Source organism: Caenorhabditis remanei, chromosome IV (genome assembly GCF_010183535.1).
Source record: "Caenorhabditis remanei strain PX506 chromosome IV, whole genome shotgun sequence".
NCBI lineage: Eukaryota > Metazoa > Nematoda > Chromadorea > Rhabditida > Rhabditidae > Caenorhabditis > Caenorhabditis remanei.
The window spans coordinates 9,787,248-9,848,195 of NC_071331.1; the positions used below are offsets into that span (position 1 = coordinate 9,787,248).

The following is a 60,948-nucleotide window of genomic DNA, read 5'->3' on the forward strand; positions in this document are numbered from 1 at the left end:
GTTGTTCTTTCTTACCATATGTATGTCACCTCTGCAGACCTCGAAAAAAAAATTTTTTTTTTGGAGGGTGTCACATTTTTACCTTTTTCAGGATCAAAAAATTATTTTTTTATGAGTGTCATATTTTTGTCAAAAACTACATAAAATTTGCTACAATTATGTGCAAAGCACATTTTCTGAACAATCCGGTAAAATAATGAAAAAAATTAATGAAAAAAAATTTTCGAAAAAATTTCATTTTCGAAAAATCTCAATTTTTCAAAAGCGAGGTCACGTCACAGGAAAAGCCTTTATGGGCCACTTTGTCTCAAGAAAACTCATCGAATGAGCAAAAAAAATCAGCACTTTAGGGGTAGCAGTCAAAATACATTCCATGTGAGAACAGGCAAAGTTGATAACCTTTTGAGCAGTACTGTAGGTTCTTACGAACTCTTGAATAACTTTTCTCACAGACTCCCATTGCGAAAACTACTTACATATTTGGAATCCGGGTAAAATTTGCTATACGACTACATTTGTCTCCATCTGGACCAAATCCTACAGGAAGAATCAGTATAACTGATGAATTTCTTGCAGAAATTGGCCCTAATGAGTCCAGAAGAAGAAGTGAACTCAGAGGCGCCGTTTAAACGGCATGAGATTGATTGGATTGTTTTTTATGGCTGCACCCCACGGCCAAATCGGGAAATTATAGAGGAATTTATAGAAAAAATGAGAGAAAAATTGGGCAGACTAAATGACTGCCCAACTTCTTATGTAGAACGTTGAGGGTTAATTTTTTTTTTGGGAAATAATTTTTGGTATTTTGGAATAATAAAATGTTTATGGGAAAACTCTCATCTTTTCTTTCATTTCAGGTCATTTAGGTGCTTGGATTAAAAAAAAATCATTTATTCACAACATGTAAAAAATGTATTTTAATACAAGAAAATGTTAATTAATTTACACTTTTCTTGTGTTGATGTGCAATTTTTACAAAAAAATATTTTTTCTAGTAGTAAAAAATCGTTTTTTTTTGCTAACTTGTGAATAGTTTACGAGCATGTTTACGAGCAATAACTTGTTCTATTTAATACATTTTTATGGTAATTTAATACCATAACGACAGGAACTTTGAATGCTGAGAAACAACTTGTCTCGTTACCGTGTCTTTTCCAAGGGAAGTCCTCAAAGTGTCATCTTTCAAACAACTCAAAAATTTGGCACCTGATACTTTGAGTCCATATATTTCGAATCTGAAATAAAAATCTGCTAAATCCTTCTGTGAGCCGAGTTATGAGCCGTTAAACTTTTCTAATTTTTGTTTAAAAAAAGCTTAATCGTAAGAAAAGTTTGACGGTTCATAACTCGGCTCACAGTAAGATTTAACAGAGTTTTATTTCGAATTCGGAATCTTTGGACTGGAAAGTATCAGGTGTCAAATTATTGAGTCGTTGGAAAAAGGACTTCCTATGTCAGATTGAGGGAGAACAGTGCTGGCCATTGCCGAAATGGACGTATTCACAAACAATAACTTGTGCTCTTTAAAGTTTTTTTTATGGCAATTCAATTCCATAAAAATGTATTAGCAAAAGCCATTGTTCGTGAATACATTACGCCAATGACAAATTTCAGCTAAAAATTACCAACTTTGAGAGTGTTTCTTGGTGTCGCTGTTTGTCTCCCAAAGTAGATTTCGCATTGACTACACAGAGTAAAAGTGGTTCTTCATTTTTATGATTTTTTTGTACGGAATCTTTCTAAAAAGTTACAGTCAGTGAATGTTCGCCGAACTGTACCCTTTTAGAGAGTGCTCATACAAAAAATGGTCAATTTCAAAAACTGTTTTGGGAGACAATCAGCGACACCGAGAAACACTCTCAAAGTTGGTGTTATCAACTACATCTTCCTCTGGTTACGCCCGTAAAGATTACGAATTCTGTGGAAATGGTGGAAGAGTCAGTGACAGTCAAATCCGAGGAATCGAGGGAAACTCTAATCCAGGACAGTTTGTCGGCAAATTATCAAATTCTCCCATAAGACCCATGGCCCTTTTCTATCTCTCCCCTAGCGGATGATTTGTCTCGTTTACTGTTCCGTACTAGAATCCTATTACCAGCAATGCAAACTATTTTCTTCCTTCCTCACAAACTTTACTTGACTCCTCTATCGCCCGGTTCTAATTTTTCTTTTCTCTGCTTTTTTAGCTGTTCATATGTCATAGTTTTTACTATTTTTCTCAATTTTTTTTACCCCCTTAACATTGCTCATCGCCGTTTCAGACCTTTTATTTCTCTATCTCACCTCGATTTTCTCTTTGTTTCACTTGAAATTGTCTTGTGAGAGTCTCGTTCTAGAATTTTTTGAATTTTTTTAGTTCCTGATATAAATAAGTTTTCAAAGACCAGTCTTGATAGAATATGTTCAAGTTTCAATAAAAGATCCGATGTGACGTAAAAAATTTTTCGACAATTTTTCAGAATTTTCAGATTGGAGAATTGAAAACCCATGTGAATTGGAAAGACAAACTAACTACAGATTTTTTATAGAACCCCTATTACAGACGTGTTCAGAAAACAGGCAGTTCAATAATTTTAGCCAATACAATTTGTCGTTCATTAGCCATTTCCTGTGGCAATTGGGGGCGTTGAAGATAAGAAAGACTCATGACATTTCTTCGTTTTTAGTTATATTGGATCCCCGAATTTTCCCTGCCCGGAAGGAAGCCACTTTTCTTTTTTCGGGTTTCTCGGTTACCAATGGACAGGATCCATTTTCAACATCCACTTCTACGAGACACTGAATAAATTGAAGTAAAACAGACAACTCCCGTTTACTTTCACTCTCTCTTCTCTTTCAACGAGTTGCCTGGTTACTAATGGACACAACCCGCACATGAATACGAATCCAGTATAAAAAGGGAAGAGAGCCCAAAGGAAAGCACATTTACTCCCCTCAAGACTGAATGAACCGGTCGATATATTTAATCCCCTGATTTTTATTGAGTCAATTTTTTAAATTATTGTTGAACGTTGAGAAGGTGAGTGGTTCGGAAATTAAAATACGGTGCTGGCCATAATTCAAAAAATTCAAGCCGTATTCAGTTAAAATTGTCTAACTTTGAGAATGTGTCACGAGATCACTAGTTGTCCGACCAAGTCAATTTCTGATGTACTATAAGGTTCAAAATTAGAACTTTATTTTTGTAATTGACGACGTTTTTGTTTAGAGTCTCCTTCAAAAGTTACAGTTGTTTTAAAACTACATCTCAAAAATGGCGTTAATTTGAACTGAAATCAGTCGACGGGAATGAGAAAATACTGTAACTCCCCAAGAAGTGCCGGTACAAAAATATTGTCAATCACAAAAAAGAAGCTATGCTTTTGATCTTCATGATCCATTAAAAATTTATTTGGTGGGAAATAACATTGAATATAGGAAAACTGACAGCTAAAACTGTTTGGGAGAATACATTTTTAGTTCAGATCTTACCAAGATATACGTAGTTTTAAGATAATGCCAGACTGTGTAGGAGTAATTCCCAATAATTCTCAAAGTTGCCAAAAATAGATCTTCATCCCATTCAAGAGTGGAATGTCTATAGCATCTAGATTTCAGATTAAAGAACCTATTCTTTTACAATAGAGCTGGTCTCAAACAAACAAAATTTTTCAATTCGAATAACGAGAAAGTATTTAAATGTCATAGTAAAACTTACCAGCTTTTGAACATCAGTTTAGCCATTATCAGTTTCATCTTCCAGAATATTTATAACTTTATTATAGATTATGGGTATCAGGATCAAGAAGGACTTCCCGTCGTACGATGTCTTCATCGTCATCTTCGACGATGAGAAGGTGAGGGAAACTGGGCTAAAAAAGGGACAATCTGAAATTGTTCCGTCTGGATAGAGACCTTACTTGGAAATGGTTGAGACTGGGGCTGTGGAGACGAGTGCTTTCCTATAGCAAATTTTACGCCGATTCCGAATCTGTAACTAGTTTTTGCAACAGGAGTCCTCGAGTAAAGTTACTCCCATTTATGTGATAGCCTACTGTCGAAAAAATAAAGTTTCGAGAAGGATTTCAAAAAAATTTTCGCGGGCTGTAACACGCAAGCGTATGAAGTTATGGGTGGAGCTTAAACTGCAAGCGGCGCGGTTCTTAATTTGGAAAAAACAACTGGAAAGAACCGCGCCGCTTAATTAAGCTTGCAGTAAAAGCTCCGCCCACAACTTCATGCGCTTGCGTGTTCCAGCCCGCGAAATTTTTTTTTGAAAATCCTTGTCGAAACTTTATTTTTTGGACAGTAGTGCAGAAGTGAAAAGTTTCCGGAGTCTCAAAATCGACTTTACCTACATAACTTTTCGAAAGTTTTGTTTGGTTCTTGATTGTCCCATATATCACAGAAATATTCTGCTGCCGGAGAGTGTTAAATGCGCATCTAATTTGCTCAAAATGGTTTCGAAATGGAAAACATGATTTGCAGTTCTTTTCAGACCTGTAAAGCTCGAAAAAAACATTTGATATTTTTCAACAACGAGATCATTCTGCGAAGTTTCCGATAAATTAGATTTGCATTTAACACCCTCGGCAGCAGACCATAAATTTATGATGTATAAATTTAGTTTTGAGACTTTGGAAACTGCTCACTTTTGCACTAGGTTCTTACGATCTCGTGAATAACTTTTCTCACAGACTTCAACTGCAAACTCTGATGAAATATTCGGAATAAGGGTGTAATTTGCTATATGACTGTATCTGTCTCAACTTGGAATTCCGATCCCATTCGGATCAATTCCTACAGAAAGAACCCGTGTAACTTATGAATATCTTGCAGAAGATGGCACTGATGGATCCAAATCAAGAAATCGATGCGCCGGTGCCCTTCAAAAAACACCAAATAGATTGGAGAGGTGGTTGAAAAGATGAGGAAGAAGTTGGGCAGTCTTAATGACTGCCCAATTTCTTATAATGAAACTGAGATTTAAATTTTTTGAAAACAAAATGTTTATATTAAATAAAAAGTTTTCGGTAAAACTCTCTTTTTTTAAAATTATTTCAGGTTTTAGATGCTTCTGATGAAAATGACTATTTATTCACGACATGTAAAAAATGAATATTAATAGAAAATGTGCATTAAAGGCGTATTGTGGTCTGTTGTGATGCTTTCATATAAGAGATTGTAAATTTCAAAAAAAAAAGTTTTCAAGTGAAAACGTTAAGTTTTAAAGAAAAACTGTAGTGATTATACTTTGTTTCTAGAATGTTATATTCCTCCTACTTTTACATGTATAAATATACAATTTCCAACATTGAGTCATAAAAATAGTTGAAAAGCGTATAAGTTGAAGAAGTCTGGTTTTTTTTCATACATTTGTTTTCATTATTTCAGCTTTGTTATTATCAGTTTATTATGTCAAGTCAACCAATACAAATAATGTGACATAAAAAATGGAACAGTGAGGAAAAAAAATATACAGAAATTTGAATTCAGAATTTCTGTATAATTTACAACAAAAAAAATATTACGTGAGAAATATACAGAAATTTAAATCCAAAATTTCTGTATAATTTAAAAAAAAGATAACGTGGAAAATATACAGAAATTTCGGATTCAAATTTCTGTATAATTAAAAAAAGTTTAACGTGGAAAATATACAGAAATTTCGGATTCAAATTTCTGTATATTTTCCAACAAAAAAAAGAAACAGATAATTCTACTCAGGTTCTCCATCTTTTCAGATCCCCAATCCTCATTTGACGTCTAGGATTTAAATCTAGTTGACACTGTTTAGAAGTTCAGCAATCATGTCTGAAAAATTCATAGTTCTTGTCGAGACCAGACTCTTTTCTTACCTGTCTGAGTGTACTTGATCATCAGAATATACATCACAAATAGATAATTGATTTGAAGTGTCTCCGAGATAATTAGGCTATTTTGAATATATTCATTTCCAAGAAAAACAAAAAGATGACGTGTAATTTCATGATGGCTATCCAATTTTTTCAAAGAGAATATAGATACAATGCATTCTACAAGCCAGGTAAGTATCATTATTCATTGAAAAACTGCTTTTTACAGATTATTAAAAGTACCTGTTGATAAATAGAAGAACAATTTTAAAAATATGTGTGTGGATTATATTCAAAATAGCCTAATTATCTCGGAGACACTTCAAATCAATTATCTATTTGTGATGTATATTCTGATGATCAAGTACACTCAGACAGGTAAGAAAAGAGTCTGGTCTCGACAAGAACTATGAATTTTTCAGACATGATTGCTGAACTTCTAAACAGTGTCAACTAGATTTAAATCCTAGACGTCAAATGAGGATTGGGGATCTGAAAAGATGGAGAACCTGAGTAGAATTATCTGTTTCCTTTTTTTGTTGGAAAATATACAGAAATTTGAATCCGAAATTTCTGTATATTTTCCACGTTAAACTTTTTTTTAATTATACAGAAATTTGAATCCGAAATTTCTGTATATTTTCCACGTTATCTTTTTTTTTAATTATACAGAAATTTTGGATTTAAATTTCTGTATATTTCTCACGTAATATTTTTTTGTTGTAAATTATACAGAAATTCTGAATTCAAATTTCTGTATATTTTTTTTCCTCACTGTTCCATTTTTTATGTCACATTATTTGTATTGGTTGACTTGACATAATAAACTGATAATAACAAAACTGAAATAATGAAAACAAATGTATGAAAACGAGAGCAGAGCCAAAAATCACAGAGCTTGCGACAATATTCTAGCATCTTCAGATTATCGGTATATTTATACAGCAATCACACATATTTATTTTTCCATGAAAAAGCTGTAAGGGCTACATAAATTGATAGAAACTATGAGAAATGATGCGAAAACTTTTTTTTTTTTGAAATTTACACTCTCTTATATTATAATGTATGAGTTTCGGCGAGTTCATTTTCATACTTCAAGAACTTTTTAATTCGGTCCACAACCCACTGGAAGCGGGCGCCGGAAAGTTTGGTCATTGAGAAGGTCGAAGAAAATTGGTGGCCGTGGCCTAGAAATTCGACTTCGGAAACGTTGATTTTTTGAATTTTGACGGTATTTTGGATTATTTTCGTTATATTTCTTCAATAAATTCGATAGAAGACGGAAAATATTAAGAGAAAAACACTAAGAACTATCGAAATTTTTTCACAAGACTTTAAGAATCAGTCCCGAAGTGTGTTATCACATTTACTCTTAAAGAACTGTATGATTTAATGAAGCTCATGAAAATTTCTCATGACAATCAGTATTTGAAACAGAAAAAAAAACAAAAGTTATTATTCATTTCAAATTTTTCTGTTTCAAGCTAGTCCAAAAACTTGAGAATTGTTTTAATTTATAATTACCTGAATTTAACATCAATCAGATCTAATCATGAGGAACGGTTACTATGTAACTAAAACTGATCTTGCTAGTTTTTGGGAAAAGCAGATCTGTAGTTGGAAATTTAGAACATTCATGTCAGATGGAAAGATTATTCGGATTTCTCAAAACATATTTTTCCAGTTTCGGTTTCATTTGAACTTGTTTCATGATAATGAATTGTCAATGACGTTTTTCTCATCATCTTACTCTATTTTCTTTTCTAGTCACCAGCTGAGCACGAAAAAAAATCAAATAAGTTTTATTAGAAGGAAGTAAAAATGGCATGAACTTTTTCTAGCCGGTGAGATAATTTCAGAAAAACGTCCCCGTTTCAGATATTGTTCAATCTGTTCTCCACATAAACACCGTTTGATAAATAGCATTTACCAGAATAGCATAGAAGTGAAAATTTTTTATCCGGAAGTCGGAAGTAGACCTTTTTGCAAATATACAAAAAGTCCAAGAGATCATAATTTTCGCAAAAATCAGTGGAAAAATTTCTTCTAAATTTCACAGGTATGAAATGACGGAAGTCGGAAGTAGACTTTCCTAATCCGGAGGTCAGAAATTGGAAGTGAGAATTCCATGCAACTTTAGTCGGTACCAATAAAAATAGAAATTAGAAAAATTCATGTTAGGAGGGATACTTGCTTGGATCCCACAAAACACTTTCTCAGTTTCAGTACCCTTTTAACTTGTAGCATGTTTAGAAAAATCAGTGTGTCGTGTGTTGCCCTTTCTTTTGACTCTCCCTTAACCTGGTTTCCCATCCCTATCATCTCTTTTCCGTTCCGTATTGTTATTAGAAAAATAAAGAGATTTCTTAGAGCACGTTTATCAAATTATAGCTGTTTCAGATTTGTTTCGAAAGTTTTTCCACATAAACACCCATCAATAAATTACAACAATTCAAAATAAATTCCCTCCCTTTATTTCGATTGACAATAAATTAATTTATCGAAACAGTTTCTTTTTGACATCTCTTGCTTGGGAGCTGAACATTTCTTTTCTGAAAATAAACCACGCCCCCTCCAGCTGTCTCGGCAACAGCTAAAAGGTGTGGGGTATTGGTTAACTATCATTGATGGGACAGCTAAAAGAGGGCGTGGCCTATTATCAGAGTCGGAAGGTTCAGTCCACAATCATCGAACGTCATTTTACTGCTATAATAATAACTCGGGAAAATGTCAACTTTTGATGAATATCTGAAACTGAAAACTTAGCAGAAAATTCATTGAGATGTACCAATGAAATTTCTGAAACTGAGCTAGTTAACTTTTTAGAGTCCAATAAAACAATTGCTAGCAGACAAATCATGCGTTTTGTTTGCATAAAAAATTTTACTGTAACAGCTCCATTGTAAAATAGACGTGTCAAAAATTCCGAGATACGGGTAAATTCCTTTTCCCCCGCTTTTCTTACTATGAAGTCGTTTCTACTGTCGCCACTTTCCCATCAAAAACTAGACTTACAAAATCTCCAGTCGGGGAAGTGTTTCATTCCGTAGCATACCTTTTACAATTACAATATTTAAACAAAATTTTTGACCCACACGAAATGTCAGTTCCTAATTGCCTGTATTATCACTTTGATTTTTATCCCAAAACTTTCTTTTTCTCCCAATTACCCGTCCCTAACATCTTCCTTCTCCTCCAGACACCGACAGGGACGTATACTTGTTACATAAGACATGAAAAGAGATAAAATCTTCTAAAGAAAAAAGAGAGAGAGAGAGAGAGAGAGGACAGAAAGGGTCAGTTCTTATCTTGTCGTCCTAATCTTTTTGATACAATGACCGAACAGAAGAGAAGGCGAAACATGAAAACTATGTCCAGTAAGAAATAGTTACAACAAGAAACAGAAAATTATTCGCTGTTTGGTTTCATTTCTCGTTTTTGAATTTTTCAGTTTCTTGTGTCGCATAACAATCATAGTGGTTATGTAACCGAGATACATTTGACGATCTCTTTTTAGAAATGTAAGCAAGACACGCCCGAAAATTCCAGCACTTTGTAAAAAGATACAATTTACAGTTTCAATAACGTATTTTTGCATGAATTTTTGGAGAACCATTGCTGATCTTTTTGAAACCGTTTGAAAATCTTTTAGTCAACTGAAAAAAAGCAAAACATTCGTACTCTCTTGAACATTTTCAAATGCTCAACAATTACTGTTATGCCCAGTACCTTGAACATGAATGTATTCGGGCAACAGTTTTCTGATTGCGTGACGATAATGAATGAAAAATATTTATACAAATTCACTGATATAAATTTTCAGAAAATTTTTATGTGAAAGATATGTATCATACAAAATTATACAAATTTCACCACAAAAAATCAAAAAAGGGACCTTTCCTCAAGTAAAACTTAAATAATAACGACACGAAGTGAAGCTGAAAGCTACACATCGAAACAGGAAAAAAAAGCTTACTAACTTTCCGATCAGTGATATGAAAACTATAAACTAATATCCATGTTTCAATCAATGATAGAGGTGGAGGCTTACTCGAAAATTCAATGAACTGAAAATTCAATGAATTGCAATTGACGACATCACAATTCTAGAGAAAATTTTTGCAATAATTGAAATCGACGCCCGAAATTGGGTTCATATGTTTTAAGTAAAATTTCATTTCTGCATATTATCAGTAGACCTAACTTTATTACAGTTGATGATGTTCAGCCCAATTATTTAAGCGCAGTAATGCTTGTTGTTTAGATTATTGATGAAAATTCACAAAGTCCTATTATTTTTCTTTTTGAAATGAACGAAACTTAACAATTTTCAGAAACCGCTCATTTCAAAAAATATTTGAGAATCGATATTTAATATCTGAAATATCTGGCTGAAAAAGTTTGACAAAACCTTTTCAATCTGAATTGCTTTAATGAAAGAGGAACGATTGTGAAATCCATATCATAATACTTTAGTGGTTTTAATGAAACTGTAAAAGTTGTGGTTGTTGTGCAGCTACTTCAGAAGACAAGTGGAGTCAAGATGTTTATTATTTCCTTCAATCGAAAATTATAAAACTGCGAAGACATATTTTTTTCGATATTACTAGCACGGAATATGCACATCTAGTCACTGTATCAGACTTGTCGAACTTCGGAAAGTGCCGGGCCTTGCAGGTGGAAATATCTGCCGGGCGAGCCAAGAGAAATTTCGGCCGGCCCGGCCCGGCCCGGCCCGGTCAAGAAAAATCTCGGCCCGGCCCGATTTTTGACAAGTCTGATTTTTATTGTTTCAATGAACATATATAGTTATTTCTTATTCAAGTATAACATTTCCAATTTATGACATAAATTAATTGGTAACTAATTGCTAAAAAGTTTACATTTCCCACTCCGAAATTCAACAATCCCCGTTTTTATTTTTTCAATGAGAATGAAATAATTTTCAGTTTCTGTTCATTATAATAATCTTGATATTACAGGCTCGTCGATGGATCAAGCCGCAAATTTCTATCTGGAAGTACGAGCAAAACTTATTAGAAAATCATACCAAGTGGCGTAATATGTATAACGGCAGCTTCATAGTCTAATTGTCAGATATGATTTTTTTTTGAAACATTTTAAAGAAAACATTATGAAATAGAAAATAAAGATATGAAAGCGAACATTTTGGATCTTGCATTTACCGATCTCCCTGATTTGTTCCCAACATAGACTGTTCTCGGTTTTCAATTTATAATCAGAATAATTTGAAATATTATTTCAGGAATGCTCGCATTTAGATGATTTAGATCGACTGCAATTTAAAAACTTTATGAAGATACAAGAAGTGAGTGAAACACTGATCGTTTCCTCGACGACAAAACTTTTTACATCTGCGCCCAAACGTCTATTGGCTATACAATAATACTCTATCTTTATAGGTTTCGTGATACCTTAAAAATTTCAGTTTCTAATTGTCAAAATCAGTAGTTTTTCAAAGTTTTTCAAATCATCTCGGCTTTCAAAAACTTCATCTAGCATTTTCCCAAATTTTCAAGTGCAGGGGAAGCCATTTTGGAAACTGAACGTCGTTCAACACAAAAACAGTTTTATTTGAAAAATGAATCGCCAAAGACTTGGAAAGCAGCCTCCACGCGTAGAAAATCTGTGAAAATTTACAACCATTTTAATTTCTACCGGGTACAGGTTCCATTTTTAAGTTCACCGTCCAATTATTCTCCTACGAAGATTCAATGAAATATGCAGAGTTGCAACGGGCCGGGCCGAAATCAGAATTTCTCCGGCCCGGTCCGGTTCGGCCCGGATTTTCAGTACTAAAAAAATTCAAATTTTTTTTTCGAACATTTTCCGATTTTTTTGGTAAAAAATTCTAAAAAGGGACACAACTACTTCTAAACTGAGGGTTTTTGATATGAATCGATTCAGAAAGCCAGGAAAAAGATAAATTTCTTCTGGTATCATGTCTGAAAATGTGTCTAAAGCGAGTTATGAGACCTCAAAATGTCAAAAATCTATGCTAGTCGTGCATTTTTTCAGTACATTTCAGTGGAATTTCTCTTCGTCCTACACGTGAAAGCAATATTTTCAAAAATTCTCAAGAAAAAATTCGAAAAATGAACATTTACGAATGCATTTCACGGTCAGACGAGGAGAATTTCTATTGAAATGTACTGAAAAAATGACGACGGGGAGCGATTTTTGGAATTTTGAGGTCTCATAACTCGTTTAAAACTGATTTTTTGATATTCTTGAGAAAAAATTTGGAAAATTTTCAGACAAAAAAATTATTGAAAAAAAAATTCTAGTGAAAAAAAATTCAAAAATTCAAATCCGGGCCGGCCCGGTCGGCCCGGAATTTTGCAAGTATGGAAATATGTATTGAGTGCGAATTTTCAAGAGATTCACTATCTAATGCTACAATACCAATATCTTGAAACTCAGGATGTATGTATCTGCTTCTTGAAACCGAGTTAGTAACAAAAGCGATCAGAATGTTTTAATAGGGAACTCCTGTTTGATGTCATGAAAAAATGAAAAGCTCAGCATTGTGGCTGCTGCTTCCAATAATTCTCGACTGTATTAAATCAATCATTTCATATAACATCGAAAAACCTATTTTTCAGGAATTCAGTTCTGATTTCTTTAGTCAATAAGGTTATCGTTATCTCTACAAGCACCGAGCGCTGGAGAAGCACTGTTATCTTTGCTGTTATAATTTCTCAGTTCCATGAAAAAGAAAAAATTTTCATTTTAAAAAATTTCTGCATTCTAAAGTTGCTGAAACAGCTTCAGAAATTTCTAAAAATATACTGTTTTGAGATCACAATAATTCCAGATCCGATAAGTTTTCATCAATGATACTCCGATTATAGTAATGTGTGTCTCACGCCAAACATTCAACAATTTCTAGTTTCAGAAATTTTCAAAACGATTTGTGATTTTGTTTTTAAAAACTCAAAAAATTGCAGTGTTCGTGCGGAAAAATCATGAAGAAATGCATAAGCTTTATCGGTCTCAGATTGTCAGATCTAATCAAAAGTTAGCTATTGTTGAAGTATTTTTCGAGTTTAGAAGACTATCATTACTCTATCGGATATATAACGATAATGTTTTCTGAAAATTTCAAAATGAACATATCATTTCCATGAAACTGTCCAAAAATGTTTCGTTCCACCGGTTTCCCATTCCATCTGTAACACCTCATTTCCTTCCAAAACGTTTCATAATTCTGCCTCAATTGACTATCTTTTTCTCCAACTTTCCACTACATACTTCTTTTTTTCCAATCATTCCCGAATCTCCAAGAAGAGACATTGATGCGAATGCCCTTTTCATGTATCTCCCCTTCTTTCTATTCACTTTCCATCTGTAGTTTCGAAAACAATTGTTTTGCTAATTTACAAACACCGTCAAACAGAAAACTTTTGGAAAAAATGCACAATTATTTCATGGGGTATCAAAAATAGAACTATTTTTGTTTTTTTTTCTTCTGAAATTCACTTATTATGATTTCAGAGGGAAAGTAATCGCTGTATCCATGCGTAGAGTACTATCACTACTTAATTTCTGTATTACGTTTTCTCAGTTTCATGAAACAGACTAATGTTGGGAACTGATAAACCAACTGTTTACTATGAACTTTTACATTCAAATCGAAAAGTATTGCTGAAATATGACTCTTTTCCAAAGTTTCTCAAGCTGAGCTGAAATTTCTATTTAAAAAAATACTGTTTCAAGTTGACAATAATGAACAATCTTTACTAATAATATTCAACAGATTCCGCCTGTCTGTTTGTATGTTGCCAGCCATAACTCCCTCCATAATGGGCCGATTTTTATGAGACCTGGATAGATAGATTGGAAATTTGACTTAGTTGATGCCCGAACTTTTCTTTTTTCAAAAATATCAAATTTGAAGTCTTCTGGAGACGGTGACGTTTTTAGTGCTGAATTGTGTTCAGAAAAGGTGTGTCCCGACAGGGTGGTAGAAAGCTCAAAATATCTACTGACTCGGTTGTTTCTTGACTGCATTCTCGAAAGCGCCTCGGCCGCGCGTGTTTGGTGTAGCGGTCTACGCAGATGACTCTCACGCATGGGGTGATGAGTTCGCTCCCGCCATGTCGGATTTTTTTTTGGTTTTTTGTTTTGATAAGAACATAGACAGCCAGTTAATGAAAGCTGTAAATAACGTTGTTACAGTCGAGATTTCGTAGATCAAAAAGATCCAACTTTGACGGTGTTCAAAAATTAGAATCCCACAAAAACCGTGTCAGAAGCTGATGACAGTTTACAATAAGACTTTTGTCCGCAGCTTATCAAAAACTCAAAAAATACTGTAAGTGCATTTTTTGAAGAAGAAAATAGGAAATCCGAATTTCTTACAAGGGAATTGACTTTCCGTGTGCCGTGAGAATTCTCTATAAATTTGCACCCCAATAGTTTCGAATTTGCTCTATTGAATGATCAAAAAGTCCATAACTCCCGAAAAAAGAATACTACTAAAGAAGTGATGGTGATTTGTAAATAAGGAACTTTGTTGTAGCTCGGTTACCTTCAAAACGTAATGAATTCTAGGAGGAGGATTCGTTAAAAATGATCTTAGTGTGCCATATTTAGAGGAAGGAGACGGCATCGCCACCGGCCAGTCAAAAATTAAAATTGATATTTCAATTATCCCTTCCAGTTCGAAAAAGAAAAAAGCAAAGTTATCAAATTTCTGTTCTTTCTGAAAGAGTATGTTAAAACAGTTTCTGTGAATTTAGGATAAATAATCACTGAGAAGATTTGTGAGTTCCTATTAGAAAAGTAGGGATTATGTTACGGAATGGACTGCTCAGAGTCAACAAAAAATACCTAAAAGAGAAGAAAATTATCATACAGTGTAGAAGTAAAAGAGAAAGGGGCCGGGAAACCCTTTTTTCTCCTTTACGTATCATAACATTCGGGGTTGGAATTAGATCGCGCCTGATCAATGACGTTTTCAGCGACCCAATGAGTTTGTTAACACTTATAGTTTTATTCCGCCATACTTAGAGGAGGGAGGCAACATCGCTGCCGACAGTAACAAGTAAAAAATTAAAAATATCACTCTTCTTTTGAGGAGAGCACAAAAGAGAGTTCCCAAAAAGTCAATGAGAACATTTGTCAAAATCTTTTCCTAAAAGCAGAGGTGTTTTGATTGTTCTCTACCAGAACGGACTGCTTAGCTAACCAAAACAACCAATTAGGACAGCTATACGATCCAGAAGTAGGGAATCATTCTGAGACCGTCATACTCTGAACCATTTTCGAAGCGCCGCAGGCGCTGTATAACTGAAAAGAGCTGCTTGGAGAAGGGAGGCGGCATCGCCGCCGATCAGTCAAAAGGTGGGAAAGATACTTTCAGTGCATCTTTATAAGATGTTACTAGGAAATTCCTCAAATTCCTAGGCTTCAGTAAAAACGTGTTCAAGGTTTTTCAGTCCCAAGCCAAAAAAGTCATTCCCTACATTTTGTACAATCAATTCTGAGACCTCGGATGTCTCCGCGAAGCCACTAAAGAAACGCCGTAGGCTATTACAACCAGAAGCTTATTAAGAGTATAATGAATGAAAGAACACTACTCAAGGAGTGATGGTGATTTGTGAGTTAGGAACTTTGTCGTAGATCGGTTACCTTCAAAAACATAATCACTTTTAGGATGAGGAAAAAAGAGTTATCAACTTGAGTTTTAAAAAAATCACTTAAAAAGCGCCGCAGGCGCTGTAAATTTGAGCAGGGTGGTGTAGAAAAGGAGGTTGAGCAGCCGTAGGCTGCGTCAACCGACTGGTAATTTAATGTTTTAGCATTGGCAATAATCCCGACCTGCAATTTTCGAAGTCTAAAACAATGATGATCCATCTTCAGAGAGAAATTCCAAGATTTTGGGCATACTTGCAACGGGCCGGGCCGGGCCGATTTGAGAATTTTCACCGGCCCGGTCGGCCGGGGTCACAGTACAAAAATTTGAAAATTTGAATTTTTTGAAATTTTTTTTGATTTTTTTGCAAAAAAGTCGAATTTTCGACTATGTTTTTACATATCGATAAAACGCAAGAGTACATAGGATTTTTGACTATTTTTGATGAAAATTTCAAAAAATTTCGAAAAATTTTCTGAAAAAAGTGTGCTCTTTTTCTGACTCCGGGCCGACCGGGCCGGGCCGGGCCGGCAACTTTCTCTACCGGCTGAGCTGAAATTTCTATTAAAAAAATACTGTTTCAAGTTGACAATAATGAAAAATAATTCAATGCTTCAGCATTACTGAAAAATCCTGTTGAAAAATTTCGAAGTGTAAAACAGTGGTGATCAATCTTCAGAGGGAAATTCCAAGAATTTGTGTATTTCAAAATGATTTGTGATTTTGTCTCAAAAACTCAAAATGCTTGTTATTTTTAGAGTATCTCTCAAGTTTCGAAAATTCCCATTCCCAAATTTGGAACACTTGGGAAAAAATCGCAAGTGAGATTAAATCAACTATTCTCAGATAGTTTGGACATAAAATTTTCATGAAACTGTGAAAATCCTTCGATTTAAAAAACATTCTAGAATGTAGCAATTATTGTTTTCTAATCTGAAAACCGCAATAGTGTTCTTCATGAAACCGTATAAAAAACTACAACATCCTACTCTCACATCTGTTTCCCACTCCATCCGTAAACCTCATTTCCTTCCAAAACTTTTCATTATTCCACCTCAATTGACTAGCATCTTTCTCCAACTTTCCACTACATACTCCTTCTTACTTTTTCCAATCATTCCCGAATCTCCAAGAAGAGACATTGATGCGAATGCCCTTTTCATGTATCTCCCCTTCTATTCACTTTCCATCAGATTTTCCTAATCCGGTGATCAGAAATTGGAAGTCGGAATTCCATGCAACTCTAGTCGGTACCAATAAAAATAGAAATTAGAAAAGTTCATGCTAGGAGTGATATTTGCTTGGATCCCACAAAACACTTTCTCAGTTTTACCCTTTTAACTTGTAACATATTTGGAAAAATCAGTGTGTATCGTGTTTCCCGTTCCTATGACTCTCCCTTAACCTAGTTTCCCATCCCTATCATCTCTTTTCCGTTCCGTATTGTTATTAGAAAAAATAAAGAGATTTCATAGAGCATGTTTTTCGCTATGTTTCAAATATGTTTCAAAAGTTTTTCCACATAAACACCCATCAATAAACTATAAAAATTCAAAATAGATTCCCTCCCTTTCTTCATATTGTTCACAACATTATCCATCAGTTTTCATGACTGATAGTCTCCCCTTTCATATCTGATAAGTTATTTTTCGTCTAATAACGGTAAATTTCGATTCGTTTATTCAATATGATACAAGTATAGTTTACATAGTCAAATAACTTTTTGGAGAAATAAAGAAATAAAATTACGAATTCCTTAATTTTATGAAAACTCAGGAATTCGTTGTTAAACATAGAGTACCATTCCCACTATTAAAGAAGATTTTTCCCCTAAATTTGAATGAAAACACAGATTCCAATAACTTTAATTTTTCAATCCTCCGAATTCCAAATAATTCAATTTTCAAAAAACAATGTATACAGCAGTTCATTTAGTACTTTTTTCTTAATATCTCTTATAAAATATAAATCGAAAGTCAATGACCACGTGAATGAAGAGAGACCAGCCGGCTCAACCGCCGAAGGCGGGGGAGACAGGCTGGTAAAATATAAAAGACAATTGGGCGTTGTCTGAGGCGATGTCCGCAACGATTTTGGAAAGAGAAGAGAAACTGAGCCAGTGGACAAAACCGAACTGGCGTGCTTTGGACAACGACCGCCGCTCTGAAACTAAACTTTATTTGTTTGAAATGTCAATATAGCACTAATTGTTATTATCGGAATAAAAAAGTTCCGACATTTTTTACCGACGCGCAAAAGTCCCGCCACTGATCTCCGGAAACGCCCACTTATCATCTTGCAATTTCAGGGCACGGTTTCAGTTCTATTTACACTGATTTCGCGGCTAAAATTTTTAAAAAATACCACTTTTTAATTAAATTTGATCTATTTTCCTTGAAATTTGTTTTTTTCTGTCAAATTTTATTGAAAAAGTGGTATTTTTTAAAAATTTTAGCCGCGAAATCAGTGTAAATAGAATTGAAACCGTGCCCTGAAATTGCAAGATGATAAGTGGGCGTTTCCGGAGATCAGTGGCGGGACTTTTGCGCGTCGGTAAAAAATGTCGGAACTTTTTTATTTCGATAATATTTCTTCAACGCAATATGAAGTCAATACTGAAGCAAGGTGTTGAGATAAATAGTTATTGTCAGAATAAAACAGTAACACTCGGTATTTGTGAACTTGAAATTTTGAATGAATAAATACTTCAATTCTCAAGCATCGAGTATCATCACTGTTTAGATCGTCAATAAATATATTTATCGAAACAGTTTCTTTTTGAGATTTCTTGCTTGGGAGCTGAACATTTCTTTTCTGAAAATAAACCACGCCCCCTCCAGCTGTCTCGGCAACCGCAAAAAAGTGTGGGGTATTGGTCAACTATCATTGATGGGACAGCTAAAAGGGGGCGTGGCTTATTATCAGAAACGTAAAGTTCAGTCCACAAACATCGAAGGTCAAGATTTTGATGGGAACACGATACGAATCATGATAATGTTAACACTTGATTCAGAAAAATGTGAAGATTTTATGAATATCTGAAACTGAAAATTTAGCAAAAAGTGAATAGAGATGTACTAATAATATTTTTGAAGCTCAATGTGAGCTCGTTAAATTTTTGAGCCTACTGAAACGAATGCTAGATAAACTATTATGCGTTCTGTTTGCAGAAATGTTTTTTTTTCAGTTGCACATGCATTGTAAAATTGTATTTTTCAGTTTGTCTTACTTTGAAGTAGTTTCGCATCGTTTTCCCACTTTCCCATCAAAAAGTAAACTTACAAAATCTTCTCCACAGTTGGTGAAGTGTTTCATTCCGTAGCATACCTTTTACAATTACAATATTTAAACAAAATTTTTGACCCACACGAAATGTCAGTTCCTAATTGCCTGTATTATCACTTTGATTTTTATCCCAAAACTTTTTCTTTCTCCCAATTACCCACTCCTATCATCTTCCTTCTCCTCCAGACACCGACTGGGACGTACTTGTTACATAGGACACGACAAGAGATAAGATCATCAATAAAGAGAGAGAAAGGCCAGAAGGGGTGTGAGTTCATTTTCATACCGAAAAAATTTTAAAAATCGGGCTGGAACCAGCTGAGAGCGATCGCCGGTGAGTTTGGGCATTTCGGTGGCCTAGAAATTCGACTTCGTCCATGTTGAATTTTTCAAATTTTATCGCTATTTTCGGTCATTTTTGTTGTTTTCTTGCAATAATTTCGAAAGTGAACGGCAAAAATTGACAGAATTATTACAAAAATGGGCTCTATTACAGTTTAGATGTCCTTTGAAAACTCAAACGTCCCTTAAAACACTTAAACGTCCCTTAAAACACTTAGACGTCCCTTGAAACACTTAAACGTCCTTTCAAACACTATTTTTTTTTGAAACGTTCTTTCAAAAGTTTAGACGTCCCAAAAACATTGAAACGTCCCAAAAAATATTTAGACGTCCCTTGAACACTTTCAGTGACTTTTAGTGTTGAAGGGACGTCTAAACATTTTTTGGGACGTTTAAATGTTTTTTGGGACGTCTAAATGTTTTGTGGGACGCCTAATTATTTAAAACCAAATTTTCGGAAATCAAGGGACGTCTCAATATCTAATGGGACGTCTAAACGTTTTTTGGGATGTCTAAATGTTTTTTGGGACGTTTAAACATTTTTGAACATATTTGGGATCCGAAAGGACGTTTAAATGTTTCAAAGGACGTCTAAGTGTTTCAAGGGACGTCTAAGTGATTTAAGGGACGTCTAAGTGTTTTTTGGGACGTTCAAGTTTTCAAAAGACATCTAAACTGTAATAGAGCCCAAAAATGTTAGAAAAAACGAAGAAAACTCAAAAAAAAAAACATTTTCGAAAAAGTTCTAGAATGTTCCATGGGCACAGAAATGCCCAAAATGTTTTGCTGCTCGTTCTCCGCGGGGAATAAACCGAATTGAAAAATTCTTGAAATATGAAGATGAACTCACGGAAATGAACAAATCAACATACGACTGAACTCGAATTGCTGAGCCATACCGCCAATTTTCACCGGCGATTGCTCTCAGCGGGTTCCAGACCGATTTTTAAAATTTTTTCGGTATGAAAATGAACTCACAGGTACTCATACATTATTCTATGAAAATATCAGAGTTGACCTTAGTCCACCTTTAATACATGGACGACTGAAGAATATCAACATGAAAAATATATCCAGTAAGAAATAGTTACAACAAGAAACAGAAAAATATTCGCTGTTTGGTTTCACTTCTCTTTTTTAAATTTTTTTCAGATTCTTGTTTATCATAACTATCATAGCGGTTATGTAACCGAGATACATTTGACGATAGCGTTTCATGAATGGAAGTGATCAAAACACGCCCTAAAGTTAGAGACCGCAACATTTTTTTCAAACTCAATTTTCCATTAAAATTTCCATCCTGGCCTGTTCTTCAGGTATATCGAAGTACATTCCCAATTTTTTTTCCGAAAATATTCACACTCTCCGAAGTTACAGGACATTTTAGTCAGCCATGGTTTCTACTGAATTCTCTTGGGGAATTCTTTCGTTTTCCTGACCACGCAAAAAATATTTTCTGTTTTCACGTTCAATCCGTCAAATTTTTGCAAAATTTGGGAAAGTTCGAACCAGAAACCCTTTGATTCAAAACCCAGCGTGTTATCCACTGAACTAAATGACCACAAATGTGACGATGATAATAGGAAAATCTATTATTGACGTGATTTTTTAAAATTCAAGAGAATTTTTTGAAGGATTTTCAGCATATTTCGAGATAAAACATCAAATATCTAAAGTTCTACAATACGGATTTTTTAATTTCTAAGTGGGTCTAGATCGAAATTTTGCGTAGATTCTGATTCCGTCAAGAAACGATGCGAGTCTGACTTGCATTAACGTGAACTGTAGGAAAAACTACTTTTCTTTTTGAGCCTGTTGTCTTCCGACTCCGAAAAAACCACATTTTACGAATCAACGGATTTCCAAATCTTGGCCCCAGGTACCTGAAGAGATTTCCGAAAACAATATGTCAGAAAATATACAGGTAATCACTGTAAATTCTTTGAAGTGATGCCTCGAAGTTCAGCTGGCTCCCAAAAAAATTCTACAGCACGAAAATTAAATTTTCTTTCAAAACCTATTAGGGTATGTCCAGAACTACTAGAAACAGTAAAAAAACGATGCGAGTCTGACCTACAACGATCTCAACGTGACATTTTTCTGAGAAAAGCAAAACGTTTTTAGAGTTTTCTGAGAAAACTAAACATTTGGATGAAACGAAAGTCTGTTCATTGAATTCTACGTACTCGATTACATGGGGGTCAAAAGTTTTCATTCTGTTTTAGCGTACTGGGCTCTCAGGACAGACCGTCAAACATTCTGATAATCTCCCCATGACGTCCCAAGAGAAGAAAATGAAAAACTCCGCCCACGTTCATTGCGGTCCCTACCTAAAGTTCTTGAACATTGTTTTAGCGTGAATTTTCGGAGACTATGATGATCCGTGTATTCGGTTTTCAATCAACAGTTGCGTAAAATAATTGATGTGCGTCTTGTCAGAACAAATGTCATCAAAAAGGTCAACTGTCTCACAGCGAATCAGAAAACCATTTTCGATATGTTTGAAACCGTTCTTTTAGTCAACAGAAAAAGGTAAAACACTCGTCCTCTCTTGAACACATTTTTAAATGCTCAACAATTACTGTTATGCCCAGATAGCTTCAACATGAAGGTATTCGAGCAACAGTGCTCCAGTGATGACAATGAATGGCAGTTATTCATACAATTTGTTCTGATATCAATTTTTAAAAGAAGGAACAACTACCAAAGAACTGATTTAAGTTATGAAACTGATAAGGAATTCCGGGTATATTTACTTTTCGTCCCCCCCCCCCCCCCCCCCTATATTGAAGAATGACCCCCCAAAAAGGACCTGGGAAAAGCCCCACCTGATTGATTATTAACCCCCCACCCATTGAACATTAGCCCCCCCCTTTCTCTTTTTCACTTAAACGCCTGAACCATTGAGTCCAACATAATTCAACTATACCCGAATCTTCAGGCTTAGATTGAAATAATTTTCCGTTTCTGTTCATTATAATAATATTGATATTACAGGCTCGTCGATGAATCAACGCGGGAATTTCTATCTGACAGTACGAGTAAAACTTATTAGAAATTTACATCAAGCGACGTAATATGTATAACGGCAGCTTCATAGTCTAATTGTCAAATTATGTGGTCGCAGTCAAAAGTACTTTAGAGACATTTTTAAGAAAACATTATGAAATAGAAACTTAAAACTCGATATCTTTATTTTGCATATATTGATCTCTCTGCTGTGTTTCAAACATAGACAGTATAATGAGAAGTATTTTATATATTATTAAAACTGCAAAAGAACGTGAAAATCAAAATCCAACGTGAAGATCGAAGTACATATGTATCTACTTCTTGAAACCGAGTTAGTAACAAAAGCGATCAGAATGTTTTAATAGGGAACTCCTGTTTGATGTCATGAAAAAATGAAAAGCTCAGCATTGTGGCTGCTGCTTCCAATAATTCTCGAATGTTTTAAATCAATCATTTCATATAACATCGAAAAACCTATTTTTCAGGAATTCAGTGCTGATTTCTTTAGTCAATAAGGTTATCGTTATCTCTACGAGCACCGAACGCTGGAGAAGCACTGTTATCTCTGCTGTTATTATTTCTCAGTTCCATGAAAAAGAAAAAATTTTCATTTTACAAAATTTCTGCGAATGCTCTTTTCTCTCCCTTCTTTCTCTTTCCATCAAAAACTCTAGTTCCAATAAAGTTTGTTTTGCTTATTTACAAACACCGTTAAACAGAAATTGTATAGGAAAAATGCACAAGCGCAAGTTTTTTTCTTCTGAAATTCACTTATTATGATTTCAGAGGGAAAGTAATCGCTGTATCCATGCGTAGAGTACTATCACTACTTAATTTCTGTATTACGTTTTCTCAGTTTCATGAAACAGACTAAAGTTGGGAGCTGATAAACCAACTGTTTACTATGAACTTTTACATTCAAATCGAAAAGTATTGCTGAAATATGACTCTTTTCCAAAGTTTCTCAAGCTCAGCTGAAATTTCTTTAAAAAAATACTGCTTCAAGTTGACAATAATGAAAAATAATTTAATGTTTTAGCATTCCCAATAATCCCGCCATACAATTTTCGAAGTGTTAAACAGTGGAAAAATAAGTTCCTCTGTTGTTTTCTTACGAAGATATAATGGAATATGTATGTAGTAATGTTTCTGAAAGTTTCAGAGGAAAGATATCATTTCCGTGAAACTGTCCAAAAATATTTCTACAGTTCCACCGACTTTCCATTCCATCCGTAACACCTCATTTCTTTCCAAAACGTTTCATAATTCCACTCAATTCACTATCCTTTTCTCCAACTTTTCACTACTTACTCCTTCTTCTTTTTTTCCAATCATTCCCGAATCTTCAAAAAGAGACATTGATGCGAATGCCCTTTTCTTGTCTCTCCCCTTCTATTCACTTTAGATCAATTACACTACATAGTTCCGAGAACAAATGTTTTGCTTATTCACAAACACCGTCAAATAGAAAAATTTTCAGAAAAAATGCACAAGAATTTCATGGGGTACCGAAAAATTAAAACTAGTTTTTTTTCTGAAATTCACTTATTATGATTTCAGAGGGAAAGTAATCGCTGTATCTATGAAAAGCGTAGAGTACTAGCATTTCTATTATTACGCTTTCTCAGTTTCATGAAACAGACTAAAGTTGGAACTGATAAACCAACTGTTAATTGAATTTTTACGTTTTTATCGAAAAGTATTGTTGAACTATAACTCTTTTTCAAAGTTGCTCAAGCGGTGCTGAAATTTTTAAAAATATTCTGTTTTGAGTTCACAATAGTATTGAATAATTCAATGCTTTAGCATTACTGAAAAATTCTGTTGAAAATTTTCGAAGTGTAAAACAGTGGTGATCAATCTTCAGAGGGAAATTCCAAGAATTTGTGTATTTCAAAATTATTTGTGCTTTTGTCTCAAAAACTCAAAATGCTTGTTACTTTTAGAGTATCTTTCAAGTTTTAAAAATTCCCCTTCCCAAATTTGGAACACTTGGGACGAACTGTCAGGCATGATTAAATCTAAACTTGTCATGGGCCGCGCCGGGCCGATTTCCAAATTTTCACCGCCGGGTGAAGTGACTTTTCCCCGTAAAACATGTTTTTAACAGTAATTTTTGAAAAATAAGTTTTTGGGTCGCTTTGAGCTATAATTCGTGTAAACATTTAAGTAGTTCTACAAATTTAGTGATAAAAACGTACTTGGAATTTTTAAAGTCATTGCTATTTTCAGATTGTTTGAAAAGGGGAAATATAATTTTCATGAAACTGTAAGAAGTCTTCGATTATTAAAAGTTCTACGAATTTTTCGATAATTGCTGTCAAATCTGAAAACCGCGATAGGCTTCTTCGTGAAACTGTACAGAAAACTACCACATCCTACTCTCCCACCAGTTTCCCACTCTTAGAAAAAGCCTACTCTAACGCTGACTTTTCGGACCATCCGTAACACCTCATTTCTTTCCAAAACGTTTCATTATTCCACTCAATTCACTATTCATTTCTCCAAGTTTCCACTACATACTTCTTTTTTTCCCAATTATTCCCGAATCTTCAAGAAGAGACATTGATGCGAATGCACTTTTCATGTTTCTCTCCCTATTCACTTTCCATCAAAAACACTAGTACAGCCTAGAAAATAAAAGGAAAGGAATATGACAGAAAATTGTACTTATTGCTACAAGAACTGCCAGTTCTTTTGCAATGTATGATTTCTCAGTTTCATGAAACAAATGAAAGGTGGAAAATGATAAACGATATGTTGATTCCCAATTCTGTTTCAGTTAGCAAAAAAATTTGAATTTCGGCGATCATTCATTTTCCAAAGTTGATCAAGCGGCGCTGAAAGTTCTAAACATCTTCTGTTTTGAGTTCACAATATTGGTAAATCAAGTAATTTTTTAGCATTGTGCAATCATAAATCAGTGGTGATCTTTAATATATTCAAAGAGATTGTGTATCAAAAACTCATAAACTGTTTTAGTGGTTGTGTAGAAAAGTCAAGAGAAAGCACATGAGATCTAATCGAGAGATTCCTACTGTTAGAATATCTTACAAGTTTAAAGGACTACCTTTCCTCTATTTCAGATTAACACTTTTTCAGATAGTTTGAAAAAATATTTACCATTTTCATAAAACTGTAAAAATTCTTCGATTTTGAAAAAAAAATCGCACCATCCGTAACACCTCATTTCTTTCCAAAACGTTTCATAATTCCCATTTAATTCACTATTCACTTCTCCAACTTTCCACTACATTCTTCTTTTTTTCCAATCATTCCCGAATCTTCAAGAAGAGATATGGATGCGAATGCCCTTTTCATGTCTCTCCCTTCTATTCACTTTCCATCAGAAACACTAGTACGGTGTAGAAAATAAAAGGAAAGGCTACGACAGAAAAACATAATATATTAAATGTGTATATATATATATCGGCTAATTTCAGGTTCAATCTTCGTCTTCTGATTCATCTTCATCGCCAACGGCAAAGAAGAAGAAGAAAGAAGTGATTCTTTCAAAGAAAACACCACCAGCGTCTTCATCTTCGTCGTCGTCTTCTGATGCCTCTGATGCCGATACCCCAACGTCAAAAAAGATGAAGAATGGCCAACAACCTGCTTCGAAAGAAAAGAAGGAAGAGCCAGTTTCTATTGAAAATGTGCCAGAAGGTCTCAGGAAACTGGGATTTCCTGAAAAATTCGTCAGTAGAAATTGTGAGAAGAAGTGGATTAAGAAAGCGATGTCTCAACTTCGAGATACCGTGCCGATGAGTCCACGAGGAATTTCTGATCTCTCCGTGACCGACGGAATTGACTTATACACTTATTTGGGTTATAATAAAATCAGTAACACCAAATCGTGGATGGAGTAGTTACCATTTCCGTAAAACTGTAAAAATTCCTCGATTTTGACTAGTTTCTTCCATAACGTTTCATTATTCCACTCAATTCACTATCCTTTTCTCCAACTTTCCATTACATACTCCTTCTTCTTTTTTCTAATCAATCCCAAATCTTCAAGAAGAGACATTGATGCGAATGCCCTTTTCATGTCTCTCTCCCTGTTCACTTTCCATCAAAAACACTAGTACGACCTAGAAAATATAAGGAAGGGATACGACAGAAAAGGATGTCCTATTGCTGTAATCACTGATAATTCTGTTGCTATGTAGAATTTCTCAGTTTCATGAAACAGACGAAAGTTGGAAAATGATGTACCAATTGTTCATTTCAAATAATGAGATCAGTTTGCGCAAAAATCTGAATTTTGGCGATAATTTGTTTTTCAAAGTTGTTCAAACAGCGTAAGAAATTTATCAAAAAATACAGTTTCGAGATCGCAATAATGTTAAGTCGAGTTAGTTTTTAACATTGAACATACTACTTTTTTTCAAAGTGATATTAGGTTGGTAAATAATTTTCTGAAATTTTTCTATAAAACTTTGATTTTATTTTTTCAAATCCAGAAAGATTTCTAAAATTCAAAATACTGTTAATCAGCATTGATAGTCTTCTGACAAGATTTTGGTAGCTTACTGATTCTCTCTGCGTAGACCATCTATTCGAGATCACTGGAAAAGGAAACTTGCTTCTTTTTGATATCCCCTTTTTATTTGGATTCTTCCCCATTAAAATGTCGTTGAAGTCAGGCAAAATGTTTGTGATTAAAGAGAAGAAGGTTGGATTAATACAATGAATAAAAAATAATTGTCCAGGCAGATAACAACAGTTTGTTGTGAGCTACTTTCGCAACACATGAACAAGTGTTGTCATACTGAAAACTTCGTTTTATTATATCTCCCCGTCTTGGAGTCACAAGATTTTAAATTTATTGAAATAAGAAACGTGAACATCTGATGTTACTTCCATGTCCTTGCTCAGGAGTTCCCTCCACTCCACCCAGAGTACTGAGTCCCAGATTCAAAAAACCACTTTTTCAGGTTTGAGAACATCCAGAGCGCCCAAATCTTAGTCCACACATTCTACTTTCCTCACATCGTTAGAGTAACAACTTGACTACTTATTTCTAAGAAATAAATAGCTCGACCATACGTGTGTTGGGTGTAAAAGTACTGATAGCCAACTTAGGTTCAAGTGATGTGCCATCTCATGTTGTTTCAAAACGTGTGGTATGTAAAGATGAATTTTCTCATTCCGATAATTTGTTTCCATCCATGAACTACAGTTACATAAGTCACCCTTAAAGAAGTTGACAACCTACGTGTGGTTTGACACAGATCCGCTTCTACGATTCCCTGCTATAACTCCAAATCTGGCTCTGACTGCTGATAGAGAAGAAATTTTTCAGTCAGATCCAAGTTTCTTGTTTCAAATATTTTGAATCAAAATGTATTTGCGTTAAAACAAGGAGACCTTTGTCAACATACATCAGCAAGTTTTTTTTGAATGACATAATTTTTAGACCAGAAACGAATGAAAACAAAAAGGGTTCCAAAAACGCAAAAAGTTGCATGTAAATCAAAGCTCCGTTCTCGGCGGGGAAAAAACGAGAAGTAAAACTTTGAAACTGTAACAAGTACTTGAGTAGGCCTACCAAACACAAAAACAATCACATCACAAAACAACTCCTATGTCGAGAAATGAAAACGACAACCGGCAAGCTCGAAAATTGCAGAAAATTATGAACCAACCTAATATGTAATTTTGTATCAAAAACTCATAAATTTACCATTTCCGTAAAACTGTAAAAATTCCTCAATTCTAATAATTTTTCCACTAAGTCCGCAAACACCGGGTATCACTTTTTTTATTTCGACAATAAAAGTTCTACGAATTTTTCGATAATTGCTGTCAAATCTGAAAACCGCGATAGGCTTCTTCGTAAAACCGTACAAAAAACTACCACATTCTACTCTCACACCAGTTTCCCACTCCATTCGTAACACCTCATTTCGTTCCAAAACTTTTCATTATTCCACTTAATTCACTATCCTTTTCTCCAACTTTCCACTTCATACTCCTATTTTTCCGATCATTCCCGAATCTCCAAGAAGAGACATTGATGCGAATGCCCTTTTCATGTATCTCCCCTTCTTTCTATTCACTTTCCATCAAAAACACTAGTACGGCCTAGAAAATAAAAGGGATAAGGCGAAAACGAGGGCGCATTCTTTTGAGGAATGGAATGTGTACAACATCTCCCGGAGAAAAAGAAGGGAGAGATATCTTTTCTCCTCCCCCTCTCCGCATCGAAAGAAGGTAAGTCGGTCAAGGCCTAAACGTTGTCACTGTCGTCGGGATACTGTGTGTACGACTCCTCCGAAGACGGTGGCGACCCTTTTTCCCCTCCGGGGAGAAGAGTCATCACTAGCGATACGAATCTCTTCCCATTTCGGATACACATCGCTCTGGTTGGACGCATTTTGTTGTGTTATTCGGTATTTGTTTTCCACTTGTTCGGTTTCAGTTAGGCTTCAAATTTTCAAAATGTTAAAAAAATGTTCTATAATTGTTGCCGTGTTAGTTCTATAACACTTGATTCTTGAAATTGGAATATTCAAAATGTTAGACATGTGAGACCCTATCAGACGGTTCTTGCCAAATTAAACTTTCAACATGAAAATTAGTTTTGATGGTGACATAAGAAACCAATTACCTAATATAGCACTTCCATATCAAAATTACTGCTCCGTGAAACTGTCAAAGTAAACTTTTCATTCTATAATACTAATTTGGCAATAAATTCTATTGTACAAAATTTAGGTAAACTCATTTAAAATTTCAAAACTTCTCACGGTTCAATTCTAGATCTTTTCTCGGGGGTGCAGGTTTAGAACCAATATTTGTTCTTTAAAACCAAAAACTATCAAACATATATCACTATCCAATGCGAAAAATGGAAGAAGCTAATTTTGAACGCAACAGTATCACCGATATTTATTACAGTATCACCGATATATTAAATAAACCTAGGACGTCAGTTGTTAGTTGGATAATTTTCCTTGTTGCTGCTGAAGCGGAACTTTCCTGGGCGTGCTTGTACAAAAAATGTGTCAACTACAAAATGAAGCAACCTCTATTGTCGCAACAAAAAAGTTCCGACATTTTTTCATCATCGGTGTTTGCGGACTCAAGCCAAAATTTGATAATTTTGGCTTGAGTCCGCAAACACCGACGAGGAAAAAATGTCGGAACTTTTTTATTTCGATAATATGTACCCTGCAAAATTTTTTACCTATATTTTATCTGAAAACTGTAGTACCAAAGCTGAAGGTCCAATAAATGTATCCTCCTTAACCCCCTTAACTCCCTTTATTGTAACCGTCTAATACATTTGTAATCCAACCATAATCCGTGCCTGTCTCTCTTTCTCTCTTCCCCCCCCCTCTCCTGAAAGAATAGTACAGGACACCTAGTATCCTCCCTTTCTTCCCTTATCACAAGGTCACGATCCATGCGTCTTACGATTAATGCGATTTCTTCCCGCGTACCGCCGGTTTTTCGTCTGGTCATGATCCTTATCCATCACTTTTTTGTTTGCAGTTATGGTAGGGGTAGATATATCGGGGAGTAGGATATCTATGGTATGGAATACTTTTTAGTTAAATTTTATTACTTTCAATCAATAGAATAGAAATAGAGGAAGCTCTGTTGCAGCTAACTGTTAAATTTACCTGTTTTCAAAAACGGAGTTTTTTTCTTCAAAAATGACAGTTTCAATTCGTTGAAATATAGTCAACTTCAGTTTGCTAAATAGTTTCTAGGTAAAATTATCTACTTTAAAAAACTCGTTGCTGATTCAAATGGAACATAATATAAGAACAAAACATACACGTTTGGTAAGCGCTAGTTATAAAGATTAAAATAATTTTGCCCGATAGCATTAAAATATAAAATTTGAGAGCATTAGGGAGGATAAAAATTTCGTTCGATCAGATAAAGCTTTTTTGGCAAAATGATGAAACAGAAAATTGTAGCAGTTTCAGCTAATGGATAAAGTTAAGATGTTTTGGAAGAAAAGTATTCCGCTTAACAAAAAAACTGTGTACGGTTGAGATAAAAGCTGGAAACTAATAGATTTGCAGTAGAAGTAAGTAGTCGAAAATTTCGAAATGATATTGACAATCAAAATATCTAAAACAGACACAAAAAGATATCCTATTTTAGTCAAAAACTCGAAACAGCGGAAAGTAGTTTTCCCTGTTTCAGAATGTGCACATCAGTTCCTACAGGTTCCGTTTAACCACTTTTGATGCTCTGGGCTAAATCACATCAAATCACTAGACATCTTTTTGAGTTCCATGAACAAGATTTCCATTGATCCAGGTTAAAAATCACCGCGAAAACCTACCCCCTGAAACACAATTTCTCAATCAATTTTCCTCTTTCCTCTTTCAGAATCATATCCCTCCTCTCACGTCACCACCCCATCCCTTTCCTCCCCTCTATCTACTTTCCTGATCCCGAAAGTCTCCTCCCGAATTCCTCTGACTCATCGCATCTCCCCGAGACTTCTTCATCTTTTTCCCGTTCTTTCCCCCGCCTGATCCAGTTTTTCTTCTATATATGAATGCAACACTTGACTTTCTCTGGATCTCAAGAGTTTTATCCTTTCATCATTTTATTCTAAAGAATTCTGTTTCATTTTGAACATTTTGAATTTGAATAGTTCAAATTTGAATAGTATTTTGATTTCGCCTTTACACCCCCGTCTCAATCTTAAAATCTTTTCAGACCACACATCAAATGTCGCGGGTGATATTCTTATTGCTCTGCAGTCTATCGGCGGTCGCCGCGGTCTTCGAGTGCAGTTCCCACGAGACGACCGCTTTCGTCCGTATCCCTCGCGCCCGTCTCGACGGAACCCCAGTCGTCATTTCTACCGCAGGTTAGTAGTCGGGCGCCTTCTAATTGACCTAGTTTTCTGACGCCGAAGACAGTTTTCTCCCGTTGGAAAGGAGGGGAGAGAGTGGTTTCGATTTCCGATTTCTTTTTCGAGTGAAAACAAAATCATTGGGGGGAGAAGGGGAAGCAAAAGTTTTTGCTGTTTGACCTAGGGTATGGGATTAGGAAAAAGAGAAAGGGGAACTGTGATCGAGAAGATAAGGAGATGATAGATAACGATCTAACCTAACCCACAAAAATTACGAAAGCGATATCACAAAGCTTTTTTATGCTTTATGAATTTTTGGAAACAGAAATTTCAGCTTTCGAATAAGTTTTAAAAAAACGCCTGAGTTTTCAAAAAGTGAATATTTCTGAAAATAGAAGGTTGACATTGCAAACTTTCTTTAGGTGATGAAAATATGAGCAATTCGAAACCGGAAAATTTTTACCCCAGGCATGACAATTAGTAGAAAAATTTGTTCACGGATAAATCTTTCACTTGGTTTCAAAACGTCTCATTTTAAACCGTCTTAGAACCAATTGAACGGCGAAGAATATATAAGAGAGACAATTAATTGGCTACTCAATCATGACAGAAAACATAACGAGATTATGAAAGTTTACTGTAACGGTACTTTATCTTCATTGCTCAAATATTTTGAAAGTCGTTATAGCTTTTTTTGATTTTGTAGCCATCCTTACACTAAAGAACTTTTAAATGACTGAAATTCTCGGTTGTGAGTCTTTCGCTTACAGTTTCTGGAATATGTGATAACTTGAGTTTTGTGAACTAAACTTTATTCAACACTAAATGACAAAAAAGGGACCGCTTCGAAACCGGAAGTATTTCCAACTGGCACATTTCTGCAAGAGACATGAAAAACTAGAAGAATAGTGGGATACGTGGCAACCCAAGATAATTAGTTAAATGCAAATACGAACCAGTTCATACAACAAACATAATGAGATTATGAAAGTTTACTGTAACGGTACTTCATCTTCAACGCTCAAGTTTTTTTTTGAAAGTCGTTTTTTTCTAAGTAAGATAACTTTAGTTTTGCCATTTATTTTTGCGATCCACATGACGAATGTCTCATCTGATTTCGAATCGTTCAGTTTTGAAACAACCCGATGCTCTTAAAATCACTAGAATGAAAAAGAAATAGCCAACAGGATAAGCGAACCAGTTCATACAGCAAACATAACCAGATTTTGAAAATTTACTGTTACGGTACTTCATCTTTAATGCTCAAATCTTTTGAAAGTCGTTTGACGATCTTTACAATTAGATTCTGAAATTATGATAACTTTAGTTTTACCATTTATTTTTGCGATCCAGGTATCGAATTTCCCGGAACCTTTTGAAACGACCCGAAACCTTTAAAAACTAAAGGGGCAAACAAAAAACAGAGAAAATTATGGCGAGTCTGGCTCAAACATAATATAAAACATAACGAGATTACGAAAATTTACTGTAACGGTACTTTATCTTCAGTGTTCAAAATTTTTGGAAGTCGTTATGTTCGTGGCCGTATGTTTTGACTTTCGATAGCGCATCTTCATTTTTGTGGTTTCAGAAAATTCGTATACATACAGTGCGCGTCATAAAGATAGCCCCCCTTGCGATTATGTCAGATCTGGCTCAGCCGTAAGTTTTCATGAAAAATGGGTAACATCATTCGATTCCTCGTGCGAAATAACCCCTGGGCGCAAAGTTTTATGGATCTCCTACAAAAACTACGGGTACACCATCGAAAACTTGAAAAATAGGCCGCGTCATAAAGATAGCCCCCCTTGAGAATTTTCAATTTCTCCATGATTTTTTTTTCCGTTTTTTCACTTAAAAACGTTTTCAATCAATAAAATTCGCAATTTTAACAGCGTTATCTTATTTTTCTCCATACTTTTACATCAAAAATTCTACTTTGAAGAGCCAGTTTATGCTAAAAAATCCAAAAATCGGGATTTTTGAAGAAAACGATCGTAATTCGCATTTCAAATAGAGGGAGCAATATTTTTGCACGGTATTTTACTTTTTCGGTAGTAGTCTGATAATTTTCTTACTTTTGGCTGAAAAAAGCGGCTCTGAATGCTCAGAGGCCATCCCAATGTGAAGGAAATTCACTTAGGAAGATGGTTTTGAGCTTCTTCAAGATGAAGAACGTCTGAGAATCTGTTTTTGAAGTGGAATCTTTTTGAGAATGATTTAAATAAACTTTTGTTATGTCACTAAGACATTTCTAAGAGACCTTACCAGGTTACAGATAAGTACTAGCAATAGAAATCATGGTCAAGTTATTTTCACAAAGGAATATTGTGTTCTCGAATCAATAGTAAGTTTAAGAGATTTAAAATTATTCGAAATGAGTGAAAAGCCTTCAAACAAAAACAATGTTCGTAGTTTCTTTTCAAAAAGTTGTCTACTCATCGTTAAACTCACGATATCCAGTGTTAACAAAGATTTGAGACACTGGATCATGATTTGAAAGACTAGTACTTGTTACTAATTGGTCGAAGTAGTTCAGCTATGTCTTGGTAATAACATGAAACTTGATTCTACTATTTCTTTCAAAAACTATACCATAAAAACAGATTCTCAGACGTTCTTCATCTTGAAGAAGCTCAAAACCATCTTCCTAAGTGAATTTCCTTCCCATTGGGATGGCCTCTGAGCATTCAGATCCGCTTTTTTCAGCCAAAAGTAAGATAAAATTATCAGACAAGTACCGAAAAAAGTAAAATACCGTGCAAAAATGTTGCTCCCTCTATTTGAAATGCGAATTACGATAGTTTTCCTCAAAAATCCCGATTTTTGGATTTTTTAGCATAAACTGGCTCTTCAAAGTAGAATTTTTGATGTAAAAGTATGGAGAAAAATAAGATAACGCTGTTAAAATTGCGAATTTCATTGATTGAAAACGTTTTTAAGTGAAAAAACGGAAAAAAATCATGGAGAAATTGAAAATTCTCAAGGGGGGCTATCTTTATGACGCGGCCTATTTTTCAAGTTTTCAATGGTGTATCCGTAGTTTTTGTAGGAGATCCATAAAACTTTGCGCCCAGGGGTTATTTCGCACGAGGAATCGAATGCTGTTACCCATTTTTCATGAAAACTTACGGCTGAGCCAGATCTGACATAATCGCAAGGGGGGCTATCTTTATGACGCGCACTGTAGTCTCCTAAAACTTAGAATACAGTTAGCAATTGAAAATCCTTTTTCCTTTTCCAGGACACGACTTGACATGCGCCCAATACTGCAGAAACAACATCGAGCCAACCACCGGAGCCCAACGTGTGTGCGCCTCGTTCAACTTCGACGGTCGTGAGACGTGCTACTTCTTCGACGACGCTGCCACCCCAGCTGGAACCTCCCAACTCACCGCTAACCCATCCGCCAACAACTTCTACTATGAGAAGACCTGTATTCCAAATGTGTCTGCTCATGAGGCCTGTACCTACAGATCATTCTCATTCGAGCGCGCTCGCAACACCCAATTGGAAGGATTCGTGAAGAAATCAGTGACCGTGAAGAACCGTGAGCACTGCTTGTCCGCCTGCTTGAAGGAGAAGGAGTTCGTGTGCAAGTCTGTCAACTTCCACTACGAAAACAGTCTCTGCGAGTTGTCCGTCGAGGATAAGAGATCCAAGCCAACCCACGTCCGTATGTCCGAAGGAGTCGACTACTATGATAACAACTGTCTCTCCCGTCAAAACCGTTGTGGACCATCCGGAGGAAACTTGGTATTCGTCAAGACCACCAACTTTGAAATCCGTTATTACGACCATACCCAATCCGTTGAGGCCCAAGAGTCGTATTGCCTCCAGAAGTGCTTAGATTCCCTCAACACCTTCTGTCGTTCCGTCGAGTTCAATCCAAAGGAGAAGAATTGTATTGTCTCCGATGAGGACACGTTCTCGCGTGCCGATCAACAAGGACAGGTCGTCGGAAAGGACTACTACGAGCCAATTTGTGTTGCTGGTAAGAAAGGGATCAGTGATCCGGATGGTTTAGTATTTGTACGTTTACAGCCGATTTGTCGTCGTCGACATGTCGTCAACAAGCCGCTTTCGAACGATTCATCGGTTCTTCTATTGAGGGAGAAGTTGTCGCATCGGCTCAAGGAGTTACCATCTCGGATTGTATATCTCTTTGCTTCCAGGTAATTACACAAAATATTTCTACAGCACGATCAGATTAGCCGATTGCTACCATATTTTTTTGACCTACTGAAACAGTACTTTTTCAGAACCTCAACTGCAAATCCATCAACTACGACCGTACCGCCTCTTCCTGCTTCATCTACGCCGTCGGTCGCCAGGATGCCAACATCAAGGCCAACCCATCAATGGACTACTACGAGTTCAACTGTGAGTCCCAATTCGGAGGAATGGCTCTCTGCACCAACGAGGGAATCCGATTCATCGTCAACACCAAGGAGCCGTACACAGGAGCCATCTACGCCGCCGAGAGATTCTCCACCTGCTCCCAAGTCGTCGAGAACGCCAAACAAATCTCCATCACTTTCCCACCACCAACTGTCACCTCGGATTGCGGAACTGTTATCCGTGACGGAAAGATGGAGGCTCTTGTTGTTGTCTCTTTGGATGGTGTCCTCCCACATCAAGTCACCACTGAATGGGATCGATTCTACCGTGTCTCGTGTGACGTCTCTATGGATAAGATGGTCAAGGAAGGGTCCGTTGTTGTCACCACAATCTATGAGGCTTCCTCTCAAAACACCACTGTCTTGGATGTCGCCACTCCACCACCAGTCACTGCTGAACTCCAAATCCTTAACCAACTTGAGGAGCCACTTCACAAGGCTTCTATCGGAGATCCACTTCTTTTGGTTATCACTTCTGAGCAAGCTGGACCACACAATATGATGGTGACTGAGTGCACTGCTACTCGTGTCGGAGGATTCGGAGACACTGTTCCATTCACCCTCATTGAGAATGGATGCCCAAGATATCCAGCTTTGGTTGGACCAGTTGAGCAAGACTTCGACAAGAACCGCCTGAAATCCGACCTCCGCGCATTCCGATTGGATGGATCTTACGATGTCCAAATTGTGTGCTCCATCATGTTCTGTGCCGGACCAAATGGATGTCCAGTATCAAACTGCTTGGATTCTGGAACCAATGAGTTGTTCATGTCACATGGAAGAAAGAAGAGATCCGCTGATATGGAGGCTGGAGAGACCGAGGAGAAGTTGTCGGCTATCATCAGAGTTTTCGCAAAGGGAGAGGAGAATGAGGAGGAGATGGAAATGGGAAATAACACAATGATGACTAGGTGAGTGGTGTTATATGATTGATTTAAGAATTAGTGGCTCAAATTAACAAAAAAACTATGAGTCATTCATAAAATAGACACGCTGAAACACAAAACCTTTTTTGTTTTGTCCATACTTTTCGATTAATTCTCGAGCTTCAGGGATACATACTGGAATCTTTAAAATAACGACGGTAGTGGCATCATTAACAAGATTTTATCACGATATAAGAAATTATTTTGCAACAGTGATAAAAGTAATTTCAGTTACTTAATCTAATATTTCTGTTTCACCTAGTGCTTTAGAAACAAAATATGTTGTGCATTTATTCAGTTCGCCATTCTCCTGAGCAAGCCTAAATTTAAATTTTCAGCCTCACCGACGCCACCGACCTTCTCTGCATTTCGGAGCCATTCTTCGTCAGCTCCGTCGTCTCGCTCTCAGTTCTTTGCTTTGCTCTTTCTGCCATTATTGCCATCTGGGGATGCCATTCACTTCACTCGACACCAGCTAAACAAGTCGCTGCTTAATTCTTTTTCTATCAGATACTAGATTCCATCCTATGTTCTCCTCATTCCCCAAATCTCTTTCACGTTTTGTTCGTAATAACTTGTTCTAATAATAAGATCCCCTCCATTTTTGACACTACCATCATCACAACCAAATAATACTTGCACTTCCTATGGGTTGTCTTCTCCCACAAAACACTTTAATTTTACGTTTTTCTCCTCTTCTCTTTAATATTATTTTGAACGTTTTGTTGAAAAGTTGATTTTCAAAAATAAAACTGTTTTTCTGAATCTTTTTTTCATCGGTCAAAATCAGTAGTCATCTTGCATTTAGCAATATGAGCTTAGAAAACTCTAATAACTCACCCAAGGTGAAACTGTAATTATAGTTATTCATTACTTGTCTTTTTTGATCTGGTTATTCGTGAAACATTTTCAAATTTATCCTCAAAAATTGAATCAGCATTGAAAAAATCAAAACATTTGGTTTTTACGCACTTGATGAAACTAAAGGTTTTGATTAGAATTTGAATGCGCTAGTGTTAGGAGAACTCCATTTTTTTCGATTGTTGTTTCATGCAGGTTTATTGTGAAGTGTCTTTGAATGCTTGCCGGTAAACTTAAATTCCTGGAAATTCATAAACTTTCCGATTCGAATTTTACGTTTGAAATCCGATCTACCCGCTCATTCCTGTGTATTAAGATCATCTTCCTGTATAGTAAATGAAAAATAAATATTTAGTTTGGTTTTGCACAGGGTCTAGGGTTGAGTAGTGAAATCGTATGCGCTCCACTAGACATTGGCGGCAAATTCAAATTTTAATTTTTGCAATTCGTTGTTTCACTGTGGCATTTTGATACGTAGCTTAATCGACCAGTTTTTGAGCCGATTTATGCCAGTTTTCCCGCATTTTTGGCCAGTTTTTCGACCGTCGCGCGTCTTTTCGAGATCAATTCTATTGAAAACATAGATAAAATTTTTAAACATAAAATTTATTTTGAATTTCGCGCTAAAATTTCAGCTGATTTCAGCGGAGCGCGTTTATTTTCACTACTCATCCTGAGACCCTGTGGTTTTGGTAGACTTCATGAAACTGGAAGTTTTCACTATTAACCGGTAGTTGGGGACTGCTGCCTCGACTCGGCCACCGGAGGTTAAGAATATGCTTGCTCGATTTACGCAGGAAAAATAAATTGCTCTTCACCTATTCCGTTAAAGCATACTTGTCAACCGGGCCGAGCCGGGCTTTCTTGAATAACTTTTTTCAAAAATTGTACGAGGTTGGATGATAGCACAAAAGATAGGTATTTTGAATTGTCATCCATTAAATATAATATCAATTTATCAAAAATCTTGCCACGGGGCCGAAGACTGTATTGGCTATCATCCACCCTCGTACGGTGTTTTTGAAAAAAGTTATTCAAGAAAAACCGTCGGCCCGGCTCGGCCCGGTTGAAGAGTAGAGCCTATGTTCAGCGATCAATAGTTATCAACGTGTAATAAATTGAATGCGCTAGTCAATTTTGGAGAACTGTAATTTTTCGAGTACTGTTTCAGATCGGTTTATTCTAGCATGACTTTTCATAATCATCAATTAGTGAAGTACTTAATAAATTCGGTGTTCGCCTTGTAAAACCATTTTAAAATTGAAAGTTTTCATTTTGATAATTACAATAAATAATGTGTTTCGGTACAACACTTATGTAGTTGGAATTACAATGAGACTGTTGCGGCACCTTTCAAATCGCTCGACTAGGTTTTTCTATAATATACATTACAAATTTTTTTTGTGTTTTATAACATACCAATTTGAAACAGGGCTTGAAGAGTTTCAGTATTTCTAAAGGTATCAGCCAATAGTATCGGCCAATAGTTTCAAAAAATTCAGTTCCAAAAAGTCTAAAAATACCCTCCTTTTATTTGCCCATTATTGTTGTCATTGTCCAGTTTGAGCCTCATTAATGCCACATTTTTCTTCCGATAAAAGATGTGTTGTGAAAAAGTCTCGTCAGTGAAACATCATAGACAAGTTTTGTTTTCATGATCAACAAGAAACGGAGAATAAGATTTTCAGTTTTGGTGTGTTTGGTTTTAGTTTGTGAAGAGTAAAGAAGTGTTTCTTTTTGCAACTCTTTTACCTGTGAGATGATTTTCAAATGTTGCTGAAACATATTTAAAGATTGTCACATACATATCAGCTACTTTTTTTCCCAAACGATTTCATATTTTTTGTTCAATTTTAGCGAATTCTTCGGACCACGAAGAGCAAATACCAAAAAATAAATACAGAAGCCAAAATACAAATTATTTGCATGAAACAGAATAAACAGACGAACGAAAATCGCTGTAGAATCAACTGAATCTTACATTTAGAGTGGGTGAGAGGAAACAGGTCAAGATTTAATTGATTATAGACTATACATAATTATTGAAATAGCAAATTTGACAAGATAAATACTTTTTTTCAAAGATTTTGTATAAATTAAAATACAAAAAGTATGACGTTGATTATTAACACAATAAGCTATTCTCAAAGATAATAATAAATCCCGTTAAAACTGTTAGAAACTTTCTGTTTCACAAATTTCATAAAAATTCAAACCAATATGTCTGGGAAGTATGATCTCACAACACTTACAAGTTTCAGTTGGAAACTGCTCAAAAAAGTGAACTTCAATGAGAATGGTTTTCTATCTCTGTTGAAACAAAAGTTTACAGAAATATCCCATTAGAACATTGTTATTTTCAAAGTATCTGAACCAATATAGAAAACTGGTGTAGCAATAGATGAACCCAAAACGAATCAAGATGAGACAACGAAACTGAATATTTTATGGCGAAAATATTGGAAATTTCATTGTTTTCTTAAAACTTCTTGTCATTTAAAACCTATTGACCTAATGTCGCAGCAATTCCAAAAAAAGTGAATCACTTAAAGAAATTTTTCTGAAACAGTTCTTGATAGATTGCTTTTTATAGTTTGACTGAGTAAGTCTGTTGTATTTCATTCACACTTTAAATATATTCTCATAAACGACAAATAATATTTTTACCCTTTTTTCATTCATAAATTATTGTATTGAAACATTTACAATATGAGCAAGAATACAATGCAGAGAAAATAATTCATTCAGCGGTTCTTTACTTCAAGAATCTCAAGATCCAGATTAAGGAAATCTAGTAAATACCCTAATTTTGAGAGCCTAGCACTTGACGTTCATGATAGATGACTGAAAACGATTCGGCCATTTTGTTCAAGATGTTCAGAACTATCATGGTGCGGAAGCGTTACCCGTGATGATTCGAATTCTTTTTACTACGTGTCAGTTTAAATCATCACTTTTTTTAAAGGAAATCTGATAAATATCCTAATTTTGAGAGGAGTCAGAAGATTGCCGATACCCTCGAACAAACTTGGTGTTAGAGCAGATCGTATTTTAAGACCACCTAAAACGGCAATGCAGAATATAGTCAAAACACATTTGTGATTTCATTCATTAAGAGCATTTCTTCGGTATGTTTTCTCAGGTTCTGCTACATTATAATGATGTTCTGAGCAAAGCGATTCTCAACAAGACGCGTTAGTGCTAGTACGAGCCGATTTTCAACTTATTACCGAGAAAAAGTCAGACTTCAAACACACCTGAAACCGAATAAAAATACGTGCAGAACTATGACCCCCTAATAGCTAAACCCCCTTGAGATGCCTTGACGACATTGGAAGATATTCCATTATAGCATGACTGGGAAATATCTACGTTCATCTTAGAAAAGTCTTCTCGGATTAGAAAAAGTTAATTGATTATGTATCATGATGCCCGTGAAACTGAAAAACTTTCCTTCATTACAGATATTGCCAGGTTGACATAATGTTTCAATACATATGGAATCATACCGATGACCTTCAAGTCGGATCGTTATTAGAAATGTTGAAAAAATGTTAAATTGTAAAAATTCACTGATGAGCAAATGTTGGAAAACAAGCGTTACCTGAAACGAAACAGGCTTCAATGATTAAACGTGGGGAATTCTTCTAATAACTACAAACCTGCATAGAAACTGTGATTCTTCCAATTTTCACAAATTATTTTCAGACAACCGAAATGGTTCTTATTGTAAAATGTTTAAATAGTGAAAGTTAACAACTTTATTAGAAGATCAATCAGCAATCTACAATATACATGTATCACCGACCAAACCATGTTCCTAACAAAAATCACATAATCTTTAAAGGTGAAACAATCAACAAATTGTTCCTCTTCGAGGGAGATGGTGAAATGAGGATGAGACATTGCCAAGGGATATCATATTTTGACCCCAAAACAAACATAACGATCTACTCGTTGTGTGGCAATAAAATTCAAATTTTTTTGGCGGGAAACTAAAACTCAAATAGAAAAATTCCAAACATTGACCGCATCTAAGTTTTCATATATACTAAAAACATAATTTAGCTTCAGTTTCTAAAGTTATAGATGAATGGACTAATGAATGTTTCGGCATGAACCATTTTTGACGGATTTTGAGTGGTGATCATCAGGGTTGGGAAATTCCGGGCCGACTCCTCAACTTCAGCCCGGCCCAGCCCGTCCCGGCCCGGCCCGGGCTGGCCCGGCTTCAAAAATGTGCACAATTTTTCCACAATTTTTATAAAAAAAGTAGTCGAAATTCTTGTACGCTTCAGTTTTTATCGGTTTTCGACGTTTTTTGCAAAAAATCAAAAAAATTTTCAACAAATTTTCAACAATATTCAAATTTCTACAGGAGCCGGGCCGAGGAAAATTTTTTCAGTCGGCCCGGCCCGGCCCGGCCCGGAATTTCCCAACCATGGTGATCATACAGTCTTTGCGAGACATATGTGGATCCGGTCGTTGGGAACAGGCTTGTTCGGAAAAAAGTCGGAAAAAGTCGGAAAAAACTTGTGTAACTTTGCGCACTCAATTTCTCAGAATCAGTCGCTTATCTATAATTGTAGATATTAACGAGTTGAACACTTCCACACTTTATTTACCGTTTTCAGTCGCGTTTATAAGTAGTTATAAAACTTTTTTCCGACTTTTTTTGGAAAAAATTCGGAAAAAAAATTTCGGAAATAATCGTCATAACTCAAGGGGCAATTTTTTGATTCAGACAAAGTATGGCTAAAAATCAAAAACTCGGTCATGTACACCCAAAAGTAACACTCTTGAAATTTCCAAGTCATTCCCGGCGAAATTCATAAAATTTTCCGGACAAATCTGATTGGGAACAATATTTCGTTGCGTTTGATATATACAATTTAAAACATTATAATTTACAAAAACAACACAATTTTCTGTTTCAATTCAATCTTAAGAATCGAATTTTTGTTTCCACATTCGATGTGTCTTTAAAAAATCGATCTAATGAAGAACTTTATTCTTGTTTTGTATGAATCACTTCACAAATAAAATGACGATTTCATTTTTGCGTTTTCAAAACTCTGAAACTGTTTCTGAAAACTTCAGAATTTCTTCTAATTCTGAATGATAGTCGAAAATTTGACTTTTTTGCGAAAAAATTCAAAAAATTTCAAAATTTGACTTTCGCGACAATTTGCCCGGGCCTTGACAACTATGCAATAATGTGAACCGCCTCTGATAAAAACTGCGCGAATCAGAGCATTCGAGCTGAGGTCTTTTGGGTGTAAAACTACGATTTTTTCTCTCTTAGTCAGTTCTATTTCGTACCAGTGTGGATTCAGGCAGTTATTAGTGTATATGGACTACTGTTGATAAAAATTTATATTAGAGAAATGGAATAAATGAAACAGAATCATTTTACAAGAAAAATTAAACATATATCTCGATAGTAACCTTCAACGTCTGGATTGTCTTCATATTGCAGCAAATGATCGTCATCCATCAGGGACTCATTTGTATTCTCAAATGTTTCTCTGTCTTTGGTGTAAAATTGGAAACTGGTAGTTTTCTGTTTTAACAACATTGGAAGTCGTTTCGAAGTTTTGATGAATTGGTGTATGTGAGCTGGGGAAAAAATCTGAGAAGCTGCCGTAGAATGAGACATCAGAATAAAATTCAGTTAAATAAAGTTCATGATATATTCAAATTTTTTGGAAATTTCGAATTGGGGTATCTTGGTCATCTTCTTTAAAAAATACTCCGTTACAAATCTTCTAAAAAACATCTGCTCGAAATGGATCAGTTAGTTATCCACTCCTCTCTCCTAAGAATTTTGAATCGCAAAAAATAATTCATACAGAATTAAAATTTAGACTCCGGACGAATACCCAGTTCACTTACAAGTTTGCAGATCAATTCTCATTCCGAAACAGAATCTTGTATACATATGTTTGAATGTAAGCAAACTTCAAGTATCACACTTCATTGAGCATAATCTTGTCAACTTGAAATGTTGAAAATGTTATTTATTTTTTCAGTGTTCTCAAAACAATTTTAGATAGCTGTAATCCGAGTTTATTACAACTTTATAAGTATTCTCCTCTTTGCTACAGTACTAATGAAAATTCGATCCGAATGTAACCAAGAAATAAATAAAAATACTGTTGCAGTATTTTGTTTTCAGAGTTTTCTTGAAAATTGAAGCAGTGGCTCGCGTATTTAAACAAAGAAATTACTGTCTTCGTATAAATTAATGTTTCTCTGAAAATTTTTAGTTTTCAAATTACTCTTATTGTAGGTCTCTTATCTGTCTCTTCTAGTTCAACAATGCGATACATTGTACAAAAAGTGATTATTCAAAAGAAAAACGTTCAGTTCTAACAAATCTTTATTTTACATTTTCTTTTTTCTTTTTTGCTGTGTATAACCTCAACAGTATCCCAGACTCCAAAAACCTGCAAGAAATATTATAGAAAGCCAATTTTTCGTCAGTACAAACGTTTCACCAAAAAGGGAAAGACAATCCTGTTAAAAACCTTTTTGTGCTATTTTCATAAATCTCTCGTTTTAAAACATTTCAAATCCATCATCAAAACTGGAGTGTAGATTTCCAATTCATCTTCAACGACCTGAAATTACCATTGTAAGAATCTCCGCGACTACTGAATGAAATCAGCAAACGTATTTTTATTAAATTTTTAGATAAATAGAAAAGAAAAAATAATAACTTTTGATCAAAATGTGGATTTTTCGCTTCTAACATCTCGTGTTAAAATCGATATTTATGTTCTAAAGAAATTGCTGAAGGACCATCTGATTATGTATTTAATATCCTTACTTTTAGCTCCGCAAACATGAAGCGGCAGAATTTCGAAAATCACTCAACACGAAAAACTTCATGTTAACAGGAGTATCTGAAACAGTTATTCTTTGAACTAATTTTATTAAAAGTTCGTTTTCAAAATTTTTACTGTTTTTGAAAATGTTTTTCTGAAATAAAGTGGTGTTGGCTCTAAAAATTACAAGTTTCGAGGAATTTTTGTTGACTCAGTCCAGACTATCAATTTTTTCTTCAGTATCAGTTAACAACAAAACTTTTTGAAACTGTAACCTATTCGGCCTCCATTTTTTTTTTCAGAATTCTCAGCTCAACCCTGTTTTCAAGTATCAAATCTGTTCTTTAAATAATATCCTGCCGCCGTACCAAAAATTGATTTTTTTTTGACAGTATATCTATTAGATGATCATCTGCGGTTCGGAATTCGGACTCTCACAGATGTCAGATCGAAACCACAAAGTTTTGTTTTATTTTTATTTAAGGCAAAGATCATCGATGAAAATACACTCATGTCTTGGTGATTTTATCTATTTCTTGAAACTGATAATTTTTACTATAGGAATATTGTCGCGACAAAAAAGTTCCGACATTTTTTACCGACGTGTGTTTGCGGACATAGTGCTAAATTATTAAATTTTGCACTGAGTCCGCAAACACGCGTCGGTAAAAGATGTCGGAACTTTTTTATTTCGATAATAGAAACACTGTTTTGAATTTCACACAAACAAACTTTCATTTTGATGAAAATGCTGATCATTCTGTTTCCCGAGAACTCTTGATAAACCAGAAACGTGAAAATATTGTGGTTGGGTCACATTTTGATGGTGGTGCACAAAAGTAAGCGTGATGGAACAATATCTGAAATAAATGTATTAGTGACACTAACAAGTAAGTAAGTGAATCTACGTGAATGAGTCCGATATCTCTTCTAATAAACCTTTCTAATAAACCATATCAATTAGAGAGAACTGATACTAGGTCAACTTATTAGACGAAAAAATCGCAGATAAATAATGTCATGATGCCAGTTAATTTCCGGAAGCTCCATTTCACATGGTTATTCTCACAAAAAATACTCATTTCAGGTGTATCCCTAGAAAACATCGGTCCCCATCGTGTCTGTTTCTATCCACAACCAACACCATCCTACCGGAATCCAAACGAAAATCGTCCAGTTGAATTCTCGAAGGTAATTTCACTTGGATTGAATTGTGTCTAATGAAGTCACTTTTTGATTGAGAGCTCATTGAAACAGAAACTTATCTGATATTTCGACTAACTGACTTCTCGAAGATACTGTGTCCAATGAATTCTCACTGCACCCAATGAATTGAACTCTTCATTAAGAAATAACTGAAACAGAAACTAATCAGATGTTTCTACTTTAGACCTTCCCCATCCTGTTTTGAAACCGTATTATCCCGATTTCCAGAATCCCATTGGCTCAGCATCGAAAAATATCAGCCGAAAAGTTTCCAGTTATTCGAAAATGTCAAGTTTGGCGAGAGTTGCTTGGGTTAGTGGTTACACATAATATTTTCTACTAAGTAGGCAATTGTTTTTCGAAAATGGGGCATAAAACTGTATGGATCGGGGAATCTAGTAACTAAGAAAGTTTTCAAGTAATATGAGTTATAATTGAAACAGTTATTTTTTTAAAAATTTACAGCTAAACCACGTAAGTATTTTTAAATCGGTTTTCTGATAAACCAAAAATCAGATTTTTTTTTGTTTTTTTGAATCTTGATAAAAGCAGGAACGAGACGATTCAGTATTTATAATTGTTGGAAACTAAAAGGGATTGTGAAACAGAAACTTTTTAAAATTTCACTTTTTCGCATTCCAAGTTTTATTGATGACAGTAATCACCAATTTTACAATAAGTCCTGGTTTGCTTGTACAGTATCCAAATTTTATTTTTATCAGTAAAATTTTTCTTTTTTCAGAGTTAAAAACCAAACTATAAATTCCAGTTATCCAAATTTAAGAACGATAGGTATTGCGAGTGATCAAGATTTTAAATTTGCATAGAATGGCTCACTGTGTCTAAGTTTTTCACTTTTTGATAATTATTGCCACGATTCATAACATTGTAATAATAAAAATAGTTTTACGATGTAACATGTTCTACTTGAAACAGTAAGTGTTTCGTTGCGACAACATGTAATAGTAACTGTTTCCTATACGTTCGAAATTCCGTGTTCGAATGTTTCTTCTCTTAACATCGTTTCCCAAATCAAAATAAAGTACATACTTTCATTTAATCATGTACTCTTGAAACACTTTTTTTTGAAATGGGAAAAAACGCTCAGATTGTGAAAATAAGTTCTGCTTCAGCAAAGTTTTGTAAAATGTTCCTCACCCACGTTACCATTTCGGTAAATAAATGGTGACTATTCTGATTAATTTATCTCTCAAGACCGACAAATGTTAACCTAATATATAGTTCTTTGGAAAATACAACACTTCCATCTTCTGGAATAAAGTTGCGCGAAATTCCGTCTTCCCCACTTCCGACTTCCGGGCTTCCGCGAAACTATCTTCTGTACCATTTCAAGTTCATCTTCTGATAAAAAAGTGTTTACTATATTTACGATGGCAGACAACAACAAAAGCGGCAAATAACACATCTGGAAACAAAAAGTATATCTGGAACAGTTATTTTCCGTTTCGTTTCAAAAAGCTGGGCTCCACATGCTTTACGTATAAAACACGAAGCGCAAAAACACTCCAATCATAATATTTTGCATTTCGTGAGTTAACCAAAAACCTCTGCAACACTTTTTTTTTTGAAAATTGAAAAAAAAACCACAAAAAAATGAGTACTGTCTCATTGAAGTTTTGAAACATTTCCTCTTTCTACATGTTACTAGTTCATCGAGGCTTTTTAAAGTTTTTAGTGATCATTCTATCAAATCAGACAAATTTTTTGAAAAATGAAACACTTACAGTTTCTAGTTTCTGAAATATAAATTTTATTTTTTGCAGTCCTCAGTCCGCACCTTCTTGATATTCATATCTTATTTAAATATACAGTAAAAGTCACTGGAGGTCAGGTAAGTTCCCTCACGAGACTAAACCTGAGAAAAAGAAACCGGGTAAAGAAGGAAAATTAAAAAATAGGAGTTGGGCAAGGGGGAAGGAGAATAAATGAAAAATTATCAGAATCGTGCAATGTTATTCACAAGAAGGGACTTGAATTCTAAAGGGCAAAGGAAATGAGGGGCATGTAAAGTTATGGCATTCCATATAGGTATCATAATAATTAACATGGAATGATCGCGAATTGATATACCTGGTTTTGGCGCATTATATTTTCAAACGAACACCCATGCAAAAGTAAAATGTTCTTGAAAATATTGTGTTTTGTGGTTAAGGTTAGAATGCCCCACTCATAGCTTTGTTGAACCATCCCATCTCACTTAATTTCTTGTTTCACAATACGCGTTTGCGTTTTTATCAATCTGTTTCTGACTATCTCGCAACTAGAAAGGTTCTGAACAGAAAATAGATCCCGTGACTTCTACAAATGCAACAAAAATTTTAAACATTTACCCCAACTCTGAAACACATTATACAGTGCGCGTCATAAGTATAGCGCCCCTTTCGATTTTAGCGTTTCTGGAATTCCCGCAATCGGCATGAGAATATGATTGATGCCATTCGATTCGGCGTCTCAAAAAACCTGTAATGAGAAGTTTTTTCGAAAATTTCAAAACATGTCCCCAGCTCAGTCACACGTTTTCTGAAAATCTACCGTGTCAAAAGTATAGCGTCATTTTTGATTTTGTGGCTGGGAGCGCTGGAAACCGAAAAAAAAGATGGAATTTGATTATAATTAGTTGTCGCTGACTCATTTCTGCTTTCCTATCAAAATTCATCCGATAAACTGACTTTCTCCGGCTGAAACTGCTCAATTTATCAAACTATCCTATTTGAGACATCTCCAGGATTGTTATCGATTGGTAATTTTGTAAAACGTGGAATCTGATACTGAACACTTGTCAATAATACACTTCCGGGCTTTGTGCTACATATTAGTGATCAATCAACCTTTTCGAGGGCCATTTTCCATATGATGCCTAAAACAGATCTCAAGGAGTCACGCTGATCGAGCCTGGTTGATGGAAAATGGCTCTCAAAAAGGTTGATTGATCACTAAAATAAACCACAAAGTCCAGAAGTGTATTATTGACAAGTGTTCAGTATCAGATTCCACGTTTTACAAAATTACCAATCGATAACAATCTTGGAAATGTCTCAAATAGGATAGCTTGGTAAATTGAGCAGTTTTAGCCGGAGAAAGTCAGTTTATCGGATGAATTTTGATAGGAAAGCAGAAATGAGTCAGCGACAACTAATTATAATCAAATTCCATCTTTTTTTTCGGTTTCCAGCGCTCCCAGCCACAAAATCAAAAATGACGCTATACTTTTGACACGGTAGATTTTCAGAAAACGTGTGACTGAGCTGGGGACATGTTTTGAAATTTTCGAAAGAACTTCTCATTATAGGTTTTTTGAGACGCCGGATCGAATGGCATCAATCATTTTCTCATGACGATTGCGGGAATTCCAGAAACGTCAAAATCGAGAGGGGTGCTATGCTTATGACGCGCACTGTATTTTTCCTACTGTTACAATGATACCTCAATTCAGTTGTTCGAAAGGTTCCACTCAATATAAATCCCACAAATTTAGGTAAATAAACGGTTTCTCAAATTTCAATTTTCACAGGAATTCACCTTTTTTAATATATAACGCGTTCTCTGTAAGACTCGAGCAACGTGTGCCCTAGGGACAGATTTTTATACAAACATGTACTATGGGTATCTAGTAACCCATATCCACATTATTGGCTCCCGGCTCGCAGGTACGGTAGTACGGTAGGTGCTCAAAGGTGCAAAAATGAAATTTTTTCTGTTATGTCGTAGAAAGCTGAAATTTTTACCATGCTTCATAGGTGTAAAATAAAGTATTTCCACAAAGTTTCGAAACATGGTTCAAAAAATTTCTCGAGTTGTAAGATAAAATCATCAATTTTTTAAGTATTTTTGGATTAAATTGTAAAAAAAGTGTCATTTTTGAAATAACATGTCTGAGGATTTTTTTGTTTTAAATGAACCACTCAAAGTTCTTTTTAAAAAACAAGACATCACCCTATATCATCGATTCCCAACAGTCGAAAAGTGACAAAGTTGAAAACTAAAAAAATCGAATTTTTGAATTTTTTATTTTTCTCTTCAGAAATGAATAGTCCATGTTTTTTTGAGTATTTTTTGTATTGACACTTTTTATTTTTCTTTACAATATCATACTAAAAAATTACAATTTTTGAAAAAAAATTTTTTGATGATTTTTTATATGAAAATTTTTTTTTTCAAAAAAGTGTGAAACTGATAATTTATTGCAAAATTCTTGTTTTAAATAACAGAAGCTTAACACCGTTTAGGTGTTTTTATAACAACTACGGATAAGAGCAACTCGAATCACAACAAGACCGAATCAGAACTGCTCTGTGCGATTGGGAGTTCGAATATTAAAAGTGTTTCTTTATTATTTTTCTTATTCACGATGTTTCATTCTTTTTCTAATTAATATTTGATTTTTCTTCACTTTCTTTTTTGGCGGAAGGCTCGGTGCACCGATCGGTAGAGATGGAAAAAATTCGTTGACTCATAAGAGGTCTATGATGAGAACAGCGGAGAAAATAGTGTTTTCCAAAACCCTATTAATTAAACTAAACAAGACAACCAACGATAGATTTGAATCTTTAATGCTTTCTTCAAATTTGGTTCTTTTTTTCAAATAAACGAATCAACAAATTCCAAAATTTTTTGGTGATTCGGTGTCGTTGTGATTCGAGTTGCTCTTATCCGTAGTTGTTATAAAAACACTTTAACGGTGTTAAAACACTAGTTTCTGGTATTTAAAACAAGATTTTTGCAATAAATTATCAGTTTTATACTTTTTTGAAAAAAAAAATTTTCACATAAAAAATCATCAAAAAAAAATTTTTTTCAAAAATTGTAATTTTTTAGTATGATATTGTGAAGAAAAATAAAAAGTGTCAATACAAAAAATACTCAAAAAAACATGGACTATTCATTTCTGAAGAGAAAAATAAAAAATTCAAAAATTCGATTTTTTTAGTTTTCAACTTTGTCACTTTTCGACTGTTGGGAATCGATGATATAGGGTGATGTCTTGTTTTTTAAAAAGAACTTTGAGTGGTTCATTTAAAACAAAAAAATCCTCAGACATGTTATTTCAAAAATGACACTTTTTTTACAATTTAATCCAAAAATACTTAAAAAATTGATGATTTTATCTTACAACTCGAGAAATTTTTTGAACCATGTTTCGAAACTTTGTGGAAATACTTTATTTTACACCTATGAAGCATGGTAAAAATTTCAGCTTTCTACGACATAACAGAAAAAATTTCATTTTTGCACCTTTGAGCACCTACCGTACTACCGTACCTGCGAGCCGGGAGCCAATAATGTGGATATGGGTTACTAGATACCCATAGTACATGTTTGTATAAAAATGCAAGCCCTAACTTCTTTACAGACTCTAGGCCCCTATGTACTATGGCGATGCTCGAGTCTTACAGAGAACACGTTATATGACATCTTTGGAATCGCACTAATGAGTTTTGTTAATATGTCTTTTCTCTGTTTCTGTTATTTTTCTTAATCCCAAGAATTTTCATTCATGTACTGTGCGTTGCTAATTTATCGTGTTTCACACAACAGTACCAAATTCTGATTACTTTTCTGGATCGAGCTCTCTACTTTTTTGCTGATTCTGCAGTTGAGCGATAGAGAGTTCTTACCAGCAATACAATATTTCAAATCTTTGATTTTTTTCGAAAATTGTATTTCTGTATCATTTGTCAACTAGCGATTTAGAATCAGAAAATTTAAAATTGGAGGCGGTATTCAACAACCTTTCAAACTTTTATAACCTCCTTACGAAACAGAAAATTAATATGTGGCGCATGTTTCCTGAAAGCATATCATGGATCCATCTCAAGTTGTTTTTGCTTCCTCGTCTTTAAACTCTTCAAAGTCGAACCATTTTCTGTTTCACAATGGTGTTTTTCTCTCAGAATCATCTATTTTCGATAATTGGTGAGACGATTTATCAATTTTGCATTTTCCTGCTATTGATGGTTTCATCAGTTATAAAACCTTCTTTGACGGGCAAGAATAGCTTGCAAAACGGTTTTTTTCAACAGTTTCTATACATTTCAAAGGGTTTCCGAGGTTTTTACATCATTCCGTTTGTTCTTTCAGAAATAAAACTGATCTCAAAGTAGTATGATTTTCATTAGAAACAGGATTGAAAAGTGGAATAATCTATAGGAGTTCAGTGATTAATAAATCTAAAAAGTTCTCGAATTTCATTTCAACTTATGTACCTCTGTTTTTGACACTCCTTGTTCTATAAATTTTTGATTATTCTTCGAAATTTCTAGCCTCTTGCCTTTTCAGAATATTAAATATTAGTTTCTGTTGTTCTTCTAACTTAATCTCAATAATTTTCATTACTAAACGGATGCCTCTTTCTCTTTTTTTCAATAGTTATTTTTGTTGAAAAATTTGATTTCTTCAGTGACGAACTATCTAGCTAACCTCCCTTGTCAATTAAAAAGACATTTCTTGTTCGATCCCTTTTTCATTGAAAAGTGTAATAATACGTCTTACGTTTTCCTATTCTTTGTAGGCGTCCACACAAGAAAGTCTCAGTTTTTATCGATTTTTGATAGTGACTTTTAATAAGAATACCTGTTTCAAAACTTTGTTTCCTGATGAAAGTTCTTTTACAAGTACTTCACGGATTATCTATTGTCTCTACTGAAAACAACACATTTTTCTCCGTTATGGTATATTCGTAACCTTTTACATACTTGCAAATTTACGGGCCGGTAGAGAATTTTCAAGGCCCGGCCCGGCCCGAAGGCCCGGCATCAAAAAAATGTGCCTATTTTTTTACTAAAATTTTTGAATTTTTTTGAAATTTTACATTAAAAATTTCAATTTTTTGATGCATAACTATCGTTTGATTGAATTCTGAAGTATAGTCAAAAATTCGACATTTTTGGGAAAAAATTCAAAAAAATTCAAAAAAATTCAAAATTTCGTTCAAAATTTCAGTTCAAATTTTTCAGCCAGGCCTTCGGGCCTCGGGCCGAGCCGGGCCGGGCCGGGCCAGGTCTTGGAAATTCTCGTCACGGCCCGGCCCGGCCCGTTGCAAGTATGACCTTTTACATGGGTTAAATCGTTGACACAAAATTTTAAAGGTGGACTAAACTCAACTCTGATATTTTCAAAGAATAATGTATGAGTACCTGTGAGTTCATTTTCATATCGAAAGAATTTTAAAATTCGGTCTGAAACCCGCTGAGAGCGATCACCGGTGAGTTTGGGCATTTCGGTGGCCGGTGAAAATTGACGTTATGCCCAATAGTTTCACTTCGGCCGTATGTTCATTTGTTCATTTCCGTGAGTTCATTCCAATACCGAAAGAATTTTTCAATTTGGTTCAATCCCCGCTGAGAACGAGCGGCGAACAGTTTGGGCATTTCAGTGGCCGTGGAACATTCTAGAAGAGAGTTTCACAATTCCGTCCTCACCGCATCCTGCCCTCCCTCATCCAAAGCCTAAAAACATATTTGTGGACGTCTCCCCCCTCAGTGTGTTCCTTGCCATTTCTAAATTACAGCCCAAAATAGGATACTCAACTGATAGGATCAACTTTTATATTATTAAGAAATGCGCAAATTCAATCTCCGTCCCACTTTCGCTTATTTTCACCGAATCACTGTCTGCCAGGAGGTTTCCAGATTGCTGGAAAACTGCAACGGTCATTCCGCTGCACAAGAAGGGCAGCATTCTAGATCCTTCTAACTTCAGACCCATCTCTCTTACACATCCTCTAGCCAGATTATTTGAGAGATTAATCCTGAAACCAATTAAATCAGAACTCGCTACTCTGCTATCCAGAAAACAATACGGATTCCTATCCAACAGATCATGCCCACTGGCCCTAATCGATGCTACTTCCCAGTACCAGTTAACCCTTTCGAAACCTAAAGCATACATGGACGTTTAAATTCTAATCGATTTCCGCAAGGCCTTTGATTCGGTTCCTCACGATTTGCTTCTGTTCAAATTGATGAACTTTGGGCTCGACTCGGCTCTTTGCGAGTGGTTCAAATCGTTTCTGTCCAACCGTGAATCCAAAATCAAAATCGATGACTACGTATCAGAGAATAGTTTTAATAACGTCTCAGGTGTTTTGCAGGGTACTGTTACGGGTCCATTTCTGTTCTTGGTATATATCAATGACCTGATCCAGTCCCTTCCGTCAGATGTTTATTCCATTGCCTTTGCTGACGATCTCAAGATCTACAGTGAAAACCCCGCCAGTCTCCAAAAAACGCTCAACGTTATTTCTGACTGGTGCGATAAGTGGAAATTGCAACTAGCTGAAAACAAAACTGTAGTCTTGCATCTTGGTGTATGCAATCCACACACAGACTACTTTATTGGTAACGCTAAACTAGCGTCTGCCAATATTGCCAGAGATCTGGGTCTTCTTGTCGATTGTGGTTTGAAATTTGATGCCCACATTGCAAAAATAGTCAATAATGCCAAATTCAAATGTAGAAGAATCTTGAATAGCTTCCGATCGAACAATCCGAAGTTCTACTTCAAGCTGTTCAATTCATACATCCGTCCTACACTCGAGTACGCTTGCGAACTATTCCACCCTTCAAACTCTCTCAATACAATCCAACTAGAATCTCCCCTCCGTTTCTTTTCTCGTAAAGTCTTCCACAGATGTAATATATCTTTCCAACCTACCTCTTCTAATTCTCACCTCTCCCCTTATGAGCGGCGCTTAACAATCTCTTCCCAAATGTCCATGTACCATAGACGCATCATTCTAATTCTAAAAACCTACTTTAAAATTGTAACCCACCAGTGCCATTTCCCAAATCTTGCCTTATATGTAAAACCCGCGCTTTCCCCCCGGCTCCCTTATAGAATAGTACTTTGCGGTACAAAAAACAATTCATTCCTACATAAACACTTTTCGACCTGGGATAAAATCGTACCCTTCTTCCCCAAAACCGTAGCTGAACAAACTTTCGCGTCTCGACTCCGCCAACTGCCATTACAAACAATCTTTCCTAAAATTTGATCACTGGACTCTTTGCGGGTCCTATAGGTCATCTTACATATTTATTCACCCCTTTCCTGTTACATATCATTTTATTTTAACTTTTGCCCGGTTCTTTTTTGATTTCATCTCGCCCAACAGAAATTGAATAAATTATTATTAAATTTCACTTCGAAAATATTGATTTTTCAAGTTTTCGTCGTTTTTTTCTACCATTTTTGTAGTGTTCCTATCAAATTTTGTCGTTTTCTACCAAATTCATTGAAAAAAAAAACAACAAAAATTAACGAAAATACCGAGAAAATTCGAAAAAATCAACATGGCCGAAGTCGAGAATTTCTAGGCCACCGAAATTCCCAAAATCACCGGCGATCGCTCAATTCTTCCGATATGAAAATGAACTCACAGGTACTCCTACATTATTCTATATAAATATCAGAGTTCAGTTTGGTCCACCTTTAAAGTTGATTCAGGTGAGGTGGGATACTTGACTAGTATTAACAGATGTTTCAAAACGGAGACTTACTTAGTTCTAGTGGTATGAAACAGGATTAGGCAGAAAAAATTGAATGTAAAATAAGAGCATTTCCATTTCTGGTTTAGAATGGTCATAGGTATAAATCTTATTTTAGTACTAATCCAATACTTCGAATCGAAACTAAACTGAAGACGTGTCTCATTCCTACTTGAAAATTCTCTCTGAAACAGTTGAGCAACTACAGTTTCAGAAATATATTTTGTATTCACGCCGGGAGATTTAAATTAGTTTTTACTCAATGAAAACTGAAAAAAATATTAAAATTATTTTCAACTCTGGTAACGTGACTCAAACCAAATCATAGTTTTTAGATGCTTTTTTTCCTATCGTGATTACCGTTTAGATTAACCAGAGCTCATTCTTCATTAAACTGAAATATGTATCCATTTGCCTAAAAAAGCACTTGCATTTGCCCTAAAAAGCACTTGCTCCATTCGCGAACTAAAATCTCCCTTTTTCTTCAGTACATCTTCATCTACCAGCATCAACACCGTCATCACAACAACATCCCCCAAGAAGACACCTCCTCCCCAACAATCGGATTGATATCAAATAAATGAAATGCAACATGATAACAAAAGGTGAACTGAACTTCTTTGAGAGAAGAAATGGAAAAAGTCAAAAAGTGAGAGAGAAAAAAGAGAAAGAAAATGAGGAATACCTGTGAGAATTAGACGATTTCGGTGGCTATCTCTTGTTCTCATCTCATCAAAAAATGGAAACGGAATCGATCTTTTTCACGATTTTTGTTTTAAAACTGACAGAAATCTGTGAACACTTCCTCAATGGTCATTTTTATACATTTTGGTTGATTTTTAATTTTTTTTGGATACTGTTTACTATTTCACGCAGATGACATCAGCTACACTTTTTCAACTTTAATTAGTACCTCCTTTTTGAAATCAAAATAATGCATTTAAAACTGTTTTTCCATTTTTCAATTCATGATTTACTTTAATAAATTTCCAGACCCCAAATCTCGCCTACTATCCGAAGACACTCATCCAACGTGAAAACGTATGACGCTATTCAATTTCGGGATAAATTGAGAAGAGGTTAGTTTACAATCATCAGTTGCTGTTCTCAACAAAAAAATGGTGGCAGTGAATTATTTTTTACAAACAATTTGAAACACAAAATTTGCCTGAAAATGTGAGAAGTTCGGTTTCAAAATGTTGTGTTAGAACTGAATTTTTGTCTTCTATAATAATAAAGACGTAACCTTGATCTGGTACCATTTTTCAAACATTTTGTTCTGAAATTGCAGTTAAGTGCAAATGATTGAAGAATGCACCACTTTTTGAAAACTTTCTTGAAATAGAGTACAAAATAGTTACAACAGACTTTTGGCAATTTGACGGCAAACTTTCTTCAGCACAATTTTTAAGCCCACATCCAAAACAGTTTAGGTTTTCTCTGGAGTTTTGAAACAAAATCAGAGATACTTCTTTCACCCTTCAATACAATAGTGTAGAAACAGAAATGTTTTTTTGTTGAAAATTTGAAATTTTCAGTTTTAAAATGTTTTGTTACAAGGGATCATAGTGTTTGAAGTATTAATCAATAACCCCCAATTACTTTACTCAGACTGTTATTTTCAAGTAGTAAATCATACATATATTCTGCAATCGGAATATCTTGTCTGCCAGAAATCAGATTAAAATGGAATATCTGAAACAGTGGTTAAACGAAAAGTTTCCACTGTTTTTGAACTTTCTGAATTTCTGGGCCGAACCACATCCCAGAATCTTGATTACACTCTCTATTACATAACAAGCCAGTCGAAACGATGACTAATTTTAGTGGTATTGATCAATCGATAAACACATATTGTGACACAGAAAATATTCTGAAATGTAAAAATAGATTTTTCATAGTGTTATGTAACAATAATGTAGCTTGATGTTCTTAAATGAGACGTTCTCTCAAAGTTACATCAGATTTGCATATTCTCGGAACTTCATTTGAACAATGGATTAGCCCTGAAATCCAGATTATAACACACAAATCTGAAACATTTTCCGAATTTTTCAATTGTTTTAGAAATCCCACATGTTCAGGCTACATTTCACAATTTAATCTGAATACAAAATCCTCATTTCAGGTGTATCCCTAGAAAACATTGGTCCCCATCGTGTCTGTTTCTATCCACAACCAACACCATCCCATCGCAATACACCAAACGCAAATCGTCCGGTTATTTTCTCAAAGGTATATTCACATATGTATGGAACTGTGTCTAATGAAATGACTTTTTGATTGAGAGCTCATTGAAACAGAAACTTATCTGATATTTCGACTAACTGACTTCTCGAAGATACTGTGTCCAATGAATTCTCACTGCACCCAATGAATTGAACTCTTCATTAAGAAATAACTGAAACAGAAACTAATCAGATTTTTCTACTTTAGACCTTCCCCATCCTATTTTGAAACCGTATTATCCCCATTTCCAGAATCCCATTGGCTCAGCATCGAAAAACATCAGCCGAAAAGTTTCCAGTTACTCAAAAATGTCAAGTTTGGCGAGAGTTGCTTGGGTTAGTGGTTACACATAATATTTTCTACTGAGTAGGCAATTGTTTTTCGAAAATGGGGCTTAAAACTGTATGGATCGGGGAATCTAGTAACTAAGAAAGTTTTCAAGTAATATGAGTTATAATTGAAACAGTTATTTTTTTAAAAATTTACAGCTAAACCACGTAAGTATTTTTAAATCGGTTTTCTGATAAACCAAAAATCAGATTTTTTTTTGTTTTTTTGAATCTTGATAAAAGCAGGAACGAGACGATTCAGTATTTATATTTGTTAGAAACTAAGGTACTTTATGGTTTAACGGGTGTTTATTTAATTAACGGGTGTTTATATATGCAATACCAAAGTCTAAGAATAAACGGGTGTTTATAAATCATTTTTTCAGTAGTTTTCATTTTTTCTGTTCATTCAATGTTTTACCATTTTTTGCTATTTTCTATCGTTTTACATACATACTTTTAATTATTTGGTCCCCAATCACTGATAAGTGTCTTCTAGCATCGCACGCGTAAAACTGATGAAGGGTTGTTACTCGATACGCTGTACTGTATTATCACGGCATGCTTCTTCCAACCGCGCTCTACCAAAACCAAAGAACGTTGTGTGCAAAATTGAGAGATGCAGAGAAAAAGAGACAATTTTCAAGGGCATTTTGGTGGAGCGTAGTTGTAAGAACTGTGCGGAGCTAATAAGTGTGGAAACATTTCTAACACATCCTTTTTCGATTTGAGCAGGATATCCGCAATTTTTGAGGTGATAGACCAGTTCCAGAACATTGTTGATGCGAGTCTCTGAGCTGGAGCATAGTGCTGGATACTTGCAAAGCAATCCACATTCCGTTCAACCTTGGAAAATGGGATATTTGTAGGTAAGAGTAGGTTGATAACAACACCTAAACATGGTTTTGCCAATGGAATACTTGAACCAATTGTGAACTACAGCCAATTTGCAGCAGGCTTAGATAAGTTTTTCCCAACTTAACCTGTATCAGGACACCTTAGAAAAGCTTTGTAAGTCATAGACTATATTAGCCAGGCATTTTTGTCTATCTGAGACATTTTCTGCTAACTTCCGGGAAGTGTCAATAAGACATGGTTTACACATTCTCAGCCAATCCTAATCAAGTTTAGTCTGTCTTAACCGATCTCGACCGATCTGAACTGATCATAGCCTAGCTTAGTGGATCTCAGACTATCTCAGCCAATCTTAGGCGATCTAAACCATTCTGAACTAATATAGTCCCACTTAACTATCACTACCCCATCCCAAACACTCTTACCTTCTACCGACAAGGTGACCACCACCTACCAAAAGCAATACACCGACATGACTCCATTCATCAAGAAGATCGTCAAGAACCACCCTCGTGTGCTCGTCTACTACGGTGACACCGACATGGCATGCAACTTCATGATGGGACAACAGTTCGCCGATCAGTTGGGACTCCGTAGAACATTGAAGAAGACTCCATGGAAGTTCAACAGACAAATCGCTGGATTCAAGACACTTCCCGGAAGTTAGCAGAAAATGTCTCAGATAGACAAAAATGCCTGGCTAATATAGTCTATGACTTACAAAGCTTTTCTAAGGTGTCCTGATACAGGTTAAGTTGGGATAAACTTATCTAAGCCTGCTGCAAATTGGCTGTAGTTCACAATTGGTTAAAGTATTCCATTGGCAAAACCATGTTTAGGTGTTGTTATCAACCTACTCTTACCTACAAATATCCCATTTTCCAAGGTTGAACGGAATGTGGATTGCTTTGCAAGTATCCAGCACTATGCTCCAGCTCAGAGACTCGCATCAACAATGTTCTGAAACTGGTCTATAACTTCAAAAATTGCGGATATCCTGCTCAAATCGAAAAATGATGTGTTAGAAATGTTTCCACACTTATTAGCTCCGCACAGTTCTTACAACTGCGCTCCACCAAAATGCCCTTGAAAATTGTCTCTTTTTCTCTGCATCTCTCAATTTTGCACACAATGTTTTTTGGTTTTGGTAGAGCGCGGTTGGAAGAAGCATGCCGTGATAATACAGTACAGCGTATCGAGTAACAACCCTTCATCAGTTTTACGCGTGCGATGCTAGAAGACACTTATCAGTGATTGGGGACCAAATAATTAAAAGTATGTATGTAAAACGATAGAAAATAGCAAAAAATGGTAAAACATTGAATGAACAGAAAAAATGAAAACTACTGAAAAAATGATTTATAAACACCCGTTTATTCTTAGACTTTGGTATTGCCCCCGTTAATTCTCAAAACACCCGTCTATTATATAAACACCCGTTAATTAAATAAACACCCGTTAAACCATAAAGTACTAACATTTCTTCAGTGGTCATTTTTATACGTTTTGGTTGATTTTTAACTTTTTTCGTATTTTGTTCACTGTTTCACACAGATGACATCAGCTATACTTTATCAACATTAATTAGTTATTGTCTGAAGGTTAGAAATCAAAATAATAAATTTAAGTATGAATTTAAATTTTTAATTCCTAATTCATTTAATTAAATTTCCAGACCCCAAATCTCGCCGACTATCCGAAGACACTCATCCAACGTGAAAACGTATGACGCTATTCAATTTCGAGATAAATTGAGAAGAGGTAAGTCATATTTTTGCAATCATCCGTTGCTGTTCTCAACAAAAATATGGTGGCAATGAATTATTTTTACCATCAATTTGAAACACAAAATTTGTCTGAAAACGTGAGAAGTTCGGTTTCAAAATATTGTGTTAAAACTGAAATTTCGTCTTCTAAAATAATAAACACGTAATGGTTATAATTTTTTTAAACGTTTTGTTCTAGAATTGCAGTTAAGTGTAGATGAATCATTGAAGAATGAAACACTTTTTTAAAAACTTCCTTGAAAGTGTGTCCAAAAAGTAACAAGAGATTTTTGGCAATTTGGCGGCTCATACCTTTCTTTACAAGATTTATTGAACCCAGTTTCCATGGAATTCAAACTCTCTCTGTGATTATGCGGCAAACAACTGAACGATCAGAAATTATTTCTTTCGCTCTTGAATACAATAGGAAACAGAAACGTTTTTTTTTTCGAAAATTTAAAAGTTACAGTTCCAAAATGTTGTGTTAAAACGGATCACAATGTTAGAAGTATTCATCAAAAACCACTCTCTAACTGCTCTTCTCAAGTTATCACCAAACAATAAGTCATAAACGGTCATAATATGTTATCTATCAGAAATCAGATTAAAATGGAATTTCTGAAACAGTGGTTCAGTTTGAACTTCTTGATTTTCAGTCGAAACTTGGATCACTTTGAAATTTCAATGGTTTCGATTCACCGGTAAACCAATATTTTGACACAGAAAATATTCTGAAATTGATCTTTCAGTGTTCTGTCACATAGAATGGAGCTTGATGTTCTGAAATGAGACGATCTCCTGAGGTTTTATCATATTTGAATATTCTGGGAACACAATAGATTAGCATCAATTCCTGAGAAAAAAAAGATTTTAACACAAACATCTGAAACATTTTCCGAATTTTCTGACTGTTTTAGAAATTCCTGAAGTTCAGGCTTCATTTCCTAATTTAATTCACATACGTAGAGACCGCAACATTTTTTTCAAACTCATTTTTTCATAAAAATTTCCATCCAGACCTGTTCTTCAGGTAAATGGAAGTACATTCCCAAAATTTTTCCCGAAAATATTCA

The 60,948-nt window shown here is 35.1% G+C and overlaps 5 protein-coding genes across 5 annotated transcripts in view; all 5 read left to right on the forward strand.

Moving 5' to 3' along the window:
- Window positions 1-768, forward strand: part of GCK72_013078 (uncharacterized protein) — a gene marked incomplete at both ends in the record, with an annotated part of 8,099 nt that extends 7,331 nt beyond the window's left edge. Inside the window, one exon of the mRNA XM_053729626.1 lies at window positions 577-768. Within this exon, the coding sequence (XP_053584398.1) occupies window positions 577-768 (192 nt within the window). The remainder of the gene's footprint in view (window positions 1-576) is intronic.
- Window positions 769-25,435: 24,667 nt separating this feature from the next.
- On the forward strand, window positions 25,436-26,006 carry GCK72_013079 (uncharacterized protein; the record flags this gene model as incomplete). Its single annotated transcript, XM_003095419.1, has 2 exons — window positions 25,436-25,495; window positions 25,581-26,006. 2 exons carry the CDS (start codon window positions 25,436-25,438, stop codon window positions 26,004-26,006), a joined length of 486 nt encoding a protein of 161 aa, XP_003095467.1.
- Window positions 26,007-30,840: 4,834 nt separating this feature from the next.
- Window positions 30,841-36,788, forward strand: GCK72_013080 (uncharacterized protein; the record flags this gene model as incomplete). The annotated part of the gene is made up of 5 exons (XM_053729627.1): window positions 30,841-30,982; window positions 34,212-34,961; window positions 35,012-35,142; window positions 35,230-36,278; window positions 36,632-36,788. 5 exons carry the CDS (start codon window positions 30,841-30,843, stop codon window positions 36,786-36,788), a joined length of 2,229 nt encoding a protein of 742 aa, XP_053584399.1.
- An 8,019-nt stretch (window positions 36,789-44,807) lies between these two features.
- Window positions 44,808-45,520, forward strand: GCK72_013081 (uncharacterized protein; the record flags this gene model as incomplete). The annotated part of the gene is made up of 3 exons (XM_053729628.1): window positions 44,808-44,874; window positions 45,072-45,175; window positions 45,419-45,520. 3 exons carry the CDS (start codon window positions 44,808-44,810, stop codon window positions 45,518-45,520), a joined length of 273 nt encoding a protein of 90 aa, XP_053584400.1.
- A 9,808-nt stretch (window positions 45,521-55,328) lies between these two features.
- GCK72_013082 (uncharacterized protein) lies at window positions 55,329-58,776 on the forward strand (the record flags this gene model as incomplete). Its single annotated transcript, XM_053729629.1, has 5 exons — window positions 55,329-55,345; window positions 55,690-55,775; window positions 56,825-56,931; window positions 57,177-57,260; window positions 58,495-58,776. 5 exons carry the CDS (start codon window positions 55,329-55,331, stop codon window positions 58,774-58,776), a joined length of 576 nt encoding a protein of 191 aa, XP_053584401.1.
- Window positions 58,777-60,948: the final 2,172 nt, after the last annotated feature.